General features: G+C 35.9%; 3 protein-coding genes across 3 annotated transcripts; 2 read left to right on the top strand and 1 right to left on the bottom strand.

Moving 5' to 3' along the window:
• The first annotated feature begins 23,123 nt into the window (after window positions 1-23,123).
• On the top strand, window positions 23,124-24,064 carry LOC149842077 (uncharacterized). The gene is made up of 2 exons (XM_090001276.1): window positions 23,124-23,436; window positions 23,606-24,064. Exons 1-2 carry the CDS (start codon window positions 23,143-23,145, stop codon window positions 23,678-23,680), a joined length of 369 nt encoding a protein of 122 aa, XP_089857402.1. The 5' UTR covers window positions 23,124-23,142; the 3' UTR covers window positions 23,681-24,064.
• An 8,533-nt stretch (window positions 24,065-32,597) lies between these two features.
• Window positions 32,598-45,732, top strand: LOC149842076 (AP-1 complex subunit sigma-2-like). The gene is made up of 7 exons (XM_090001275.1): window positions 32,598-32,675; window positions 33,661-33,696; window positions 44,178-44,269; window positions 44,340-44,448; window positions 44,532-44,567; window positions 45,186-45,272; window positions 45,346-45,732. The coding sequence occupies exons 1-7, from the start codon at window positions 32,673-32,675 to the stop codon at window positions 45,415-45,417; spliced, it is 435 nt and encodes a 144-aa protein (XP_089857401.1). The 5' UTR covers window positions 32,598-32,672; the 3' UTR covers window positions 45,418-45,732.
• A 3,637-nt stretch (window positions 45,733-49,369) lies between these two features.
• LOC149842075 (uncharacterized) lies at window positions 49,370-67,604 on the bottom strand. Its single transcript, XM_090001274.1, has 14 exons — window positions 67,217-67,604; window positions 67,026-67,129; window positions 66,780-66,880; window positions 66,474-66,602; window positions 64,985-65,054; window positions 64,717-64,803; window positions 64,576-64,641; window positions 64,283-64,375; window positions 64,131-64,187; window positions 52,351-52,479; window positions 52,172-52,262; window positions 51,992-52,080; window positions 50,100-50,293; window positions 49,370-49,760 (listed from the first exon to the last, which is right to left on the bottom strand). The coding sequence occupies exons 1-14, from the start codon at window positions 67,404-67,406 to the stop codon at window positions 49,697-49,699; spliced, it is 1,464 nt and encodes a 487-aa protein (XP_089857400.1). The 5' UTR covers window positions 67,407-67,604; the 3' UTR covers window positions 49,370-49,696.
• Between the last annotated feature and the right edge of the window lie 4,485 nt (window positions 67,605-72,089).

Genomic DNA, 72,089 nt, shown 5'->3' with positions numbered 1-72,089 from the left:
AATGATAAGATTTTTGGTATGAAAAGCATTAATCTGACAATCAAGCATGAGAAAACCTTTTACTTGTTTTTACTTTTCCAAAGCTAGGAAAAGTTCTATTCCAAAGGGGCTGCTGGTAAGAATACCATAAAAAGTAGTGTGAAGCTGACTTTTCTATTCTTCTTTGAGGCTTTTTCTTTTCTTTTTTTTAAGATAGTAGGAGAAAAAACGCCTCACTCACAGAATTCATTAGTGTAAAGCAAAGGACTTGTATCACTTGGTTTCGAACTCATGACATCTTGTCGACTTGATGATGTTCATCAGAGTGGCCGTTATGTTCCTTGGCTGCAATGCCATATACTGCTTTGCAGTCTTTCCATCAATCTAACGTGGTTTCACTTATTTTGAGCATAATTAAATTTCTTACGTGTAAACTCACATTTTACCCTGATGTAATACATTTAACCAAGGTGCAGGTTCCGTGTTGTTCGCTATGTCAACATTTATTTTTTAACCAGTTAAAATATGATATCCCACTAAGATATAAATGTTAACAGTTAAAACCAGTAACATGTGCAGCATTCTTCAAACTCAAAATCCATTGAGAGAAATGGATAAAAAGAGGCCATTTTGTGAAATAGAGCCATACAGCAAGCGGTAAAATAGATCGATTTTAGAGGAGGAAGAGATGAGGTCTAACATGTATTAACCCACAGGGGGATGTGATGTAGAGTTATTATTTTGGACTTTCTTTTTCCTTGTTCAGTTAAATCCGACTTGTTGGATATCGATCATTGTTACTATTTTTATTTATTTTCTACATAGTGTTTTTGTTTCTTATTTTTTATTATACATATATATTATCTAAACATGATATTTTCTTACTCATTTTGGTTATGGTTATGGTTATATATATATATATATATATATATATATATATATATATATATATATATATATATATATATATATATATATATATATATATAAACTCCAAGATTTTTTCAAGATTTATCACCAAACTTATAATATCATGAGAAATGGCTTGGCCGAGATATAACCCATACCGATACTTGTGAATGATCTCAACACAAGAATGGTTGAAAATAAGCTACTTTTGCACAAAAAGATATGCAAGTGCCCTCCTGCCAAGTATGGGGAACACATGGCCTCGTATCTCCACAAAAATCTAGAAACCTTTTGGAATTTCATATCCAAGGGTTAAATCTCTTTGCCTTCAAGACAGCAAGTAGTCCTTTAAGTCCATATCAAGATTCTTTAAGTTCGTGACTTTTAGATGGGATGCACACCAAACCATGTTACCAAGTTCAGGAAGCTCATAGTCTCTATTGTTTTTACAAAAAATGATTGTAATGTACGGTTAATTTTACGTGATTATCTAAAAATCGTATAATTTTTTATATTCTCTTGATGTCCAAAATTGTAAATATCACACTTTTATACTTCACAACTACAAAATATTTTCTTGAATCATATATAAACCCATTGTGGTCCCCAACTTAATTATTTTTGCATAATCTAGTTTTTTTTTTTGTCTTTTGTCCCCAACCTGCTTTCTATCTGGCAACTATTTTTGTCAAATATTTCTGGCAACTATTCATCAGAGGCATTTCATTGTTGTTGAACCATCGATGGTGTATTTTTCGGTAAGCACGGTGTGCCCTTTTGTTTAACGGTTGAATCAAACACTATTCCATTTTGTTTAACAACTGAATCAAATATTGTTTCATTTTGTTTAACGACTGAATCAAAAACATTGTTTCATTTTGTTTAACGACTGAATAAAACAATGTTCACTTTTTTTTTTTAAAACGCAAATATGTTGTTTATTTTATGAAATACTTGTTTAATATTCTATGTATTATTATTGTAGAAAAATTTGAATATGTTTATTAATACAATATGGTCAATAAGAAGAATGAGACCACACCCACATCATCTGAAATTTCTCAAGCACAACAACAAAGGCTAACAAAGAAATGTGAATTAGGTCATCCTGGTAATTTGGAACCACGACTTAGTGTGCATAAGTGGGTAGAGAGAGAGCTACATCCATTGACAAAAATGTAAGTATATGATGTTTTCCACAAAAAATGCTAGTCACATCTAGTTCTGTTCAAGCAGTGTACTGAAAATAAAAATTGAATTGTCGTACAATGAACAACTATAATTTCTAAAGTGGTATGTATCTAAGGTAGAATGTGCAGAAAAAGTCAAGCAATTTGTACGCACAATCTTGTCTCCCATCCTAGAAGCATTTAAGGAGAAGGAGGGTGACCCATTGGCTAGCTATGAGGTTATTGCTAACCTCAATGCCTGAATAAATAAAGTTGTATATGCGGCCAATGGTGAGAGGGTGGAGGAAGTACCTGACCAAGGAGTTGAGGTTAGTATGGACCCTCCTCAAGAAGTAGATGTAAGTAAGGGTCATGTGGCTTGGTCGGATGCGAACACCGCTCAGAAGTTCGTAGTTGCTCTGCATGTGTAGGAAAAAGTGCATGCTCTGATGAAAAGGTTGCACCGGGGAAGAAGGTTCGGTGCTCGCGAACAGGTAACGATTATTTTCAATTGACTAATTTCATTGATTAAATTGAGATATACATTGTTACTATACATGAATGCAATTAATTAGTTTGTCATGTATGTGTGTAAAATATAGAAATTCATTGTAATTGACTAATTTCATTGATAAATTGATATATATATATATATATATATTGCTACTATACATGAATTCAATTGATTAGTTTGTCATATATGTGTGTAAAATATAGAAAATTCATTATAATTGACAAATTTTATTGATTAAATTGATATATATATATATATTGTTACTAAATGCAATTGATTAGTTTGTCACGTATGTGTGCAAAATATAGAGATTCATTGCAATTGATTGATTTCATTGATTAAATTGATATATATATATACATATATATATCACTATAAGAAAAAATCTAATTAGTGATGGACATTTGCGATTGATAAAATATGTTGTAAAGTATCGACGGATTAGTGAGTGAATGATAGTCGTCGCTAACATATTGTTTACTTGCGATTGTAGCGACAGAAAATATTTTGTCGATAATCCATCGCCAAATAGCGGCAGATTAGTGATGGATTTTATTTTGTCGCCATATATGTTGCAGCTTAGCGACAGATCAATGACAAAACAATTTCGTCATTGAGTCATCACCAAATAGCAATGGCTTAGCGACGGAATTTGGCTGTCGCTAATTTCCCCGTAAATCCCTAATTTTTCCCCTTTCTTTCTCTTTTCTGTTTCGTCTCTGTTGCGTTTCCCTGGCCCTCCTCCCGTCGCCCCCCGGCCGGCCTCCTATTGCTCCACGGGCCGTCGCCTGTCGGCCCCCAGCCCGCCGCCTGTCGCCCCTCGTCCCGCCTCTTGTTGCCCCCCCGGCCCGCCTCCTCTCGCCCCCCAGCCCACCGGCCATCGCCTCCCTTCTCGCCGCTTGTTGACTCCCGGCCCGCCGCCTGTCGCCCCCCGGCCAACCTATTGTCCCCCCCCCCTCCCCCCCCCCCGGCCCGCTGCTTGTCTAACCCCCAGCCTACAGCCTCCCGGCCCGCCTACTGCCACCCCCCGGACATCCCTGACACTTTTATCTCGTCTCTGACGACCTTGCAGGTAACCCCCTGACCCGCCTCCTTGTATTGTATTGTATATTTGTGCTTTGCAGGTATGTTGCTGAGCCAAAGACACGTGATGCTTAGTGCTAAGCATCACATGTGGCTAAAAATGCAATGCAAAAAGAAATAAGAAAAAAAATGCAAAGGCATAAGCAATTCAAATCGGGTAAATACCCGTGGTGAGTAAGTGATGCAAGCGCATCACATGTTATTTAATTTATTGGATGCAACACTTTTCTGTTCACACACTCACTCAGTTGTGGATATCTAGGACTGTTTTGTTGGAGTTTGGAGATCATGCTGTGTAAAACCCGCGAAATTTCAATAATTATCAAACTAAATAAAGGATAAAATCCTTTGAAATAAATACGATAAAATGATATAGATTCGATCCAAATGGATCTTGAATCCAAACTGGATCAACTGGATCCAATATCTGGATTCGAATACGACGAATTGATTCAGATCCTGGATGGATCCGAAACCCAATTAGAATCCAATTGGATCTTAAGGGATCCAAATGGGGTCGAACCACAATCAAGATCCAGAAACGTAGTTAGAAAGTTCAGAAGATCTAAAATATAATTTTTATCCAACTCGTATTTTGAGATTCGTCGAAAACCAGTTTGTATATAAAAGAATTTAGTTGCAAGAAGGAGAAACTAAAGAAGAGTTGGCGCAGTGGTCAGGACAATGGACTCACAGGGTAGAGGTCTCAAGTTCAAATCCCTTGAGTGCCAAAACATTTTTACTAAAGAAAACATTTTATTAACTTAAGTGATTCCGCCATAACGAGGTTAAATACAATTTGGTTGCACGAATTTACAACGAAAGCACTTCTAGCACACCGGTGGGGCTCGTTACCCTTTAGGGAGGAGATCACAGTTCAAATCCTCTGGTGTGCCAAGGATACTGTTTTTTTTTCAGAAATACTTTATAACCAACGGATTTTTTTAGTAACTCCTCATTAAAGTGACTTTAATAGGAAAACGTGTTTTCAAGAGGTAAGAGGGGCTGAACGAATTCCCAAATGGGAAACTCAAAATGGCTATAATGAGAACTTAAATGTGGAGGGCGGTTTTCAAGAAAGACTAAAATCCCTACATTTTTGCTAAACTAAAAAGTAGGTGGTAACGTGAGGAGTTACCACTTACCAAAAAAAAAAAATTAAATATCTAAGAAACAAAGATCTCTCCCCTTTTCCCACGATTTTTCCTTTTTGAAAGACTTGCAACACAAGTATAGGAAGGGCACCACTAAAAAGAAAAAAAAAACGGTTGACAAACCATATGCACATGAAGAAAAAAGGGCAGTATGGTACATTTGATTTAGAATGTAGAAAAAAGAGGAGTTAAAGAAAGGGCTCAAGAGAAACCGTGTGACTATCTCTCTCTCTCTCTCTCTCTCTCTCTCTCTCTCTCTCTCTCTCTCTCTCTTGTGCACAACCACCATTGTTGGAAGGTGAAAGTTTTCTTCTTCGTGACCAAGTGTGCTGCAACGTGAGAAGAAGAAACACAAGAGACACCATTAACGCCGGTAAAAGCTTCAAAAAAAAAAAAACAAAAACAAAGGTAAGGGGCATTATTTTCATATGTATGTGAACAATGCCTAGTGGTACTAGTATGTGCGTCATATTTTTTTTTGCACAAACATGGAAAAATATAGGAAGATGAACCATTTCCAAAGACAACTACATGGCATGCATGGTTGACGTTGATGGTGGTTTACTTGTGAACAGTCAATGATGGTTTATTCTTTCTTACTATTCAGTTAATGTATTAGACGAATTCATGGAGGTTACCATATTACACATGTATTGAATGCTAAAAAAAAAAAAAATCTGGGAGAAGGACCATGTATAACTCATGTTGGTTAGTCTATTTATCATACATGAATTTGAGACCTTCGGCTGGGTATATCAGGCCTGCATAAATTGCTTAAAAATGAGAACTGGACAACATAGTTATGATTTACAAATACTGTTTTACATGGCTGTAGTATTATCTAGTTATATTGTATTACTTGGTCTATGTAAACAAAAAACTAAGTGGGGCATTGTCATTTTGATTGATAACCAGACTATCATAGGATTTAATTTATGTATTATAGTCGGTTTTGACTTCCCGAATAAAATCAAACTAAAATTTACATGTCCTCACCTAATCTTCAAATTTCAGATCGATAGCATGAATGTTACTTGGGTGTCAGCGTGAGTTTAATGGTTGAAGCTACAGTTTTGGTTCACATAACAATTATTTTGGTTTGGATGGACTAATGAGACTAGACGTTATCTAGGTTTTGTCCATATTGGGCTGAACGTTCAGATCCATTTGCAAATGAAAAAAAAAAGGAATATATGCAGTGTGCTTATACTAGGAAGCACATTATTTTCTGGTTATAAGAAAAAAAAATGTATTTGCACTTTTCTGCATGCATCTATCTACTTGAAGTTGATTCTACATAGGTATAGCTATGGAACATGATTTGTCACATTGATATAAAGTTGAATCTGGTTTTTTTTGTTTTGTTATGTTCATAAACACTTGTATGTGATTTCTCATACTCATATACGTTGAATGTGGTTTTGCATGTGGAAATAAATTTGGGTATGGTTCTGCGTGTTCAAACCCATGTGAATAAAATTCTGTTTTACAAATCCAAAGGAAGAAGAACAAACAAATAAACAAACCATGTGTACTCCTTAGCAGGCGAAACGAAAATGAGGATGGGCTAAGGTCAGCTTGATCCCAGCCTCCATCTTGTTACCCTCATGATCATGGACTTGCTGACCCTGATGGTCATTCTGTTCCCGACCTAATTTGGGTCAATTCGGTAACTTGAAAAAGGCTGGTCGAATTCTGATGCAGCCTCCATAACAAGTGTTGAGAGCGTTGTTAGCCCTGAGTGAATTGCAAGCCTTGATGGTGCTGCGGAAGTGCAGCCATAAAAAAATAAATAAATAATAAATAAATAAAATCAAATCAAATAAAATAAAATTTTATGACGCAGAACCACTGGAATCCTGGCAGCCCAGCGACTCCCTTTTTGGGTGGTAGTTGGGGTCGCACCCGTACAAGTATGGAAACTGGATCGATGGGTCCAGTTCCTCACCGACCGTGGATGACTGGTAGGACACTATTCTGGTCGCGTTACCTTGTGGTGGCAGTCACAAGGCCACGATATGTCAGAGGCTCATTGTAGTCCGAGCCCAGTTGAAAAATACACTAAGTGCAGGGTAAAACAATACCAATACTATTAATAATAATAAATAAAGGACTTGCTACGAGTTCACAAGTGTAAGGTAAGAGCATTTACGAAAAGAACATATATTTCGTGAGCCGTGCCACATGGAGGGTTGAGAAGGTCTTTAGCTGTTCATGGTAATCATGTCAGTTTCTTTGTTTGCATGAACTAAGTTGCACATTTTGGGTTAGCTCGATTTCTAAAACGTATTCTTACTAAATTGATTTGTTGGTTTTCCTATGTTACAACCCGATCCACGGATAATATGTAAATCTATATATAATTGTGCCCTTTACATACCCATACAAATGTGTATATATATATATATATATATATATATATATATATATATATATATATATATATATATATATACTGAATGAACTCGTTATTCACTGCTCATGTTAAGAGTATGCACATTAAATAGAAATGCTCATAATATTGATAGTATGTCGAAGATTTAAAATTTTCACCTTCCATTAGTAAATTTATTTGAAATGAGTCATTCTATTTAGTGGATCCATGAAATGCAAGAGTTTCATTGGTTTTGCCATCAGTCATGGGAATAAGAGTACACCAGCATATTTTTGTAAAAAGTTGCATACCTTATCATGTGTGCACTAAATGAATAAAGTAGCCTTACTGAACTATGTGAAATACCTGAAATGATAATTGTATTGGTCACTTCTCATATAAATGATGTATGCCTCGCAGAAAGAGGATATGATTGGGTCTCATTCATAGACCACAGTTTTTGCCAACTGTTTATTCTAAATAATTTATACTCTGATGGAAATTTAGAGTCTTGCTAGAGCTCAGAAATGAACTTGTGGTTCTAAAGAGCCTTTGTGGTGCCTTACGAGCACTTATGAATGGTTAAAATTGGGTTATGCCATGTTGCGGCACAATCAGTAGGGTACGGTATGTATACCCTAGCATAAAAACAAAGGTTAAGATAATGCATATACAAGTACTTGGTTCCGGTTCGTACCAAACTACGAAAAGTTGTATTAGTGCCTATTGCACACTAAGTTAAGAAATGTGCATACCTTGATATCACCCAGATTATGGGTTGGGATTTTGGAAATCCCCCGTGGTGCAATGACTCGCACCAAGAAATAAACAAAATACAAAATATGCATATAAAACAAGTGTGGGGTTCTGGGTACACCTGAAAGACGGTGTATGTTACTAGACCCAAACAAATAAGAATGAAAAGATATGCACACATAAAATAAAATTGGGGGGATTCTGGGTATACTGAAATGGTATATGTTACTGGTTTCCCGGGATACTGGGTATACCTGACAACGGTATATGTTACTGGTTTCCCAGGGCTCTTGGTATACCTGAAGACGGTGTATGTTACCGGACCCATGGTCTACCTTGGAGAGGGTAGATGGTACAACCTCCGTGGGACATTCTTGTTTTTGTGAGAGCTAGGCGTCTCACCGGTCCCCAGTCCACGAAGTTAGGGGGCCAGGACTACCAATGTGTCCTAGGTGGTAGATCCAAGTCTTCTGCAGAAGTACAGGGTGCATCCTAATTCTAGTTCTAGCCATTGGGGAGTACTCTCTCGGTCTTGAACCGTCCCCTTTGGATATCCGTACGGCTAGTCACACGGGTTATAAAATAATAGACCCTCGTGTGGTCTCGGTCCGCTACGATGTCGAATGTCTGTGCGTACCCACAGGGTAATTAACAAGATGAAACATAAAGTTAGTGCATTAAGAAAGATCTTTAAGTAGTTGCATACTGTTCGATGTTGAAATTGTTGGAGTAAGTTGTAACTCCTGTAGAGCATGATTCCAATTAGTTTTCCGTTACATGGAAATTGTGATAACTTATGAATGATGTGTTGAATGTTGATGTTTGTACTTTATACACACTTTACATTAATTGCTTTAGTTAAGTCAGGGGTACATCCTCATTAGTTCCAAAGTTGTTATTGCTTATATAAATATGGTTCATGCATATGATGTATCGTGATTTGACGTTAATGGAATATATCATGAAATACTTGACTTTAGTGACCTGTACATTTATCACTTGTTAAATGGTTATTAGTTTTATCTAAACATGTTGCACATATACTTGTACACGTGACACTGTGCACATTCATATGGATATTATGCTTCTTACTCAGACGTGGTAGTCTGACCCTTTCTGAATTAATGTTTTTTCAGGAAACTGAATGACGAGCAATTGCGGTCGTCGCTACAACAGTGCCATGTGACCATATCTTCTTCAGATGTCCTGAGGATTTCTGACTTGTAATAAATCATTAATTGTAAATAATAACTTGTAGTATTTCAATGCCAAAATTTATTTTACTTAAATGCCTTGAGTCTGTGCTATTACTTGTAACCCGCCCAAATAATTTGGCGAATGATTTAATAAAGCTCTTCCGCTGTTGTTTAAAAAAAAAATTATTCCAAAATTTTCAAGTTAAATATTTGGGGCGTTACATGCTGAGCATGATTTTAATGTATGAGAATAGAAGTGTTCTTATTTTTAGAGTACGGATTCCATGCTCAACATGGTAGTAGTTAGCGAGATATTGGAGTGTATTTATTGCAGATACATATTTGATATATGTTTTGATATGAATGATTTGAATGTATTGCAATGTTTGATGTTTCTGTATCCATGTTTGCACAAAGTTATTTTTCATTTGATTATGCCTTCCATGTGTTTTTGTATCATGAATTTTTTATTCAAATGAATGTATCATTTTATGTAATATGATTTCAAATTTCTAAATATCCTCTTTACATGTATAAAAGAGAATCTATGTATCATCATAGCATTCATTTATGTGGAGATGCTACCAGAATTTTTTGTTCAAATGAATGTATCATTTTATGTAATATGATTTCAAATTTCTAAATATTCTCTTGATTATGCCTTCCATGTGTTTTTGTATCATGAATTTTTTTTTCAAATGAATGTATCGCTTTATGTAATGTGATTTCAAATTTTTAAATATCCTTTTTATGTAATGCTGGTGATGATACTATCTGTAATATTATATGACAAAATGGCTGCAAATTGTGAATGGATGTACCGTAGGATAGTTGATAATAAGGTGTTGCATGAATATATGGATGGTGTTGACAATTTATTGAATTCGCAACGGCAATTATCAGTACAGTGGATCCCATCAGTCGGATCAGATGCCCGTGCACAATGTGTAAGAATAATCGATTTGTACAACCTCATGGAGTTAGACATCACCTATACAGGAAGGGTTTTGTTAGTGGTTATCAGAATTAGACGCTTCATGGTGAAGAATTTTAGAAGAATTTTGATGCACGGGTGGATGTGGTGCACGACAATCCATATGTGGATTTGTTATTTGATGTCATAGGACCAGAAATGGGTTCTATTATGGGACATAGTGATGCACCAATTGGGGTAGATGAAGAAACAACAAACGATGCAGTTAGTACATTTTATGATTTACTTAGAGATGTTGATAAACCATTGTGGAATGGTTGTGAGAGTCATACTATCTTGTCTGTAATTCTTCAACTACTGAATTTGAAATCAGAGTATAATTTGAGTCAATCATGTTTTGACCGTCTATGCTCTATTGTGAAGAGTATGTTGCCCAAAGATGAGAAATTGCCACAAAATCTCTATCATGCGAATGTTATGGTCAATGCTCTAGGTATGGGTATCAAAAGATAGATGTTTGTCTCAATCATTGCATGTTGTATTTCAAAGATAAAAAAATAGCATATCATGTCCATCATGTGGACATCCTCAGTTCAAGCCAAAGACAAAGGAAAATGGTAGCACAAGGTCAAAAGAAGTGTCATATAAGTCACTCCGCTACTTTCCTCTCACCCCTAGATTTCAACGACTTTATATGTCTTCGAGGACATCTAAACAAATGATATGGCATGCAAATAAAGTTTGACATGATGAAGACAAGATCACACATCCTGTAGACGCAGAAGCTTGGAGGCACTTTGATCATACTCATCAGAACTTCGCTTTGGAAGTGAGAAATGTTAGGCTAGGTTTATGTACAGATGAATTTAATCCATTTGGGGGTAGATCAACCTCATACTCTTATTGGCCGATATTTGTCACCCCATACAACCTTCCTCCAAGCTTGTGTATGAAGCGTCAAACTCTTTTCTTGTCTCTATTGATCCTTGGTTTGACATCTCCGGGCCAAAATCTTGATGTACATTTATGGCTATTGATTGATGAACTGAAAATATTGTGGGATGACGGTGTTCTTGTATACGATGCCCATAAAAAACAAAACTTCAATATGAAGGTTGTTGTTCTATGGACAATCAGTGACTTTCCTGCATATGGTATGTTATCTGGTTAGAGCACACATGGGAGGTTGGCATGTCTGTACTGCATGGAGGATACAAAATCGTTTAGATTATCGCATGGAAGGAAGTCGTGCTGGTTTGATTATCACCATCGATTTCTATCCAGCGATCATCCGTTCCGACAATAAAAGAATGTGTTTCAAGCAGGTATAACTGAAATGGAAGGTCCACCCACAAGGTTGTCTGGCATAGAGATTTCAAGAAGATTATGATATTTTCTATGTGGACTGACAGATGCCTGTAGGCCAATGCCCTTTATTGGATTTAGGAAGGATCACAATTGGACAAAAAATCTATATTTTGGGAACTACCATATTGGCCGACCTTATTGATATGACATAATTTGGATGTCATGCATGTGGAGAAAAATGTATTCGACAATGTGTTTAATACAGTAATGAATGCGAAAGAAAAAATGAAGGATAATTCGAAGGCACGTATGGATTTAAAAGTAGTATGTAAAATACCAGAATTGGAACTCAAAGAGTACAATGACAAAGTACTGAAACCAAAGGCAAGGTATGTGCTTGAACCAGATCAAGTAAAGTTGGTATGTCAATGGTTGAGACAATTGAGATTTTCAGACGGCTACATTTCTAACATTGCTCAGGCTGTGAAGATAGACGATGGACAGTTATATGAGTTGAAGAGCCATGATTGTCATGTCATTATGCAACGGTTGATACCCCTAGCATTCCATGATATGTTAGACAAACTTATATGGGAGGTATTGTTCGAGTTGAGTAGATTTTTTAGAACATTGTGCGCAGCAGAATTTGTAGTATATGAGGTAAAGAATCTCGAGGAATCTGTCGTAACTACTATTTGTCAGTTAGAGAAGATTTTTCCACAAGCATTTTTTGATGTTATGGAACATGTGATCATACATTTGTCATATGAACTTAGGGTTGGTGGACCTGTGGAATATCAGTGGATGTACCAATTTGAAAGATATTTGTTTATTTAAATATTTATTTTCAATGCTATTAAGAAATTTATTATAATCTGAGATGTATATTGTTGACAGATGCATATTTGACCTCAAAAAAAAGGTTCGGAATAAAGCAAGAGTAGAGGGCTCTATTTGTGAGGTGTACACTTTAGAAGAGATTTCAAATTTCTTATCTATGTACTTTGAACCTCACATTTCAACATGTTACACATGCCCACCTCATAATGATGATGGAGAACAATTAACTGTAAGTGACAAATTCTCTATATTTCAACCATTTAGGCATGCATTTGGCAGTTGCCGGTCAAGACTCTTTGAAGATCGAGAGCAAGACGCAACACAAATCTATATCCTTTTTAACTGCTCAGCAATCGACCCATATATCGAGTAAGTATACTTAATACATAACACTAAGTTTTGTCTGTGTATACATGGTTCGGTAAAATAGGTTTATGTTAAGTGCAGACGATTTGATCTGGAGTTGCGAAGAAAACTTTCATATCTCACTGATGTAGAAGTACAGAAAGAACGTGAAAATAAGTTTGTGGCATGGTTGAAAGAGTTGGTAAGGATGATTATATACATTCTTTCTTTTTAAACAACAATAAGATACTTAATTGGTCGTGATCATCGTCATTGTTTGTGCTTGTAGGTCCACCATGGTGATGTTAAAGATCAAGGAATATGTGATTTGCAAAATGGTCCGTCCAAAGTTGTGTAATATTACAACGGGTACATCGTAAATGGTTATTGATTTCATACAAAAGACTACAGTATCAACAAGTCAATGATGAATAGTGGTGTGTGCATCAAGGGTAGCAGCTATGGTGAAAATGAACATGACTACTATGATGTTATAAAAGAAATAATGGAGTTGACTTACTTAGGCATAAATAATAACTTAACTGTATTCAAGTGTCATTGGTTTGATCCCACAGCAACAAGAGTCGACAAAGTCTCAAGCATTGTAGAGGTGAATCATAAATCAAGGTTTGGAACATATGAACCATTCATATTAGTATCGCAAGCTCAACAAGTTTACTATACTTCATATCCGAGTACAAGAAAGTCAGATAGAAATGAATGGTAGGCAGTTTGTAAGGTGAAGTATAAAATATACCCCGAGTATGATCAGTTACATGAAGATAAGATTGCTGAAGAGGGTGATTACTATCAATCAGATGATATGTATGGCTTCACTTATGGTCACAATGTCGCATATGATATGCATATCATATCTCCATTGTCCGATGGCACATGCATGGAAGAATGTGATTCAAATGATATACGAAGTGGATGAGCGCTAAATGAAGAAGAAGAAGATGATGACGAAGAGGAGGAGGAGAAAGAAGAAGAGTATGAAAGTCAGACAAGTGATGATGAATCATTCATGAGCTAGTGAAATACATCTTGTAATACATACCTGAATGATTAGAATGATTTGAATGTATTGAAATGTATTGTAATGATTTGAATATATTGAAATGTATTGCATAAAGTTTTTTTCGATTTGATTAGAATGATTTGAATATATTGAAATGTATTGTAATGATTTAAATGTATTGAAATGTATTGTAATGATTTGAATACATTGAAATGTATTGCAATGTTTGAATGTATTGCATGAACTTATTTTTTGAATTTATTATGTATATTTGATAGGTATAGAGTTATGAATTGAATATACATGTAACGTGTTAGAATTATTTAAATGTATTGCAATATTTGAATGTCTTGCATGAAGTTTTTTTTAATTTGATCTGAATGATTAGAATGTATTGTAATGATTTGAATATATTGAAATATATTGCAATGTTTGAATGTATTGCTAGTACATTTTTATTTGTTAGAATATGGTTCGTGAAGGACACAGTCGTCGAGCACCTAGTGGTAGCCAGTCTCAGCCTTCATCTTCACGGGCTGCTTCGATAGGTATATCATTTAAATAATTGTATACTTGATTAGTTGAAATGTACATTGTGTGAATTTTTAACTCATTGTTCTGTAGGTGCTGTTTCGCTTACACATGACCCATCTACGCCGGATGTAGGGTCTTCTCAGTGTAACACACGATAAGTAATTCAAATAGTGTATATAGATGGTCGACCGTAAGTATTTCATTGTCACTTGTCCAATATTTAACTTATAAAAAGTGTATATTGACAGTCGATTGTTAATGTGTATCTTTTTATGTGCAGTGCGAGGTTTGAGCAACAAGAAATAATATGAGGAATTACGAAGTCATTGTTGCATCATGTTTCAGGACCGATAGTGCAAAGGAAAGAGTACCCGAGAGAGGTGTTGGACAGATTAATTTCCTCATTCATGGTATGCAATCATTTAAAATAACAAGGAATGTTTTATATTTATGTGTGCTAACTTTCTGAAAGTGTGTGTAGGCTTCCCATCGCTTCGCGAGTGCAAATGAGAAGAACGATGCGAGGGTAGTGTGGCAGAAGGTGGTTGCCAATCGATTTGCCGACATGTTGCACAATATGAAGACTGCAGCAAAAAAAATAGCTGGTGGAATAGATAATCCACTGCAGTGGAAGGGCCATGGGCCTTCTACTGTCAAGAGAGATTATTGGAAGGGCATGTGCGACAAGTGGGCAAGCAAAGATTTTTGAAACCGCTCAGCAAAGGCTGCATAAAACCGAGCAACGATGCTCGATGCTGAGCTACACACAAGTGGATATAGGACTTTTGGGAGCCACCAGAAGAAAATGGTAACTCATCTATATATATATATATAGTCAAATTTGTAAGTATTTCTGCATACTTATTAATCATTTTTTTTATCATATAACATTGCAGGAAGCAGAAAAAGGAGGCATTGTGCCTTACATCGGTATATATTTATTGTAATAATAAACATTGTAATATACAAGTTATTTTGAATTATGTTATCATAAACATTATAATTCTTAATTGTTAATTCATATTCCAATTATTACTTTATAGGAGTCATACAAGCAATAAATGGTACAACGATATGGCGATGACTCTACTCAGCATTCGCCTTTTGATCCTGCAGCATGGGTGACTGCTATAGGTGAACCCAAAAAGGGTTGTGTGTTTGGGTTTGGGAGTAACATGAACACCACACCAGTCGTTGCCTCCTGCAGCCATAGCTCACAGAGTTCTCCCACCAACATCAACTCCCAACGTCTGATTGACCCTGTTATGTCTTGGGATGGTGCCTGTCAGCATCTTGAGAACAAAATGCAATACTTTTAAAATGAAGCAATTCCCAACATTGTCCGTAATGAGTTGTGCAACTTTTTTGAGGATAGGGGAACTTCATCTGCATTCAACATGAGCTTAGGTGCCTGTCAGGTATGCATGATTGAATTACTATAAATTTTTTCTTATAATTCTGTTAATGTCCTTCAATTTATTACTAGTCTATGTGTCATTCAGCCATTTACTTTGTTGCATTAGATTAGGTGGATTGCATATAATTTATTTCATTAAATTTTGTTTATAAATACTAACATTTTGGTTCTCTTTTGTAGGATGTTGGAGATGATCAGTGTAGAGGAGCTGATGGGGGCATGGAGGGAGGGGTAGATCGAGAAATTGAAGAGGATGATGCCCAAAATCTTGGCGAGGATTAGATTTGTTTGTTTAATTTATTTGACAAACTTGTAACTAATTATAACTTCGCAAGGACTGTATTTGGTTGTTAAAGTTTGCTTAACTTAGAATTTGTGTTTAATTTGTATGTAATTTTTATGTGTACTATTTTTTTTTATAAGCAGAATATATGAATTGTACGAGAATTTTTTCTCGAGTTTCAAAATATTGCAAAAAAAATTTTAATTTTTTATTAAAACTTAGCGACGGATATTATCCGTCGCCAATTTGAAGCAGTCGTCAGTTTGTGATGGCATAGTGACGAATTAAATTCCGTCGCATATCTGAATCAGTCTCTATTTAGCGATGCATTCGCGACGTACAAGATATGTCGCTAAGCCATCGCCACTTAGTGACGGTTTGGCGACAGATAAATACTGTCACACTTTAGCGACTAGGATTATGCGTCGAATGCAATCTGTCACTATTCCATCACAAAATACGTCGCTAACTTATTTAGCGACGGATAGCATCCGTCGCCAATATGCATTTTCCTTGCAGTGTGTGTGTATATATATATATATATGAATATTTGTGTAAAATTAATTTAGATTACAGGATTCTCATTAAATTGATTCAGAAGAGCCAACTACATGCACTGATTCTACTGAAACTAAGCACACCAGTGGTTTTTGACACTAACGGAAGAAACAAAGGAGTTGTTGGATCAAATGCATCTTCACAAATTCTTTGAGATCACACCATGAAACATCAGTCACCCCCTCTTAGATCGTTGTACAATTTTGCAATCTGGCAATCAACATATTTCAATTTGAAGATTTTGAGATGACCATCATGTTAGAGGATGTGGCATAAATAATCAGACTGAAGTGCCATGGGGAGCCAGTTAGTGAACAACGGTGGAAAAATTTTAAGCAGTTGTGTAACACTCTGATCTGGGACCTCGAGAGTTTAAGTCTAGTTGTTATTACTTCTCAGAGGGAAAACATACAAAGTTCATAAAGAGAAAACATGGCTATATTTTTTTTCTAAAAACTCAATTTCTTTCATAAAGTTTATTATTCATAATATGCAGAAATAATGATTGCATAAATATTCAATAGCAAGAAAGTAAACTAACAAGTACTCTGCTGCAAAGACGGAGTAGCCGATCACGTCCTGCCTAAACTAGTGTGCTTAGAATCTATAGTTGTAATTATACAATGGGTGAGCAACTGAATTATAGTGTATCCTGTGCAAACCTATAAACTAGGGTGTCACAATCCTTTTTTTTTGTTCGGCATAGCATAAACGTAGAATCTCGGTTCTGCGTATGTGTTATGCACCGACCGTTATAATTGCATGATTTGTGTTGGAAAAGTTGTATGTAGTTGATAAGTAAAATGATCCTATATTCGAGATATTGACTAGGATTCATGCTTGTATACATCGCCTAATAGTGATCATTTTTTTGTTGTTGTTCTTATTATTTCTGCATTAGGTGAAAAAAAACAATCATGCCTAAATGTTGTAAATGACTTGTGTTTTATTTCATCAGATTAATCAATGATAGAGGCATGCTTAAATCCTATACAGATTTTGGTAGATTTCATGAGCTGACCTCGTGTATATTCCTTTGAAATACACGGTTTAGACCTATGTATATTCCTTTGGATTTCACGATTTAGTCTGTATCTATCTTCTTTTGAATTTCATGATATAGTTCTGGGCAAAATCTTTGGAATTTCACGAATTGGTCCTTTGCATAATCTTGGAGATCTCATGATTTGATCCTGTGTAACTTTCTTTGAGTTTTATGATAACTATTGAGGTAAAGCATGATTAGGTCCCATGCATTTTCTTTTGAGTTTTTATATGCCATCGAAAATCTTTGACGAGTATATTCCTCCTATTTCTGAGAATTGTTGTATGCAGACCCACACAACAGTGTCCTAGTTATTCTTGTATGTGTAATGTCGTTGGTGATGCTTTTACTTAGGTTACATTCTTGTTAAGGTTAAAAATGTACTTTCCTACATTCAAGTTACTCTGCTTCGTTGATTTTAGTATTTTGGTAAATAAGATGAGGCTTCGATCGAGATATTGATTTATTGTGTTTTGGGATAATTTCAGATTAAATTTTAATTTATTATTATTCATGTTACTTGAAAACTCTGATGTCATTATTTATTTAGAATAAAATAAATGTTGTTGCTTGAACACTCCTGTAATGCGCTTGAATGCTTAACCCAATGAAATGGTTGTTTCTGTTGTTACAAAAAAAATCCTCTAAAATTTTAGGTTAAAATTTTGAAGCGTTACATCAATACTATGGGTCGACAACAATATACCCATGTATTTTTCTTTTAAGAATGTATCATCTAGCAGAAGAATTGGAGGGCATCCTTTAATAAACTCATTGATGCATAGACGAAAAGATAGGAACAAGTATATAAATCGATTTTGCATATCAGTTTCAATGACTGCCTTCGATCCTCGGTTAATCATCTTTAAATGATGGCAATAGCCGAGAAGCAACCTGAAGGTGTCTTTGAATGAACCATATATCTTCGCCCTACATACTTCACGTCCACACCATTCTTGTTTGTAAGTAAACTCTACACCTTTCTCGCAACTTATGTCATTCATGATTTCTCTTGGAGTAATCTTCAAGTTATCATGCAACCGTCCGTGAATAGCACGTGAAACCCACTTGAAAGATACATTTTCCGCTACTAGGTTGCCCAATGATCTACCGCATGTATGTTTACTTTGATACTTCTTCATTTGAACATTTCTAAAGTCCAACAAATGCTCACAACATACCAACATTTGGGCTTCTGAGAGGTCATTTGTTCATTATTGTTGGGATGCAGATCACTAAAACTGGGGTGTCCAAGTGGTTCCACATCCTCTCTAATGATCCTCTGTTAATGTACACTCTCAATTGTTTGTGGAAGTTCTTTATTGCCTGCAGGTCCAACATCTATATTCCTAATCAGTTCGAGCAACTTTATGTTCTTCACTTATACAACATTACTACCGCTTATTATTTGGGACAGTTGCATGTTTAGTTCATCAACATCATTCACTGCTTGGGACAATTTGATGTTCGACAACACATTGACCTCGATAGATTATTTTATATTCCTTTCAACTGCTTTTTGTTGCACTATGTGAAGCACTAAGTAAACATCGCTAATAAATAACATCCCTTCTACGTCATCATCGTCAAAAACATCTACCCATCCTGGTTCTTCACCTATGGACAATGAATATGTATACCAGAGGCTGATTAACTATTTACTCAGTCTTGTTTTTCGAGACAACGTAACCACTAATTCATTAAAGCTAATATTTTTGGGAACCACTAAAGATCTTCAACTATGATCATCAATAACACAGTAGTGCACTTTAGCTGATACTGAAGTCATCTTAACTACTTACACGAACCACATGGAATATACAACATCTATTGATAGAATACATACAATAACCACTCTACAAAACAAACTACTCACATTAACACCTTGTATACGGTCAACCCAAGCCCCATTATACATGCACATAAAAATAAAAAATCATATAATAATGAACAAGCATATTCAAAGAATAAACAAATATTAATTTTTATGTGATAAAACATTTTCAAAGCAAACACAAATCTTTAAAACAAACATATTATATTCTTTCAGAAAAAAACCCTAAACTATATGTGCGGAGGGGATTTTGGGGTTCAGAGGTTGGAGACTACAAAGAACTCACATTTCGATTTAACAAGAAAAGTCGATGAAAAGAATGTCTCAGCCTCGTCTGAATCACCATAAAAGTCATCGGAGATAAGAAAAACTCAAAAATTATGCGGAGGGGATTTTGGGGGCCACGATGAACCATAGATCTTGTTCTTAAAAAAATGTAAAAATTTTGATATGTTGGTATCGAATCGATAATAACCCTAAGCAAAAATAACCCTGATCCAGACCCGGTACTAGCATCTCAAACGCAGAAAAAATGCATGCATTTTAAATTTTAAAAGATATTCATAGATTTTTTATGTGACGTTATTTTATTTTTTATGCAAAGTAACTCAGGTATTTACATAGTTTCTTAGTTCGAGTTTAAAAGAAATTTTGTAGATTTTTTATGCAAATTTTAGAAATTTTTTATACGAAGTAACTCAGGTATTTGTGATGTTTGGAGGTTCGAGTTTAGAAGAAAGTTCACTTGTACATATTTTATACGATGTTATTACATTTTTTATGCATGGTAACTCAAGTATTTGTGATGTTTCACGATTCGAGTTAAAAAAAATGTAAATTTTTATGCAAGGTTAGTATATTTTTTATGCGTGGTAACTCAATTATTTGCAATGTTTGTCGATTAGAGTTAAAAAAAATTAAGATTTTTTATATGATGTTATTACATTTTTTATGCAAAGTAACTCAAGTATTTACGATGTTTGTTTGTTATAGTTAAAAAAAATCATAAATTTTTTATGTTCACTCGCACTTATTTTATGCAAATTTAGTAAGTTTTTAATGCGCGGTAACCCAGGTATTTGCGAGGTTGGAGTTTTTGATGGAGATAGAAAAAATTAGCATAAGGAAAAAATTTCCACTAAAAACGATAGGTGCAAAGGCTAAAAAGGGTCATAAAAATAACAATATTTACGGTTTTGGACAGCATACAAATTTAAAATTTTTTAAGGCTTTTAAAAAAAACATGTCATTTTTATTTTTGTCCTATATTACGGTCATTTTTAGTAAACTTATCATGGTGTACCCAGATCCATCCAAATGATGAGTTCCTCAGTCAGAGTTCAGGTTTGGTTGGGTAAGTAAAATGAAATCTCAAACTGAGTTCCATGTAATTCTAGGAGCTTATTTTTCACTAAAAATATATTTACTTGGGCAAAGCCGGGTCAGGTTGGATGTTCCACAAAAATGGTAACCCAAACTCATTTGGGTTTGGGTTGAGCTGAATATTCACGTCGTTTTTTTTTTTTATGGCCATGGTTGGGTATTATATCAAACCTTGATTGGCTTATTCTGATTCATAGCTGAATCGAACTGAATTTGCCAACTTTTAACCAGAAAATGACACCTGTGACATAAATATTAACTTTTAACTTTTTTAAAATTTTAAAAACTAAGCCAAATCAACCTATACCACATCGGCAGATTAGCACCCATACTGATAGCATTGGAGTCGGGTACCCGATGCAAACCCGACCTACTGACAGTCCCGGCCCATACCATTTCCTAAACAAAAGTAGAACAAAGCACACACACCAAGGCGTCCAGAAGCAAAGTTAGAAGGTCAAAACACTAATAAAATTCTTCAAAAAAGAACTTCACCTTCTCTTTGTTACCAACGGTCATATCTTCACTTTAAAACAAAATAAAGTACAGATCAGAAAAACTATCCGTTGCAACCGTATAAAAGAAAGATCTCGGGCATGCGATCATCCCTCGTTTCCTCCTCTCAGTTCTTCCTCTTCGTCCCAACGGTCAAAAAAGTTCATTGAAATCCTTCCTGGCTGCACGCTTTGAAGAAGAAGAATCCATGGCGGCCTTCTCTCCCAGGCCTTCCTCCCACACTCCCGAGAGATCAATGGCTATTTTTCGTAGTCCAGAATGCAGAAACATCACCAAAAGGGTTCCTCCGAACAACAGCCCTTCCGGTAACGGATTTTCTGTTCTTCTCTTGTTTTTTGGTGAATTTGGTTGTTTATTCTTTCAGCTGATTTTCATCTTCGTTGTTGTCGTAGATTTTCATCAGAGAAACCCTCCATTTAGAGGGAGAAGCTCCTCCCCTTCCCCAAGAGCTTCCTTCGAGCACAAAGAGAATGAGAAGGATGAGAATCGGCTTTGCCCAAAGGTAGTCCGATCGAGATCTTCGCCTTCTTTCAACAAGGGGGCGAAGAACTTCATGGCGCCCACGATCTCTGCGGCTTCGAAAGTGGCGGCCTCGCCAAGAAATAAGGTGCTAGCAGAGAGGAATGGAGTTGATTGCAATACATCTCCATTCCCTTCTGTGAGTTCTCCCCAAATCCAAGAACCACAAAAATCTCAGAAAACCATCACTGAATTTCCTCATAGCCAGGTAAACTTGGAAAAAGATTCAGAACCAGAAAGCCTGAAGAACCCAAAGATATCGAGTAATGCCTCTCCTGCCGATGCTTCCTTACCTCCCTATGACCCCCACGTAAATTTTCTCTCTCCCAGGCCAGATTTCCTCCGTTACAGACCCAACCCACGCCTCGAAATGCATCTCAAAGACGAAAACGGGGCCGAATCCGTGATTCGAAAGCAGTTGGAGTCCAGCTTCACCTCTGAAAGTAACTCGAGCAGCGAAGATACTGAAGAAAACCATGTTTCTGAAGTTGGGTTTTCTTCGGAACTCGAAGGCGATGACGACATTGAAGGAAACCATGCTTCTGAAGTTGGGTTTTCTTCTGAATCGGAGGCCGAACACGCGCAGCAAGAAATCGAACTATCTCCTGAATCAGAAACCCAAATCGAGCCTCAAGAATATGTGATAGAAACACAGTTTGGTGTTCCCAAAAGTTCTCATTCAAAATCGTATCTGAAACTCAAACTCATTCAGGTCGTTCTTGTTCTTGCTATTGCTTCCTTGTCTTTGCCCATGACCGATTCTCCCGTGTTTTTCTCACCTGTAACATTCCATGGTAACATGTCAAGCCTGAGTTTTGTTAGCCTGATAGTGCAAGAGCCATACCTAGAACATCTCTCCATTGCAGAGGTAACCGAGGAAAAGAGCCATTCAGAAATCAATCAAATAGGGAAGATGAAAGGCAAGGCCGTTGCAATCGAAAAGGCTTCAGAAGAATCACCACCTCCCGATCACCGGAATTCAACGTCGGACATTACTGATCCACCTGCTGGCATTGAATTTCCCAAACGAGAGTTGATCATGGTGGCCCCAATTGAGCTACCACATTCTGAAATTGAAGTTGGTGGTGAGATCAAGCAGGCTGCAGCAGAACCATTACTGCTAGACGGCGTCAGCCCAATCATAGATGATAATGAATTTGCCACCAACATCGGAATTACTATATCAGAGCCTACCACATTGCAGCCACTTGAACCATCATTACCTTCTGAAGAATCTGAAATGCAAGCCTTGCTTGTCGAGGACATCGACTCGACGACCCATACAGGTGCTCCTGAAGAAGTGGCAATCTTGGAGCCATCTGATGCACCCATGGAACTGAACAGTTTATCATCATCACAGAATACATTGGTGGTGCAAGCAGCAATAGGAACTTTTTTTGTTGCTTTAATCATTGTTGCAGCCACTTACAGAAAAACACATCACAGTGGCATGGAGTCATGTTGCGTTAAGATGAAGACTGTTGTTACTGCAGATACTAATGGTGTCAGTCACTCTGTTTCTGAGCTGGAAATGACTGGAGAAATATATCCTGTGGAAATGACTGGAGAAACATATCCTGGGGAAATGAGCAGCACTTCTGAGAGGAGTGTGCGCTACCGGCGTCGCCAGGGAACAGAAACAGAAGAGATTAGCCATAGGTATGAAAGGAGACAGCAAGCTAGAAGCGGTTCCTCTACCTGGGATTCTGAAGACTCCCCTTCTTATGGAAGCTTTACAACTTATGAGAAATTGTCAACCAAACAGGCAAGTTTTTTCTTTTCATCCATCTTTGTTCATTGTAGTTTTCTTTTAATTTGATGGCAGTAGTTTGGACTTTGGAGTTTTTCTTTTCATCCATCTTTGTGCATTGTATTTTTTTTAATTTGATGGCAGTAGTTTGGACTTTGGAGTTCAACTCTTGGGTATGTTGCAGGGTGGCGGTGATGAAAGCGTAGTGACCCCTGTTCGGCGTTCCAGCAGGATCAGGAAGCAAATGATCTCATCCTGAACGATCTTTACTGAGACAATTTCTTCAATTTATGTCTTTTGTTTTAGTTTCAGTTGTATCAAGTGCCTATTGACCAACTCATTACTGTAAGGAACAGTTTCATGCTGTTCTTCTAACTTCAATCCATCCTATTGTAGTTTTTCTTTTTCACTCCCCAAATAGTGGTTCTAGTTTGCAAGGGCTTAGTTTCAGTTGTATTCAGTGTCTATTGACCAACTCATTACTGTAAGGAGGAACAACTCATTACTGTTCTTCTAACTTCAATCCTACTGTTATAGTTTCTCTTTTTCACTCCCCTCGTGTTTTAGTTTGCAAGGGCTCTTCGTTTCCCTTTTTTTCACTAATTTTGTGGGCACGTTATGTGTGTTCATATTCACTATTCATTTGCAAAGAATTTAGGCTTGCCAAGGCCTTTGTCAGTTGGTCTAACAAAAAAACTAAATTCCATGAAAGGGGAAATTGGTAGGATGATCTAATCTAGACTTGGATGTAAAAATGCAAGTACTTTAGCCCTTGCACATCATCTCAAATTATGTTTTCTTTGTGTATTAAAAAAAAATTGTGTGAATTTTTTGGGTTAAGATTTTTGGAGTTTTACTGATGTTAATGAGGATCCTGTGAGTGTTGAGTTACATACTTGATGAATACTGAATCTGATGGAATTGTTCCCAAATCGTCTGATCGAACAAATTGAAGTGAACCATCTCTTTTCTCCAACAAAATCTCTCTTCAAATTTTGCAATACTGATGATCAAGAAGAACAACAGAAACTCTGATTGATGTAGTGAACTTGCTCCTGAACCCTACAAAAATCGATATCCTAGCACAACTAAGAAACTAAGCAAACATGAAAAACAACACAAAATTGTTTTTTCACAAAAGAGTTTGCAAGGGCTCTTCGTTTCCCTTTTTTTCACTAATTTTGTGGGCACGTTATGTGTGTTCATATTCACTATTCATTTGCAAAGAATTTAGGCTTGCCAAGGCCTTTGTCAGTTGGTCTAACAAAAAAACTAAATTCCATGAAAGGGGAAATTGGTAGGATGATCTAATCTAGACTTGGATGTAAAAATGCAAGTACTTTAGCCCTTGCACATCATCTCAAATTATGTTTTCTTTGTGTATTAACAAAAAATGTCTAACAAAAAAACTAAATTCCATGAAAGGGGAAATTGGTAGGATGATCTAATCTAGACTTGGATGTAAAAATGCAAGTACTTTAGCCCTTGCACATCATCTCAAATTATGTTTTCTTTGTGTATTAACAAAAAATTGTGTGAATTTTTTGGGTTAAGATTTTTGGAGTTTTACTGATGTTAATGAGGATCCTGTGAGTGTTGAGTTACATACTTGATGAATACTGAATCTGATGGAATTGTTCCCAAATCGTCTGATCGAACAAATTGAAGTGAACCATCTCTTTTCTCCAACAAAATCTCTCTTCAAATTTTGCAATACTGATGATCAAGAAGAACAACAGAAACTCTGATTGATGTAGTGAACTTGCTCCTGAACCCTACAAAAATCGATATCCTAGCACAACTAAGAAACTAAGCAAACATGAAAAACAACACAAAATTGAAATAAAATCAAATAAAATCACTGATAATTCATTTTGTATCTTTTTGTCTCTACAATGAATATATATAATAAAAGAAGGTTAACTCTAGAAACCCTAATTCTACTACTGATCTAAGATATATTCAATCTAAAACTATGATCCAAACATGACTCGAGAATCAATATAGATATAAGATAGATCCTAACTAAATAAATACAAAAAATCAAAAAATGAAAAATGGATCCAAATGGAATCTCTAGACAGGGTAGTGACTCGCTTCTTCTCCGGCATCTCTTTGTATCTTTTTGTCTCTACAATGAATATATATAATAAAAGAAGGTTAACTCTAGAAACCCTAATTCTACTAAGGATCTAAGATATATCCAATCTAAAACTATGATCCAAACATGACTCGAGAATCAATATAGATATAAGATAGATCCTAACTAAATAAATACAAAAAATCAAAAAATGAAAAATGGATCCAAATGGACTCTCTAGACCTGGTTAGTGATTGGCTTCTTCTCCGGCATCTCTTTCTGGATGGAGGATTTCATAAAAAATAAGGCAGTTTATAACAATTTAGAAAATAACATAGTTATGTTCAAGATAATCCAACTCGCTACCATAATTTCAAGAGAGAAAAGAGAAGCGCACATTTTTTTTCTCTTTCATAAGTTTTATTGTTATTTATTAAATTAATAAAAAATAAATTTTTTAACTGAAACAAATTTTTTTTTCTTGCTTCATGACTATTACATTTCTTTTTTGTCTTGGTAAGAATACGAGATGCAGTTTAAATTAAAAGTGCAATCTTTCATATTCTTATATTAACAGATTTTTTGTGTACGACATGGTTTGAAACCCATGAATTCCCATCCTTTGCCATGAAGCCAAAGCTGCGTTTACTCAGATCAAATAAAAAACACCTTTTTTATTTTTTATCATTTTTACATTGCAAAAATTGTGGGTCTTAATCGGAACTCAGATTGGGCCCGGGTCTGGTATAAAATTTCACAAACTATACCCGGATCCATCTATTAATTGGACCTTTGGGTCTAGACCCAGATCTTAATCAGGTCTTCTTATTTATCACCATACACGGACCATGAAGGGTTTGGTCCGGGTATTGATACCCCTAAATATATCCACCAAAATTGCTCATGTTTGAAACTAATGCACTTTTTAACTTAAGCAAATCACCTCACGAGACAAAACAAAATTATTATACTCGTAGTAATTTACTCTTACAAATATATTAATAACTTGACAATGTTGAATATTTGGTACTTCTTAAAGGCAGAGAATATAAATAATCTATAACGAACATAATAGACATTTTTACATGAAGATTTACGGAGATATATAACACAGTCATTTCATTTAAACCAATACTAATCTCAAGGTGGTAGAGAAATGGAGTATTTGCTGGGGGAGAAAGTACAAATGCCATGCAGAAAGTGTGGAAATGGTGCATATCTGAAACTTACACTTCCTAAAAATGTAAACAACCATCTTACAAAATAAACATTGGGCAATAATATAGCCAAGAAGAGTTTGATGTCATTTTTTTAATTTTATAAAGGAAAACAAATTTTCACATAAGTCTACCTTGTATCAACTTTCAGGTTGTTCACTCTTTGACAATCCATCTATCACAGTGAACTCAGATACAAGAGTGAAAAATCCCAATTTCTACAGTAAAGTATCCATTCACCACGTTAAGTAGTGGTGCCTACTGAATGCAACAATGATGCGATGTCACTCAAACATACTGGGAAAGTAAGGTCTTTTTTTTATCAATCTAAACCGATATTTTTTTTTATAGGCAAGCTAGGGTTAGGCAGACCCCTACCAGTTATACAACGATACCATTGGGATTTGAACTTGCAACGTCCCAATCAGAGAATTATAGGAAAGATGTTTTTTTTACATTTATTATGCAGGGCCCACAAAATAGAAGATGCTTGTTTTAACTTTAACCCCTATTAGGAAAGAGGCCCTCAGATTTCCCATGAAAGAAGGCTTCTTTCATAGTAAAGTGCATGAAGGGCAAACACCCCTTATAATTCTAAAGTAAAACAAGTCTAAAAAGACAAAGATTACAATTGATTGGTTTTTTATTCATAGAAGAAACAAAGAACTAAAGAAAAACGAATGAATGATCATTCATAAGTGAAGCCGAGGCAATAAGAAGTACAGGTGCAATTTCCGCTTGGTTGATCGAGTTGTCCTCCTCGTTGTCTTCTTTGAATCCTCTCTTGAGAAGGACGAAAGCAGCGACCTCCAGAGTAAGGGCAATGACACCGAACGTGCCGATGACTGCAATGTTGGCGGTCCATTTCCTTTCTAGATCCAAGATGTCCATTCACTTTAAGACGTTCTGGACGCTCAACAGAATACTCAACGGCGTGATAGCACATGCCCCCAAAACACCCGATCGTCCGGATTGGGTTTATTGCCCCCTAAATGAATTTGCACGCACACGCGTGCGCGCGCACACACACACACTAAAATATGTAAACAAGTCAAATATGTAAACTTATGCACGTAGGTTTTTATTTTTTTCTAAAATTTCACCCTAAGGATGTTATTTAGATGCATGGTTTTTATAGAAACAAACTCTTGGATCATCCGATTACGATGTATAAGAAAGATTGTTTAAGGCTTAAAAATCAATGACTCAAAATTTTCGTAAATATACAAGCATAAAAAATCACATTTCTTGATCCGATTACGATGATCCAATAATCAATTCCAAACAAATGGACCACGCCGAATGCATCTGAAGGGTTAGATTTGCAAAAAAAACTTATGAAAATCTCGATTCATACCAGTTTATATATTTTGCTAGTTTACATATTTCAGTATAGTTACCCTATATATATAAGGTAAGTATACTGAAAATTCTAAACTAGCAAAATATGTAAACCCCATGCACCAAGATTTTTATATGTTTTTTTTATTTTTTTTTAAAATTTTATTGTACAAATGCAATATACATGCATGGTTTTATAGAAATTCTCTTGGATCATCGGATTGCAATATATAAGAAGGATCGTTTAAGGTTCGAAAATCAATGGCTCAACATTTTTGTAAATATGCAAGAATAAAAAATCATATTTCTTAATCCGATATGATCCAATAATTGATTCCAAACAAATGAACCACGTCGAATGCATATGCAAGGTTAGATTTGCAAAAAAAACTAAAAAAATCTTGATTCACATCAGTTTACATATTTTGCTAGTTTACATATTTCAGTTTTCCTATATATATATATATATATATATAAATCAGTTAAATACGTAAACTCGATGCATATATTTATATGAATCACCAGAATATGAGAACTTGAAATACGAATAACTAAAATATGAGAACTAATGTGTGAACCACTATTTTCATGGATTTTTTGTTCTTTTCTCTTGAATCTAACCGTACAGATGTGATCTACATGCTTGGATTTATAAGAACCTACTCTTGAATCATCCAATTTTGATGCATAAATGTGATTTTTTTTAGGTTTTAAAATCAATAGCTCATAATTTTCATAAATATTCAAGCATTCCTCACCATGCCAAGCACACCACATGGTTGGATTTGCATAAAAAATGTTGGACATGCCAATATTTCTAGTTCTCATATATATATATATATGGAAATGAAAACCTCCCCAATGAAAATGGTCCCAAACCTACCCAATGAAAATTTTTTGTGTTTTGTTTTTCCAAATTCTTAGTGTACAGATGTGTTCAGCATGATTGATTTACTAGAAATCGATAATTACTTTATGAATTTTGGATAGAAAAAATGGTATTTGAAACCTCAAAATTTTATGAAAATTGCACACTGTTGATTTTTGAAACATATAAAAACCTATCCATGCATCGTAATCAAATAGTCCAATAATTGGTTCCTATAAAAACAAGTATATAAATAACATATGTACAGTCAAAATTTTCAAAAACACGAAAAATCCAATAAAAACATCCATTTGAGAGGTTTGAAAGGGTTTTCATTGGTGAGGATTTCAAAATTTTATATATAAGGGAATGAAAATGTATTCAATAGAAAAACCCCCAAAACCTACTCAATAAGAAAAGTTTATCGAATTTTCATTGTTTTTTTTTAAATTCTGACCTCACATATGTGATCTATGAGCTTCTTTTATAAGAATCAATTTTTAGAGTATTCGATTCTGTTGCATGGATATGTTTTTATAAGGTTTCATAAATTTTTTAGGCTCCAAATACCATTTTTTTATCCAAAATGCATGATTCAAGTGTCAATTTCTACCAAATCAATCAAACACATATGTAAAAAAAACACCAAAAATCTAATAAGTGTTTTTATTGGATAGATTTGTCAGGTTTTCTAGTGGGTGAGTTTCTATTTTCCTATGTTTCCTAGGAAAATAGAAACCCACCCAATAGAAAACCTCACAAACCTACCCAATGAAATTTTTTTGATGTTTTTATAAAAATTATAACTGTACATATATATGGATTTGGAAATTGACACTTGAATCATGAATTTTGGATAGAAAAAATGGTATTTGGAGACTCAAAAAATTATGAAAATTGTACGTCGTTGATTTTTGAAACTTATAAAAACCTATCCATGCAACATAATCAAATGCTCCGAGAACCGATTCTTATAAAAAAAAGCATATAAATCACATCTTTATGGTTGAAATTTTGAAAAAAATACCAAAAATCCAATAAAACTTCTGTTGAGTAGGTTTGGGAGAGTTTTCCATTGGGTAGGTTTTCATTTCCTCTGTATATATGTACATGCAAAGAAAAGATGAATAAGACAGTTTTAGTAAAATCTCAACTATTTCAAGAAGCTTGAGGTGAAGGTGCCGACCCCTTCATCCCAAGTTCGACTCCAACTGAGGTGGTATCCCATCTGGTAAGCGGGGTCCTGTGTCAAGCTGAAGGCCCAGGATCGAATCCCTCTGCCACATGGGTCGGCTGTTCCTCTGGTAGGGGTCCGCCTAACCCCAGCTTGCCTTTCAAACAAAAAAAAAAACGGTGCCTTTTAATTGGTAAGTTACGAAAGGGCTTGGGTATCGGTAACACACCGGGTTTTACCTCACTAGGAGCAGGCCCATTAAGCAGTCCCGTTCTCAGTGAGGTTTCCTCGTCATAAAAAAAAAAATGGTAAAATCCCAAGCATGTTACTCGGTTGGGATTGGGAAAGCCAATCTGTGGACTAGAGAAATTGTGTCCAGGTCTGGTTTAAGCTGGAGTTGGGATTTGTGAGACAGAACACGAAGTTTAAAATCCATATTATGCAAGAAGACATAGCTTTACTAATTCTTACATGAGGGTGATCTTACGTATAAAACAGATTATTTTTAAAGGGCAGTCTCGTAACTCATAAGTTATGGTTATAAATGAGGAAAGGTAGCTCATAATGATACTTAAAAGTAGTTTAAGGGAGCAGATCCGGTGTTCAGGAATCAGGACCCCACCAGGGGGGGAGCCATCAGTATGCTCCTCCTACTAGAACGGCACTTTATAAGTGTTCGGCCCCGAACACATAACCACGCCTCATGGTATACCAAGTTATAATGTTTTTCTAACTCGGTTAAGGCCGAATGTAAGGCAAATTGGGTTAAGGACCTCCGGGAAAAACTTCTACAGTATGAGATGTCATTAAAAGGCCCATCTGTTTATTGGTGAACTATCTACCCAAGAATTGTGAAAAGATATATTTTAACTGGAAACATTCTTGTTATTTGCTTTAACTTGTATTCTTCAAAAAGTGGGTTCAACTTTAATAACCTAGAATAAATCATATATATATATAACTAAAATATGTTTAATGGTATGAACCAAGATTTTTATAAGTTTTATTTACTTTTTTTTTTTGAAAATTTCATTGTACGGATGTGATTTAGACGCTTTGTTTTATAGAAACAAGCTATTGGATAATCCAATTATGATGTATAAGAAGGATCTTTTAAGGGTTGAAAATCAATGGCTTAGAATTTTCATAAATATTCAAGCATAAAAAATTACATTTCTTGATCTTATTATGATGATCTAACACTAGTTTCTTAGCGAGCAAATGGGCCATGTCCAATGCATCTACAGGGTTAGATTTGCACAAAAACCTATGAAAACCATGATTCATACCGGCAAACATATTACATATTTGGTTGGTAAACATATTCCAGTTGTCTTATATATATATATATATAAAGTTTTCAATTCAACAAGACTTAATGAGGACCTGTAATTCAATTCAACAAGACTTAATGAGGACCAAGAGGATTTCTCATATAACTTAACTCTCTGTTATTGTGACGTTGAAGGGAATTTATATTGTTTGGATGGCTTCAAAAGAAAAAATAAGAACGGCTAACAAAAAATAATGAAGTACTGGATCCTTAGCAAACAAACCATGCTGAACACAATTATGTGATTAGATTGAATCTTACAACTTTTTTTTGATATTTACACGGAGCAACCGCCCTTAGGAGCAGAGACCTAACCGCGCTGGCTTTGCCTGCCATACTTACGGTTACATCTCCGTGGGCTTACCCCTTGACCTACCCTTCGTCTTGAACAAGGGGTGACGCCCATCAGATTTGAACCTTTGAATGATTTCTAACTCATTAGATCCTTAGCCTGCACTCTTATCAATTGTTTGCATTAGGATTGTCAAAAACTCTACTTGCATGGGGCAAACTTGTTTTAAACTGTTTTCCAAAATGTAAAAACCTAACATTTGCAAAACTTGAGAAAAAATTATGTTTTAACACTTTTCTCATCACATTGAAAACTTTTTACATATATAATGCGACATTTTTTGCTTGAATATTTATAAAAATTCTAAGTCATTGATTTTTTACTCTTAAAAGATTCTTCTTATACATGGTAATTGGTGGAGACAGTCAATTGGTCACACTTGTTCACAGTAGAGATGCAAACGGTTACATCAAGATTCGGATCAGACTCGAAACCAGAATAGCCAAAAATTGCAAAGCCCCCCTCAGACTAGGGGGCGTTTGATTTGCGTACACAACCTTCTCGTAGGAGTGGGGCACCGGGTTGGCCTGTTGGGAAAACCCTAGCCACACACAAGGCATAATCGGGCTAGGCCAGGCCTACTATATTATATAATATATAATACCTAATATTATGTTATATATATATATATCCCGTGTCGCCCCAGTTAGGTATAGGCCCAAGCCCGACACGTGGCTGGCTGGGCTGGGCTGGGCCGGTCCGGTCCGATGCCCACCCTTCACGGAACCCAACTGGATCCGAACTCTTTGACATCCAGGTCCAGATCCAGCACCCTTTTTTCCTCCTTCCCTCTCCCATCTTTTGAGATCCACAGCACGACCGTTTTGGGATCTGTGGCATTCGCGATCGCAGAAGAGAGAGGAGTCCCTCCGACTTCCGATCGAAAATGGTGCGTCCGTCTCTTCCCCTTCTCAGTAGCAAAAGCCCTACAGGCGAAATTAGGGTTTTTTTTTCTTGCATAATCTCAGTTTTTTTTCTTCTTTCTTCTAGTCGTTGATGCGTTTTTGGTCGTCTTTGTCAAATTTCCCCCTTCGTTTTGCTATTCGAGATGACCCTGATTTGGTGAATTTTATCGGTTCCTTTTGTAGAGAGATTTCCAGAGTTGTAGTTTTGCTATGCGATGAAAAATCTGGATTTGTCACGAACTTTTAGGGTTTGAGAAATTCCTTTCCATTGCTTTCCCTTCTCTGATATTACGCATTTGGTGCTTCGATTATGGTTTTTGTTTTCGATCTCGCCGCCGGCCGTTCGTGAGACAGTTGCATCTGTGGATTGTTTGTTTAATGAGATGATGTTGTTTTCCTAAGAGATTACACTTATTTTTCCTCGCATGCCTGTTTCAACTCAAATGGTTTAAGAAAAATACATGGACGTTAGGATTTGTTTTTGTTTTTTTTAAGTTTTAAAGCAGAAAAGATCACATGAGAAAAAAAAAATCGAAAGAAGTACAATATATACTCTTTGATAAGTGTTTTGCCTTAAATTTAATATCTTTGTGATATTAAAGATCAAAAGCTAAAACATAATGTGACACATGAATGAAATTTGGGCCTAGTTTATGGAGATCTCTTAGTTGAGTTCATAATCTTGAGGCAGTTTGAATTTTGATACCTTATATGACTCCATAACTTTAGGAACTTAGGGAACCATATTTAATTTCCATTTTAACATGTTCTCTGAGAGATTTATATATTGATTTTAGCTTGCTTTCTCGGCTGTCCTATCTTCGTGTCATGTTCATGTCTTGTCAATTTTTTTTTCTTTCCATGGATAAGTCTAAGATAAAGGTGATGTTCTTTTGTGGAAGTGCATGCTTTGCTCTCCATTTGATCATAACTTGCAGCTAATGAACAGATCTGCAATTTGTTGCCCAGATTCACTTTGTGCTTCTGATAAGCCGACAAGGCAAGGTGAGGTTGACAAAATGGTATTCACCTTATGCACAGAAGGAGAGGTCTAAGGTGAACCGATTAGATTATGTAATTTTTTATTTAGTATTCTTTATTTTGTTTTAATTCCTGTGGTAGTTAAATTCTCATTATTCATTCAACTTGGCTAAAACCTGGAGCTTTTGTTCTTAGTCCAACATTTTAAGATGCCATCCAGATCTTATTTCATGCCAAATTTTTATTGTTCTACACTTGTAAGGACTATGTTCTAACTTTTTGGAGCTATATGGTAATTTTCTTGTTGCTAAATCATTTCATGGGTACAACTAGAATGGATTGTAGTCAAAACCAGATGGCATTTGATTGTATTCACTTAAAAGATTGTTAGAGAATAGCATTGCGGATACGAATGTAGAAGCTAATAGGTCATGATGAACAAGGTCTGTCAAATTCAAACCTTTGAAAACAGATATCTAAGAATCACAAAACAAACCTATGAACAGAAAAGTCTGAACATTTGGGACATACGCATCTTCATTGCCATGTAATTATTGGATGCAAGATGATGACAGTTGAGAAAATATTGTCAGTTCAAACCTATGAAAACAGATATCCAAGAATAACAAAGTAAACTATCAGTTGCTCTATTCTGTGCTTGAGCCTCATTTTGCGGCAAAGTTTTTTTTCTTTTTAGACAGGGGAAACTAATTATTCAATGATCTTCAAACACGATGATGCAAGGCTTATACATACCCTCACAACTCACTTTCTTGTTTGCTGCGTTCAAATCCTTTTTACATGGATTTTGGATTCCATGTATGCTTTTGGACATATATTAACCAAGCTAAGTTTTTTTTGTTGAGGGCATTCTGATGATTTCTGAAAACTTCTGATATCAGTTGTTTATGTTCTATGTTGTGGTGATTCTAGCGTTTTAAGTCAAATTTTCATGTGTTTAAGGTGTTTCTAGAAGTTCATGCAGTGTTTCTCTTTAAGTTTCAAGAGGATGTTGCTTTCCTAAATTATCTTTATTTGGCACCATTACAAGATTGTCTCCCTTATTGATAAATTTTCTTTTCCTTCTGTTTATTGATTGATTGTATTTGTGTAATTCAGGTATGGACGTTTGTCTTGGATTGGCCAAGTTAAAATCCATTAATTGACTTGGTTTGGTCATTTTCATTGATGTCCTGTCTTTTAATCTATTTGGTGCTTCTCCCACCAGTACATCGTAATGTATGTGCACATACCCATGAGTTGAGCAGCAAGATTATATTCTTCTCCTGTTATATTACTCGCTGTCTATGTAACAGCCATGGCACTTTTGCTGCCGTACCCATGTCGACACATGATGACACAGGTGCTGGTACCGGACGCTGTGCGGGTACGCTGGTCCAACACTGCTCCGTGCCGGGTCCAACCCAGACCTGACCCAACCCAACCCAAACTAAATTTTTTTATACCCAATTTTTTATTTCGCCTCGGGTGAAAGGCAGGGAGGAAGAAGAAAAAGGAGGAGGAAGAAGAAAAGAAGAAACTGACACTCTTTTTTTTGTTTTTTCCTGTCAAAACCCTCACCTTCCCACCCTTGGCAGCAGCAGGCGGAGGAGGAACCATGGAGAAGAAAAAGACAACGGGGAGGAGAAGAAGAATGAGAGAGAGTGTGGGCCATACCTCCTCCTCGTCTTCTTCTTTTTGCTGCAACAAGAGAGCGAAGGAAAAGGGCGAAACCTTGAGAGAGAGAGAGAGAGGAGGGGGGGGGGGAGGGCGTAGCCCTTCCCCTTTTTATCAAACCTGGTCAACGAAGCTTAAAAAAATACTTTTTTTAAAAGTTATAGACTTTTCTTTTTCTTTTTAATATGGATCCATACAAGATCCAAACCCAAACTCTTTATATATATATATATATATATATATATATATATATATATATATATATATATATATATATATATATATATTTCCGTGTCCCCATAATTTTAGAAATTGCTGTGTCGTACCCTCGTACCCGTACCCGTACCCATGTGACATAGCTTGCTGTCTTTTCTGGTGCTCATGTACTTAGCTGGCACATTGGCTTCTCGATCTAGATTTTTCTTTTAGTACTTGTGGCTCCATGATGCAAGTATTCTTTCTGGTTCTTTCCTGTCCTTTTATTTGATCTATTATTGATTTACATACTGAAGCATTCTCAAAATTGAGTCTATTGCACTTGAATATAGTGTTTTTGTTTCCCCAAAAATTTTCTTTGGTTCACCATGTTCTAGATAGAGTGCAAGTTTGGTGGTAGTTCTTTTAGTCGTGAGGTGCATGATTACAGGTGAAGGAAGTAGATTGGAGCCAACAATATGTAATTTGTACTACTTAATTAGCCTTCATGTCACAATTGATTTAGTAGCTGGCTGCCCTTCCCAGGTTGTTTCTGTTACCTCTTCTTGTTTGAACCCTATGAGTGTTTAAAGTATTTTGGATTGCCATGGCATGTTGATCTATTTGGTGAGGTTTTTCGGAAACTTGCTTGTAGTGATCGTTAGGAAATGCTTGCTTTTTCTTGTAGTTAGTCTGTAATTTTTCCCATTTTTCTTCCATTCATGTGTATACAGTGCCTCCCCTTGTCTAATCAAGGATTTGGGGATTTTTGTTCTTGCTAGTAAGTATCATTCCTGCATTTTATTCATTATTGTCTCATGATATCATCTAATAAGGATTTGAAATTTAAAACTTTAGGCAAACAGACTTGTGTGGCGGAGACATTGCTTTCCACATAAATGATTGAGAATTTTAGGCGAAGGATGTTCTTGTCATAGTGTAGCTAATTAATACAATTCCTTCTACATATATCAGGAATAATTTGTTAATAGAAAGAATTTTGTCATGCTTGATGGACCTCTTAGGCTTTGCAATATGGTCAGGAGATAAAAGTTCCAGCTGGAGCGACTGTATGTGTATCTTGGATGTGTTGCAAATTTGAAATTAAATATTGTTTTTCCTTTATAATTGTTTGGGGACAGTGTTATTATTTACACTCTTTTTTCCACCTGAGTACTCTTCTCTTAAACTATAGACTTCATCTATTATTTTAGGGTTTTTATTCATAAAATTTCAGTATCATGTTCTTCACATTTTACTCCAGCTTCTATGTCTTGGGACTGTTCATATGATATTCAGCCAGCTCTTAACAAATAGCTATTCACTTTCCCTTGTTTGTACCCTCATGTTGCTATCCAAGAGGGACATGAGGACTAAGTTCTTCATTTTCTCATCTCAGGATCACGTTGCCTTTTCTATTTTTGAGTTAGTGTTACAAGTGGGCGTAGGAAAGTTAGAATGGGACCATGCCACTATTGATGGATTGCTTTCAACACAAGATGTTTTTAAACATCCTGTTGAGACATTGCAGTGCAGTGGTGACAGAATCTAGATATATGTGTGTATCTTAGAGGGATACATTTATAGGCCCATCACTAAAGGTTGTAGACATGAGCATCATACTGATTTTGGCAAGTCATTTGCTCCAGTCTCAATACATTACAGTTTATGATCTTGTTTCAATTGTTTTGATTTAGGAACTGTATTTGTGTAAATGGATGTGGAAAATGTTTATCCTTGTGGGTCTTCACCTTTTTTCCAGGGCCTTCTGACCCAGTTTTTTTACTGCAAAAGGCCTTGTATTGCTCAAAGTAGGAACCTAAAAAATAGTTGAAGAGGTTTGATTTGATTCCTTTCCTGTTACTCCTATGAGCCCTTGCTTCCAAATTAGATAGCTAAGCATCATGACCTTTTTCTTTTATATGTAATTGATGAATTATTTCCAGCCAGTGTTGTGAAAAGCGTTGAGGCGTAGCGAGGCGCTCCACCAAAATCTGAGGCGAGGCGTAAAGCGTAAGCCTCGATTTTTTTTAAATTAAAAAAAACTTATAAAAAATATTTAAAATTATACAACAACAACAACTACTACGCCTTCATCCCAAAACAATTGGGGTCAGCGATATGAACCAAAAAAGAAATTCATTTTGGGTCTTCCACATGAATCCTTTTCCTCCAATCATTTCTATCCAACGCCATGTCCTCGGTGAGGTTCAAAGCATTCATATCCTTTCCTATCATCTCCATCCAAGTCTTCCTAGGCCTACCCCGACCTCTTTTAACAAATATATTTTCCCATTTCTCCAACCTTCTAACTGGAGCATCATTAGGCCTTCGCCGAATATGTCCAAACCACCGTAAACGATTCTCTCGCATCTTATTTTCAATGGGTGCAACACCTACCTTCTTACGTATCTCTTGGTTCCGAATCTTATCTTTTATTGTATTTCCACACATCCATCTAAGCATCCGCATCTCAGCTACACTCATTTTTTGAATATGATGTCTCTTGGCAGCCCAACATTCCGTACCATATAGTAAAGCGGGTCTAATAGTCGTCCTATAAAACTTTCCCTTCAACCGCAATGGCATTCTACGATCGCACAACACTCCAGTAGCACTTTTCCATTTCATCCACCCAACCTTTATCCTATGATTTACATCTCCATCAATTTCTCCATACTTTTGAATGATGGATCCCAAATATTTGAAATAATCATTCACCGGTATATCTTGCTCACCAAGCTTCACTACACTCCCATCACTACTTCGTTGCTTACTAAACCGACATTCCATATATTCAGTCTTATTCTTACTCAACTTAAAACCTCTAGCTTCCAATGTCTGTCTCCATAATTCTAACTTAGCATTAACCCGAGCTCTAGACTCATCAATCAAAACAATATCATCAGCAAACAACATACACCACGGTACATTTTCTTGAATTGATCTCGTAAGCTCATCCATCACTATCGCAAATAGGAAAGGGCTTAAAGCAGATCCTTGATGTAACCCAACCGTTATCGGAAAATTAGTTGTCACCCCTCCACAAGTGCGGACATTGGTTACTACTCCTTCATACATATCTTTAATTATACTAATGTACTTGAGAGAAACACCTTTCTTCATCATTGTCCACCAGAGAACGTCCCTAGGTACTCTATCGTATGCCTTCTCTAAATCAATAAAAACCATATGCAAATCTTTGTTCCTCTCTCTATATCTTTCAATAAGTTGTCTAAGAAGATGTATAGCTTCCATAGTTGATCTTCCAGGCATAAAACCAAATTGATTCTCCGATACCATGACAACCTTCCTCAACCTAGACTCAATCACCCTCTCCCAAAGTTTCATAGTATGACTCATGAGTTTTATACCACGATAGTTTGTGCAATCTTGTATATCACCCTTATTCTTATATAAAGGCACCAAAGTACTCTTCCTCCACTCATTAGGCATCTTATTTGTTCGCCAAATCAAGTTAAAAAGATTTGTCAACCATTCTAAACCTTTCTCTCCCAAGCATTTCCAAGCCTCGATAGGTATACCATCTGGGCCAACTGCCCTTCTTGATTTCATTTTCTTCAAAGCCTCTGCAATTTCTTTCTTTTGAATCTTGCGCATGAAGTCACGATTTATCTCATGAAAAGGAATGGAGAAGTCTCCAAGATCTTGAGCATGACTATCATTAAATAGCTTATCAAAATAATCTTTCCATCTCTCCTTAATCTCCTCATCTTTGACTAAAACCCTTTGCGTTTCATCTTTGATACATCTAACCATACCCAAATCCTTCGATTTCCTATCTCTCATCTTTGCAAGCCTATAAATATCGTTCTCGCCTTCTTTGGTATCCAACTTGTCATAAACCTCCTTATATACCTTAGCCCTCGCGTTTCGAACAACTTTTTTAGCTTCCTTCTTTGCTATCATATACTTCTCCAAATTCTCATTATCACGACTCTTACTTAGATTTCTATAACACTCTCTTTTAACCTTAATAGCTAATTTGACATCCTCGTTCCACCATGATGTATCCTTACCTAGTGGTGCACCGCCTTTAGACTCACCCAATACCTCCTTAGCTACTTTTCTCATACCACCCGCTATCTTATTCCACATTGATTCTGAATCCTCCTCGAGACACCAATCAACTTCCTTAACTACCTGCTCTACAAACATTCCTTGTTTAGCTCCTTTCAGTGCCCACCAATTAATTCTAGGATCTATCCTATGTCTATCCCTTTTGCGGCATTGTCTAATTCTAAGATCTAAAATTAAGACTCTATGTTGTGTAGCTACACTTTCTCCTGGTATAACCTTACAATCGATGCAACAACCCCTATCTCTCTTTCTAAGTAAGAAAAAATCTATCTTACTCGTATTAACCCCACTTTTAAATGTTACTAGGTGAGACTCCCTCTTCCTAAACCAAGTGTTTGCTAAGATCATATCATAGGACAAACAAAAATCTAAAATCCTTTCTCCACTTTCATTTCTTTCTCCTATACCATAGCCTCCATGGATATTCTCAAATCCATCCCTACTAATGCCTACATGTCCATTAAGGTCACCGCCGATGAAAAGCTTTTCTCCATAAGATGTCTCTTGTACTACTCCATCTAAATCTTCCCAAAATTGATGCTTAATGGAATCATCTAAACCTACTTGAGGTGCATAAACACTAATAATATTAATAATATCCGTACCTAATACTAATTTAATAAGTAAAATTCTATCACCCTTCCTACGGACCTCAACTACATTATCTATAAACTGACGACTCATAACAATCCCTACTCCATTCCTATTCCTATTTATTCCTGTATACCAAATCTTATATCCCCAAGGTTCTATCACTTTAGCTTTCTCACCTACCCATTTGGTCTCTTGAAGACATAAAATATCAATCTTTCTCCTACACATAACATCTACTAACTCTACCAACTTACCAGTTAAAGACCCTATGTTCCAAGTGGCTAACCTAATTTTATGGTCTTGGACTAACTTCTTTACCCCCACCCGTCCAACAAAGTGAGGGAACCCTTGCCTATTTGACACCACACCCGAGCGCCGGTGTGACACGTCGCTTCTGGGCGACGACCTAGCAACCCTTGCACATTTATCACTGCCTCCGGGCCTAGAGAGTACAGCGCGTCGCTCAGTAGGGAACGCCCCAACGAAATTCTCATATTGGTTCATTTTCATAGGATATGACAAAGTTTTTATGCTGGCTGTCACAGGCCTACCGCAACCCTCCTCCTTTATCCGGGCTTGGGACCGGCAGTGTATAACTACACAGGCGGAGTTAAAAAATATTTAAAATTATAAATAAATAAAATTTGGTTTATTGATAAAGCAACAACCATCGTAAAATCAATAATTTCACTGGTGACAAAATAATATGCATGAAAAACATGATGCATCTTTCCTGCACCAACACTTCATTTCTTTAAAGAACCCCAAAAATAGAAGTCAGTATCCATTTTGGCTCCCCAATGCATAGTGACAAAAGTTAAAAACGGCAAAATCTCGGGAGTCATTTTGTATCAGCCAAAAGATAATAAAAAATATTATGCGTCAAACAGAACATGACATGTGTTAAAACTATTAAAATAATATTTAAAATATGAAAATTTTGATTTTTCATATTTTTTATATTTATCAAAAAATAGCTGATTCAGGGTGATGCATAGCGATTTTCTGCAGATACGATACATATCGACCGACAACATTGGGCTCCCCAAGGCCCCAGATAGTCCAGACTCAGTATCACGTATGCTCCAATCGGTAGTTGGATCTGGTTAACAGTCATTCCAAGTCAAGTGCTGCTCAAGTCCGGTCCACAAGTGCCTGACCAATGACTCTAGGGGTTCAAATGGATATGGTGTAAAGTTGGATCCATAATCCAATCTGACAAATTATTACCAGACATGGAGATATGAATATATGTGAATCAGTTTTGAACTTACATTATCAGATTCTCTTTAGAATTGGATCAAAACTTTCTACCAAATATACACTTAATTGGATACGGAGCAAATCCGATCTGTTTCCATATCTACATGTAAAACCCTTGGCTTCAACTTATGTAACATGACATGATCCAATGAGACATTTTCACACCTTAGGGAGCAAACTGGCAGAGGCTAAGGTGAAGAAATTTTGGACATAGGTCTCATGAGCAAATCCCTTGGCCTTGGGGAGCTATGTAACGAACGATGAGTATGTTAAGGATGTAAATTAAACAATTTTGGTCATACATCTTGTCAGCAATACCAGAAATCTCTCTCTCTCTCTCTCTCTCTCTCTCTCTCAAGTTTGGGGTTCTTTAACCCAACCCGGATCCAGCACCCACCGGACCCCCCAATTTTTTTTCTAGAAAAAACCCCTTACCAGGGTTCTTCCTCACCACCTCTCCTTCGTGCATCGCCACCCGTCGGACTCCGGTGAGTCTCCATCCTTTCCTTTTCATCTTCTGTTTTCTTCTCTGTCCCCTCCTCCCACCCACCCCCCGGTGGCGCCAGCAGAAGCAAACCTGCTGATGCCACCGGCCAGGCAGAAGGGGGTTGGCCGGAGGCCCCCGAGCTTGGGTGCCTTCTCTGCCCTTCCGCCATACCTCCCTCTCCGAAGGGTCTTCTGGACGAGCCCAGCTGCAGCTGCCGGTCTGAACTGGCCCGAGTAGAGCTCAGGTTCCCAGTCCCATTGTCGCCGCCGGCTAACTCTCTCCCTCCAAAGCCCCCCCAAGTCCTTAACCAGCTCCACCAGCTTGAAAACAGCAACAGGTGCAACAATTTCCACCTCCCTCCTCTCGTCACTCGCCTTCGGCGACGCCGCCTCCACGGCCGACAGAATCGCCAACATCGCCGCGGCAGCCAGAGATGACAGCCGTGTACTGGCTCTCCTCCTCCCCATTGTTCCTGCACTGGATCCTCTAAACAGTTGCCATTTATATACAAATGGATTGTCTTCCCTTCAGCAGTCTGATACTCATACATAACAATGTATCTCGTCGCAGACTTGTCGAAGATCATCGGCTTTGGGTAGGCGATCAAACTTGCCAGAATTCTTGATTTATCTGGCCCTGTTATTAAAAATCCAAGGCGTATACGCCTCACCTTGAGGTGCGCCTCGCCCCGAGGCATGCGCCTCAAGGCGTATGAGGCGCACGCCTTGGGGCATTTGCGCTTTATGCTTGCGCCTCAAGGCACAAAGGCCCTCGCCTTAAGGCGAGGCGCGCTTTTAATAACACTGTTTCCAGCAGTTCAGAGATTGCATTCCCAATAAGCAGCTGCTGCAGGGCTTGGTTGAGATGCCAAATATGGTATTTCTTTACTTTTATGGACTGAGATTGCTCACTCATTGATGTACTTTGTCCCAGATTCAGTTCACATTTAAACTTGCTGCATGGTTTTACATTTTTTATAGGAAGGTTGTTGATCCCCTTAGGTAGTAGAGTAGGAAATTGCATGCTTCAGATGGTGAACAAGCTCAAAACCCTGCTCCATATGAATGACTTGTTGGTCCCTACATGCATCTCATGCTCCAGGTATTACTTATGTAGATTACATCATTAGTCATTTTCAACAGCCCTACTATATATTCAACATACCATCTGGAAAGCAAAATTTTCTTTCATTTCTTAAATCTACTGCTTACTAAATGTGGATCATAGTTATCAAAAATGCGCCTCAAGGCACAAATAGCACGCCTCGCCTTGAGGCGCAGGTAAATAGCGCAACAAAGAAAAAAAGAAAGAAAAAAAAAGAAAATAAAGGAAAATAAAGAAGGAAAGAAAACTATTTATATTTGCAATTTTCTGTAGAAGAAGAAAAAATGTTAACTTCGCTATTTATTTGCAATTTTCTGTTTCTTATTGATTGTTACTTTATCAATAAAGCATTTCTATTATTTATTTGTATTTGTAGATATTTTTAAAGGGTTTTTTAAAGTTAAAGAAAAAAATTTCTGAGGCTTACACCTTACGCCTCGCTTCAGTTTTTGGTGGAGCGCTACACTACGCCACAACGCTTTTCACAACATTGATGTGGATTCATGTGGTAGAAGGCTTGGTTCTTTTTTCCAGACAAGAAAAGAATATATAGAGGCAAAGGAAACAGCAATAGGAATAGGACAGAGCTGCCATCAATTACATGAGACTAGTGTGGTGCAAAGTTGCAACTTCATTCTGATGTGATTGATGATTTGACACTGTTGCTGGCGGTGTTGCAACTTACAGTGGATTCTCTTCTGGATAGCTTTTACATTGAAGATGGATTTATTGCTCTTAATTAGGCATCAAATTGTTCCTCTTGGCATATTACCACTGTACTATTTCCATACCTATAATTTCCAGTTTTCTCTTTCATATCAGTCCAATCCATTTCACTGTGAGTGAAATAGAATTGTTTTTTGTTTGAAACATTTCTCATGAATATGGATACAAGTGGCGCTTTGGCCTTTGTTCTTTTTGAGGCATTATTTTTTTCATGAACTCCTAAATTCATCGTCAATTCATTTATTTTCCTTGTTTTCTTTGGAGTTCACCAGTTACAACGGTTTGCAATTGATGAGAGAGCTAAATGTTTGTGTTGCTATATTGATGTTATATTTTCTCCTTCAATCCTTTTTTAAAGGTGATCCGAGAGCTCAGTGGATTGATTCTTACCCGAGGCCCAAAGCTCTGTAACTTTGTTGAATGGAGAGGATACAAAGTTGTCTATAAAAGGTACATGACATACATTTTTTCCACTCTTAGTGTTCCTGGCCTCACAAATGCAATATTGGGTGGTTTGCAGATATGCTAGCCTTTACTTCTGCATGTGCGTAGATCAGGATGCCAATGAACTGGAAATACTCGAAATAATACATCATTTTGTTGAGATACTTGATCGCTATTTCGGCAGTGTAAGCCTATGGCTCATCAGTATCGCTGGCTTTCTTCTTGATATGGAAATTATCTTATGCTTTGCTTTTTTCTGTTTTTTCAGGTTTGTGAATTAGACCTAATCTTCAATTTCCACAAGGTAACATGATAATCAATTATTTTCTTTCATACATATATATATACCGTCACATCCAACATTATAGATGTGATGTATTTTTCCAGTAGGAACTGGCCTTTGAATTTCCGGAAACCGACCTGTGTACAGGTTTTCTTACCAATTCAAAAATCGAGTGATTATGGATGTACAAGTTTTTCCCAACTCTAGAAAACATGTTTTTTCATAGAAAAAAATGATTGACTCCCACTAAATCAACCATGCTGAACACATCGTCGAAATTAAATATCGTCGAAATGACTTTCATCATGAGATCCCAATCAGATTCTAGGTATAATTGACTGTAGCTTGAACACACACAATTTCTTGAGACATTTTAGGATTTTAGGTTTTATTATAAATCTTGGGAAACTCAGTGTGTACATATTCTGCAATCAAACGAGTCAGTTGTTGGGTTCTTAAATCAGAGTGTGTGTGACTTTATCCACCAAACTTTGTTGGCCTACTATTTTGTACTATATATAGAGATTGTGAGTTGAAAATGCTAAACGCTCAGACGTCCTTCAGAAGTGCTTCAGTGAATTGTTCCCTTTTCTTTTTCTGGTTCGTCCTACAAATTTTGGTCGGTGATGGGCATTTTAGGCATACTTCATCCTGGATGAGCTTTTGATTGCTGGTGAACTTCAAGAGCCGAGCAAGAAGACTGTTGCAAGACTTATAGCTGCACAGGTTTGTCACAACACATCAATTTTAGCTGCAAGCACCAAGGATTATATGTTAAAAATTTGGTCATGGAATGCAGGATTCTTTGGTGGAAAGTGCTAAAGAGCAGGCTAATTCTTTAAGCAATATAATTGCACAAGCAACAAAATAGAGGTGCCGCATGACCTGCATTAATACAGCTTTGTGTAATTTCTAGTGTTCTTGTGTCTTGGTATTTCTAGATCATTAAAGATGCAGTTGTTGTGTACTTAAGAGACTACTGCAGGCTGGAGAGGTCATCTCCAGTATCTGAAGATGCAAGCATAGATATTCTTATGGTGCTTTGATTCCTTTTTTTCTCTTTCAACTTTGTATTTTCAAGAATGTATATTTGCATTGATTTCCTTGACATTTTATCATCTGTCTGACTTTTCACTTTAGCTGTGCAAAAACTGAGACGAATTCATTTTATCTTATATCATTGGATTAATTTGAGGAATAAAAAGATACCTGTTCTTAGAGAATGCTTTTGCTAGGAACTCTCATGATCTACTGATTGCAGTTTATATATTTTTTCTTTTTTTTGGATAATAACTGCAATTTATAGTTGATCAAAGCATTCTTATTGGTTCAATTTACCCTCTTTCTGTCATTTGGTCAGGTGAATCACATTTCCGCGAGGTTAATTGTCATTGAATAAGAAGCAAGATTCTTGTTTCGGCTCCTGAATATACACCTCCCACCATTCGCCTTGGTTTAATTTGATAGTCCAAGTCTGACCCTTTTGCTGTTAATGCTTCAAGCTGAACAGCCACGATAAAATTGAGTTTCACACCTTGTTGGGACGCAAATGGTTCTGATGAGTCGGGTCGGATGTGGCCAATAGGATATTCGACTAATAGGATGTTGGCTAACCTCATACCCATGGTAACAACTATATATAGCTATATATCGCCATTTGTTTCAGCGCCTATAAATTTCTCAAAAAAACAGCTAAAAATATAGGTATTGCGATGTCACAATAAGTTTTCAACAAAAACCACTATATTTTCCTTTCTTTTGTTCTTTTTCCAGATTTTATCATCCAAAATGATGTGGGTTTAGGAAGAAACTGATTTTTAAGGTATTCATTTGAGAGAGTTGTTCAATTTATTGATATTTTTGTTACTCGTTTTTATAAAAGGTATTTTTTTTTTGCTCTCTTATCCTTCTTTTTTTGTTCTTTATTTTTCCTTTCACTTTGTGTATTTGCCAAGGTCGGGGTTCTAATCTACTTAATTATGTGCAAATCTTTGCATGTTGCACTCTATTTATCTTCCTATTTTTTCTTTAATTTTTCTCATGTCATTCCTTTCTGTTAGTCTAAATTCATTAATTCATGGTATAATCTAAGTTTTCTTTTGTCTTCCAATGATTTGGTAAATTTTATTTTTCATTTCTGTTTCACTTGAACATTTGCTGCAGTGGAAATTGCCTTCTAAAAAGCATACTTTTGCAGTCTTTCGTCTTCATCTAAGTTCATATGGGTTTGTATATAAGCATTCTTGGTTTACATTTTTTTAGATTAACTTAATGGTTGCAGCTAATTAAATTAATTTAGTGCCTCAAATGTTACTGATTTTTATGTATATTAAATAGTAATTAAATTGCCGATAAATTAATGATATATAAGCTATATATATAGCTGATATGCGATATGGGTGGCAAACGATAAGTTGCCAATATATTAACTTGTGTTGATGTTCATACCAAACCCCGCTCTTTTATATATAATCGAATCCTTATATCCATTAAATCCTGATAGTTGCCTAAGTCGTTGCAAAAAGTCAAAACCATCAGGCTGAGCCGGGGCGACCAGGTCTCTGTTCTGGGTGTGGTTTCTTCAGGTTATAAATTCAAAAAATCAAAACCATATTTGCATCTAATTACAATCGGATATAGTTTTGGCTTACTGAACTGACTAAACATAGTCATATTGGGTCAGATATCAGATAAAATCTGATCCATTGACATCCCTAACACTCTCCTTGGTGTTCCTTTCAAAGGAAACTGACTTCCCTTAGGTGAGAGTGTAACAAACGCCGCCCGCCATAGTGTCTGATTGTTTCACTCAGATTCGTCGGAAAATGTTCGTTTACTTAAAGAACTGGGTCGTCTTGTCATGGTCATTGAAACAAACATTCCCCTACTCAGCCCTGTGATTTTCATTACATTACCCGAACGTGCGAAGGGATGCCCACTTGAAGGTGTTTGTTGAGAACGTATTTTCCTCAGTTTGTGAGGAATACCAGAACTGTTGTCGCAAGGATTCTCGGAAGCTGCTTTCAAGACTGGTTAACTCGATCAGCCTCAATTTTTTTTATCCGGATCTGAAACTTGTTCCCTGGATAAGGATCCGTTAGTAAGATCCGAAGTTGGATTGGATTCCGTTTACTTGATTGGACCTTTTTCAACTCTGTTATAATGCTAATCAATATTTTTGTATCAAATTAGTGTTCAAACCTAGATGAGATTCATTGTCTTGTATTTTTCACTTGTAAAACTCACGTTTTTTTTCTTATTTACTAGCTCTTATGACCTTCATCTGTCATGACTATCCAGTGTGGTTAATAGTAAACACAAACATAGGATAGGGTGTGAACTCAAAACCCAAATCCAATCAACTTTAGTCTAGACCAGGCCTCAACCTAGGTCTTGTAGGCCAAGTCAAGGCCTCAACTCCATCCTGAGCATGAGCTTGGTCTTGGGCCTAAACATCACTGAATGCAAACGCATTTACTAGCCCCACAAACGGCCTTGCCTTCTAAGTTGGCCCTATCTTACATAAACCCAAAGCATTTTTTTATCATTCTTCAATATAAAAGCTTTGCTTTGTTATGTCAGTTATGAAGGGGAACTTTGAGACTTCACAAGGCTATAGGGGAATCATATGGTTTCTAGCTAACTCATTTACTAAAAGTTAAATTTCATGAAATTCTCCATAACCTCAACACAAATTTCAGATCAAGCCGCTATCATTTCAAAACTAAATTCACAACCTTTGAATGCCAACACAAATTTCAGATCAACCCACTATCATTTCAAAACTAAATTCATAATAACCTTTGAATGCTACTCTGTGGATGAAGAAGCTGAAATTTCATCAAAGATGCTTATTTGATATCTTTGCCATTGACTAAAACAGAAAACTGATCGAAGACTGTGCGGGGAGAAGTGATGTCCACGCACTCATCCACAATCAAACTCTCCTCAAGGACCATTCTCTGCCACCATTGATGAGAATCTACTGATTTGCTTTCAGAGTGAGGTCCATGCCTGCCTGCTGGCTAAAGAGCAACTTATGACAATGCTTTGATCGATACTGTGCTGATCAAACAATGCAAAAAATCTTCACCTTCAATCAAGTTCGTTGCAGTTGGAGCCAGGGACTAACAACTATGTAGCTCATAAACTGGCCATGTTAGGAGGTGTGAGCTGACTATGATTGCAAAGATAAACCTCCGGATTGGTTCCTGGGTCCACATGCACTCTACTAGTTTCATCTCACAACTCATTTTGTTTATCCTGATGGGGTCTGCTTAATCCCAGCTTGATTATCCAAACAAAAAAGAGAACATTTGATGCTTTGTCACAACTTTAAACCCTGTTTGCAAAACCAGCACAGATTGGTTGATAATTTGAATTTAGTTTGTCCAAAATATGAAAAGAATGTGAAAAGTAACACTAGGTCTATCAAGACAAATACATAAGTTCAGGCAAGCAGTTGGTTGGTTAGATGCGCAGTTAAGTGACTAGAAACCCAACATTGAACAGCTTGTTTGCTGCATCATCATCGGACAATATATGTTCTGTGAAAACCTTGACTGAAAATACTTTGCAAGGAACAAACAGGGACGATGTCAAAATGTGTGAAGCCAAGATATGTAAGAGCCATTAGATTAGTTTTAATCAAGATCCATCTGTCAATTATGCATTAAAACTCTATGATTAGTGCATGCATGCTTCAATATGGTCTCATGAAGAGAGAGAGAGAGAGAGAGAGAGAGAGAGAGCATTTATCCGATTAAAGAGATTGAAAACAGCAAGGAAGCGTAATTCCTCTCAAATGAATGAAGACGATTGCCTTGAGCTTGAAGGATTCTTCCATTTTATTAAAAGAGATTCAAAATTGATGCACTAAACAAGTACATGCTTGTTGGCTCCTTGTTTACAAGTCCAAATTAAGAATTTGTTACATTCTTTTCACAATCTCCAAAGCAGCCAAAATAATTACTATACTCAGACAATGTGCAGAGCTAGTGATGCCTCCATGCTTATTAGCAGCATAAAATCTTCTAAATATCCCAGCTTGAAGCTGTCACCATGAATAATTTACAAGGTAGAGTAAATTCTGTTGCAAATATTATGAGCTTGGGACTGTTGTTTCAATCCGCACTGGAGATTCACCCTGATCAGATCACTGACAGAGCAGCTGCATGCTGATCCAGATACTCTTTGCTATTCATCTCTGTTAGTCTGAAACATCAATAAACCCAAGTTAGCAGGAATTTAAGTTTAATCAAATGTAATAAGATATCAGCTTTTCATAATAGACAATATTTTAAACTGTAAACAGGGATCAGTTAACAAGCATTGACCAATAGGCACTAAGTAATGGCATCTTAATTGTAATGCATGCACCTCCCAAAGACAACCGGAATTGAATCTAAAGTCCCTTGATAGGGAAATGGTTTACTCAAGCTCTCTCTCCCTTCAAACACACAATCCTGCACAGATGCACTTGCAAGTAGACCTTCTAAATCAATGAGCAGAGCTTACATTCTAGACAGTTTCAAGTGGCATCTAACATCATACCTACTGATAGTGCGGTCCTTGGCAAATCCCAATTCATTGTCAACACAAAGGTCAAAATCATCCTGCTTCCTTGACCTTGATGAGGTTCTAGGGGCCATCTTTTGGGCATCAGAAACCGTAACAATATGCTCAAACAGAGCAGCTGGTGATGCCTCAGCTGTACACAACAACCTTGCCTTGTTCTCGTACATAACCTGAAAATGAGAAGTTACATTGTCATTTTTTTTTGATGAAGTAAAAAGAAGATACATTGTCAAAATTGATATGCTTGTTAAATTTTGATTTGAAAAACTTGGTTTCATTTCCTTGTCCTTAGATGCACACACACACACACACACATATATATAGATAGATAGAGAGAGAGAGAGAAGAATATGTTAACTCGAAATATGTGAACTGGAGTGTGAACCGAGATTTTCATGAGTTTTTTGTGTGTTTTTCCCTTAAGTTTCACCGTATGGATGTGATTTACATGCTTGGTTTTATAGGAAGTGGCTCTTCAATCATCCAATTATGATGCATAAGCAGGCTTTTTGAAGGCTTGAAAATCAACGGTTCAGAATTTTCTTAAATATCCAAGCATCCAAAAATCATGTCTTTTCTTAAAAAAAAACATAATCCAACAGTCTATTCTTAGCTAATGGACAATGCTGAACATGTCTGCAAGGTTGGATTTGCCAACAAATGTCAAAAATGTCTAGTTCATATATTTCCAGTTAACATATTCTATTCACCTATATATATATCCAATTTAGAAAAAAACACATGGTAAGTAAGTGAAACGTGTGAGGAAGCACATAGAAAACATGAAAAGAAAAGCATGAGGGCATGCATACAAGAAGCATGGAGGAAGGATGGACAAACCTTGTGGGAAGCATAGGAGACTCAAGGGTCAATCAAGTTTTGAAATCTAGGAGTATTGCACTTCCAAGAGTTTTTAAAAGCCCACCTATCTAACAAGCTTCCAATAACTATGACCACGCCTACAATTCATAGTTAAAAGGATCCAGAAAAATACATTACATCTAGTACAAGCAGGACGAACATCACTGTCAAAACTCGAACGACATGATTCCTTCCAAGTAACCTCCCTCAGGAGCATACACCATTCATCACCCACCTCAGGATCACCTCTGTCAGTGTCAAACTACTCCATCTTAATAACATGGACACTAGAACATCTAGGTGTTCTGAACTCATCTAAGAACCAAGGGCCAAGCTCACCTTTCAACATCAACGGTTAATGCAAAAGTCATAATCAAATTGTTTCCTAGTTTCTTGATTTGCAAAAGTATAAGCAATTTCTCCTACAATCCCCAAGGCTTGTTACATCTTATATTTCATGGATTTTCATGACAAATGCAAGCCTTGGCTGCTCTATCTGCCGTGTGTCATCTATAAGGCTAATAAAACCAAATGCACCAACCTGCATTTTCACTACAAACACGTAATTTCCACAATAATAACATTGCCTTACCCTAGTGCCACAACCTTCCACATTGATGTTGTCCTTCTTTAAGCTCTTCTTGATCCTATTTCTCATTGACAAACTATTGACATTCTCACCATGTTTTTAAGGACTTTCAGAGTTTATCGCATGCACATATAATTACCAGACATATTAATCCATTTTCTATTCCTTATCATATTCCAATTATTCTAAAAGCAAAAAAGTTTTACAAGGGGAACTTAGGTGAACTGCTACCATCATAATTTTTCATATATTTTGGGCTTTCACCAATAATATTGTAAATGAAGTGTGGATAATATGCTACCATATGATAATCATGGTGTCTATATTGAGAGTGATTACATACATCTTTGGGAGAAAAGAGTTTGTTCAATCTAGATAATAATAAAAATACACTAAGAAACAAGGAAAGGAATCATACATCAATCAGAGTAACAAAGCGGTAAGCAGATGTCCTATTATGGAGCGCAAATTTTGGCACGCCATCTAATGCAAGGGTGTGGAAATGCTCTGCAAAAGGAAAGAAAATTTTATCAATAAAAATAACTCCCATCATATGTGTGAAAGCGTTAACATGATCCAACAATACAGTGTCACTCACTAAATAGTCCAAAATAATCTGCAGCTCCTAAAGGTTTGTCACAAAGATTCTCAAAGTGGAAGTAAGCACATCCATTTGCTCCTAGTGGGACCTGAAAGAGGCAGCAAGATATACTTTCTTCTGTAGGTCTCACAAAACAAACATAGAATAGGAACACTGAAATTATAGTTGATAAAAACCTGCAATTTCCTCCCCATTACAACTTCTACCACTTCTGCACTAGGTGCATGGGGACCAATCAATTGTTGAAATTTTTGCTTGAGCAGCCCAGAGGATCCACTTCCAACGTAGTAAAAACCATATTCTGCCTGCAGTACATATTAAAAGCAAAATTTACATGGAAAATACCGATGGATGTGACAATTTCTTTCAGCAAGACACTATAGCTCAAATAAGTTCTCAATGTCCATGATGCAATCCAACTTCATAAACCTCATGAAGTATATCCTACAGTAGATAATCATTCTATTAAGGTAGCATTTTAGCAGCAACATAAACGATGGAGACTATTTAAGGAAGAACAGAAAAAAGACAAAGATGGGTTTTTGGAGCTCAAGGTGTAAATATGAATCCATTGAGCTTTGATGGTGGCATTTCCCAACTTCGGAATGAAAAAGAACTTTCAGCATATGATTTTTCTTAAAAAAGAAAACAGAATTACTGGGAAAGCTAAAAGGAGTCCTAGAAGAGGGATGCAAGAATGGATCTAAAAGTAAGATCCACATAAAATCCACAATGAATGGATCTAAAAGTAAGATCCATTTTCATATCCAGGTTGGAATCACTTTCAATTAGTTTTATGCTTTACTCCACACCCAAAACATTATATATATATATATATATATATATATATATATATATATATATATATATATATATATATATATATATATATATATATATATATATATATATATAAGAATGGGGATTGTGCTGCTCTTTTTTTTTATGTTAGGTCACACTAGGACCATCCAAAAATCATAGTTTTAGGTGTTTTATGTTAGATCTGAACCATTAGATGTTTTACCAAAGTTGTTTGTATTGTAGAGAATCGATATGATATACGAGTGTGTATCGTATATGTATCATATGTACCATATGATACAGGTTTGTATCATATGATACAGGGTGTATCGTACAATACAAGATCAACATACTTAAAAAATTTCAGTTTTGGATTTTAAAGACCTCTTGAGGGCCGACTTCATTTGTGTAAAAGTCATTGGAAATGTATTCACGCACCTTAGGACTTGTGAGAGTGATTTGGGGGCCGATCTGTTAAAATGTAAACTGTAATACATATATATATATATATATTATTTAATATTATTATTATATTTTTCCTTTTATTATTTTCTTAAATAGCTGTTGGAATCTAGTCCAACAGCTATAATAAGAGTCGTTGGAATAGAGTCCAACGGCTCTTTTGGAGAGCTCAAAATGAGCTCTCCTTTCTCTTCCACTTTTTTGTATATATAGGGGTGAACCCCTTCAATGTAAATCACAATGCTTCTTAAGCATTTTGTGTATGAATAAAGTATTATTTATTTTTCAAGTGTTCTTTCTTTTATATCCTTTCAAGGGTCATGCTTATAGTATCTCTAATAGACACTTGTTTGTGAGTTATTTGTGCATTTTTTGAAGACCACCATTTCATTAAATGGTATCAGAGCTACGGAATCCTTAGATCTTGAAGTGCTTTCGCCTCGACTTCCATGCCATATTTACAAAAGGTGTTTCATCACCTTGTTCTTGGCTCAAGAAGATTTGTTTGAAGAAAGGCGGACTTGTGCTACAAAAAATCTGGTTTTGTATCCTCTCTTATTCCCTTGTCTACTCTTTTTCTTTTCTTTTCTTTTTTTCTCTCTCTCCTCCTATCTATTCCTCCCTTACCCTTGATGACAATGATAAGATCACCATCATTCCTATGAAGTTAAATGATACTAACTATGTAATGTGGGCTTCGATTATGAAGCACCACATCCAGGGGAAAAAGTTTATGGGGTATAGTGGATGGTTCTGATTCGGAACCTAAACTATCTCTTACCAAGAAAGAGGATAATAAAGAGGTTCCTCTAACAAAGAAAGGGAAGAGTAAGGCGTTAACCACTTATAAAAAGAAATGAAAAGAGTGGAGGATAGGGCATGCAAAAATTATGTCATGACTCATCAATAGCGTAGACATTAAAAAATGCTCTAGTCTAGATAAGTTTGAGCATGCCGATAAGGCTTGAGAATACCTCAAAAACATGTATTCCCTTAAAGATATTGCACATGTGTGCAATTTAAAAGACAAAATTCGAACAACGACTCAAAAAGATAAAACTATTCGAGAATATTACAAAAAGTTGTTCGAACTTTGGGAAGAGTTGGCTCTTCTTGAGCCCAAATGGCATTGTGCCGAAAATATCGAGCTTCGCCAAAAGAAACTCGATATGGAACATTTCTATCAATTTGTGAATGGTCTAGGGCCGGAGTTTGAATCCACCAAATCGGCCCTTTTACATCGTGAAAAAAATTCTTCTATTGTTGATAGTATAGAAGAGATCACTATGGAGGAAAATAGATTTAGAAAAAGTACTCCAAAAGTTTATGATGACTCAGTTTTAGCTGTGTCTAGACCCGGGAATCATACTCGTACTTACAAGCCGCCTCATTTTGAAAGGAAAAACGATGACTTTGATAAAAAAAAAGTCATTTGTCATCATTGTCATGAACCAGGGCACTATAAGCCTCAATATCCAAAGTTAAAAAGAAGAGAAGAAAAAAGAATTGCATCTATTGAATCCGAGTCAAAAGATCAAGATACACCTGTATCTATGGCTCAACTGATGGAAATCCTTCAACCTCTTCTCAAAAGGGTATCCTCCTCAACTGAAGCCTCAATTGGAGCGGCAGTTGCATCTTTCTCCGGTCCAGGTAACTTTCCTTGGCTTTTAGATTCTGGTGCTTCTTTTCACATGATCACAAATGTTAATAGTCTATCTGAATGTCTTAAAAATAACTCAAGTGTGCCAAAGGTTTTTATAGTCGATGGCACATCTCTTGAAATAAAAGGAATAGGATGTTTTAAAAATCTTCAAAAATCCAAAAAAAAAAAAAAATTTATCCCAAAAGTTAGATATATCCCTAAACTTAATTTGAATCTTTTATCTGTCCCACAAATATCTTACTATGGATGTAATATCTCATTCTCTTCTCATGGTTGTTGGATACAGGATCGTCAGTCAGGGAAGCCGATTGGGGAAGGCCATAGAGAAGGACTCTATTACATGGACTTTTTGGAATTACCCAAGAATGCATTTTGTTATAATGTTCAAAAATTAGAATTGGATTTATGGGACAAAAGACTTTGTCATCCTCATATGTCTAAAATTCAATATTTTCCAAGTTTGAAAATATTTTGTAATTTTGAAATTTTTTCTTGTAAAGACTGTATTCTTGGCAAAATGAAAAGGTTATCATTTCTTAGTAGAACTTTTGTTTCTTCACGACTACTTGAGTTAATACATTCGGATGTTTGGAGCCTCACACTGGTTATTTCCAAAGGTGGTTATAAATATTATGTCATTTTTGTTGATGACTTTTCTAGACATACTTGGATTTATTTTCTTAAACATAAATCTAAAGTTTTTGCTAACTTCCAAATATTTCATAAAATGGTTAAAAATAAGTTTCAAAATGATATTTTCGTTTTTTGCACTGATTCAGGGTGAGAGTTTATGTCCAAAGAATTCAAAGAGTATCTCAATTTACATGGTATTACGCATCAAAGATCATGCTCACACACTCCACAACAGAATGGCCTAGCCGAACACAAACATCGACACATTATGGAAACTACTAAGACATTGCTAATTGCAAATCAGGTTCCAAAAAGTTTTTTGGCTGAAACAGTCCTAACTGTCACCTACCTCATCAATAAGATGCCATCTTCCTCGTTAAAGAATACAACTCCAATAGAAAAACTTGTTAATTTAACTTTAGATTATTCTACATTAAGAGTCTTTGGATGCAAATGTTTTGTTTTCACCAAAAAAAAATGACAAACTCTCTCCTCTCATGTGCCTTTTAGGATATGCTGATAATCAAAAAGGCTACATGTGTTTCGATTTTCAAAATGACAAATTATATGTGTCAAGAAATATATCCTTTTTGGAAAAAGAAAGCTTCTTTGAATTTGAAAAATCGAAGGATGTCACTGAATACTCGTTTTTAATTGATCCAACTTCAAAATCGAATGAATGTGATTTTGGATGTGACCTTGACAATGATCAAAGTCCTATTGTCGTTGAAAATGTTGATAATGAAGAGCAAATCCATAGGGATGTTTGTCTACAATATTCAATATTCAAGACGTAGAGAGCAAAATCTTTCATGTGCATTACAAAAATACTCTGAAGTTCCACCAGAAGAACGTCTAGAATCTCTAGACCTCCTGAAAATTTTGTGTCTTACGAATCTTTTTCACCCATATATAAGGCAACCATTACATTAATATAATCATATGTTGAACCATCCTCCTATTCTCAAGCCAAAAATCATATAGAATGGATAGAAGCCATGAAAATAGAATTAGATGCACTAGAAAAGGCCAACACTTGAACGATCCAAGATATCCCTCCAGGTAAGAAACCTATAGGTTGTAGGTGGGTATACAAAGTTAAAAACAAAAGTGATGGGACCCTAGAAAGGTATAAGGCCTGTTTAGTGGCAAAAGGATATGCCCAAGAGTATGACATCGATTATGAAGAAACATTTGCTCTTGTGGCCCGTTTGAAAACTGTTAGAACTTTAATAGCCTTGGCCTATCTTTCAATTGAATGTCAAAAATGCTTTCCTGAATGGGAATCTTGTTGAAGAAGTATACATGAAAGCCCCACCAGGTATTAGTATCCCTAAAGGTAAAGCTCTTCGTCTAGAAAAAACTCTTTATGGTCTTAAACATGCTCCAAAAGCCTAGTATGACCGATTTAGTCATGTTATGCTTGATATTGGTTTTCAACCTTGTTTAACTGACACTGCTTTGTTTGTTAAGAAATCTGATACAGACATCATTCTTCTTCTTCTCTATGTGGATGATATGATCATCACCGGAGGCGACAAATAGGGAGTTGCAAATATTAAATCTCTTCTTAAAACTCACTTTGAAATGACTGACTTAGGTTTATTAAGATATTTTTAGGCATTGAAGTCGCTTATTCCCCTCGGGGTATTTGATATCTCAATCTAAATTTGCTCTTGATATTGTTTTCAAGTCTAAAATTACAGATGATAAGAAAGTGGATACTCCAGAAGTTGTCAATGTTAAAATGAAAATTGATGATGGAGAACTTATTGATGATCATACTCCTTACAGACAACTTATTAGAGTTCTTTCTTATCTTTCCATTACTAGGTCAGATATAGCTCATGCAGTTCATACAGCCAGTCAGTTTTAGCATGCTCCCACCTCTGTGTATATGGGAACAATTTTGTGTATTATTAGATACTTAAAATCCTCGCTTTCACGAGGACTCTTCTTGCCTCCTTCATCTTCATTAAATTTAATTACATATACTGATGCTGACTGGGGAGGTGATTCTAATAATAGGCACTCAACTACTGTTTTTGTGTGTTCCTAGGTGAAGCCTTAATTTCATGGAGGTGCAAGAAGCAGCAGAAGGTCTCTCTTTCCTCCATCGAAGTTGAATACAGAGCCATGACAACCACCACTAGGGAGGCTGTTTGGCTCAGACGATTGCTAGCAGATATGGGAGGTGAAGCGATGCAAGCTTAAAAAATGTGTTATGACAACAAAAGTGCGATCTACATTGCAAGCAATCAGACATTCCATGAGCGTACTAAACACATTCAGATGGACTGTCACTATGTCAGAGAGGAATACTTACATGGAACCATTGATCTGCCATATGTTACATCAGAATATCAATTAGCAGACTTCTTCACAAAGCCTCTCGCTGCTCCCATATTTCACTTCCTCTTAGACAAACTTTTGCTCATTGTACCGTAAGTTTGAGGGGGAGCGTTAAAATGTAAATTGTAATACATATATATTATTTAATATTATTATTATATTTTTCCTTTTATTATTATTTTTTTATTTTTCTTTATTTTCTTTTTTAGCATCTAGTTCAATAGGAACTAGATATTTAATCCAGGAACTTGACTGTGCAAATAGTCGTTTGACTCTAGTCCAACAACTATAATAAGAGTTGTTGGACTCTAGTCCAACAACTATAATAAGAGTCGTTGGACTAGAGTCCAACGACTCTTTTGGAGAGCTCAATGCTTCTTAAGCATTTTGTATATATAGCTCAATGCTTCTTAAGCATTTTGTAAGCATTTTGACTCTAGTCCAACAGCTATAATAAGAGTTGTTTGACTCTCTCTTCCACTTTTTTGTATATATAGGGGTGAACCCATTTAATGTAAATCACAATGCTTCTTAAGCATTTTGTGCATGAATAAAGTATTGTTTAAGTGTTCTTCCTTTTATACCCTTTCAAGGGTCATGCTTGTGGTGTCTCCAATAGACACTTGTTTGTGAGTTATTCGTGCATTTGTTGAAGACCACCATTTCATTACACAATCCGTGTGCAAGAAAGAGGGTTTTTGTGGTTTGTTCAAGTAAGAGTGCATTTCCATCATTTTTTCACTCAAGGAAGTGGGTTAAGGTATAAAAACCCTATTTTTCGCTTCTTATTGAGTTTTTTTTCAAGGAAGATGGCATCAAATTATTCGGCATGACAATAGGGCACTCGAATAATAAGTGAAAACCGATTCAAAATCAAGTGCAACTATTGTCACACTATTTTTTGGGGTGGTATCTCTCGATTGAAGCATCATTTAGCCGAACACATCTAAATATAGCAGCCTGCAGATCAAGGACTTTGTCAGATACTGTGAAATGACAATGCCAACAATTACTTACTGGTTTCAGAAAAAAAACAAAAAAAAAAAGATGTATGTGGTAGAAATGGGGTATGCGTGGCCCTAGGAGGACGAAATGAGCTTCCTACTTCTGATCTTACAACTCCTAGCATAACATCAGAGGTAAGAAATTCTGCAATGAAGGAAAAAGGTATAGCTGGTGCTAGTAGCAGTAGTAGTACTGCAGACACAAAAAGAAGAGGAGTTCTTCCAGAGGAAGTAGAGCTAGAAGTTCTATTAAGAGTTTTTTTCCTCCAAAGATTGTCCCTAGGGAACCCGACATTTGTACTACTATGACTCCTCAACATTTAGTCGAGCAGGAGAATGTCATGGTTGAGATATGATTTTATGTTGATTGCATTTCCTTCAATGCGGCAAATTCATTTTATTTTCAGATCATGGTAGATATAATACCCAGTATTGGGCCTGGATACAAGATGCCTTCATATCATGCTTTGAGAAGAAAGATTTTAGATGCTAATGTGAATGAAGTAAAAGTTTATTAAAATGAGATGAGGCAGTCATGGAGAGAGACTGGGTGTAGCATCATGGCAGATAGGTAGACAGACAGAAAGTTGAGGACTTTGATAAATTTTTTTGTCTATTGCCCCAAAGGAATCATGTTTTTAAAATCAATTGATTTGTCTAATACTTCCAAGACAACAAATATATTGTTGAGGGTTTTTGACCAAGTTGTGTAAAAAGGTTCAGCCTCAAAACATTGTACAGTTCATTACTAATAATGCAACAAATTATAGGGCAGTAGGTACAGAAATGACAAAAATTTATGGGTCATTATTTTGAACCCAATGTGATGCCCATTGCATAGACCTCATGCTTGAGGACATTGGCAGCTGGATGAAATACGACATATAGTTAAATACTGCCAAGAAATTACAAAATTTATTTATAATCATACACAGGTTTTCAGCTTAATGAGGAAGTAAATTAATTGTGCTAAGTTGATTCATAGGGCAATTACTAGATTTGCTATGAATTTTTTGACAATATAGAGTCTTGTAAAGAATAGAAATGCACTTAAAAAGATGTTTTCTTCAGATCATTGAAATGCATATCCTCGTTCCCAAAAACAAAAGCCAAGAGAAATTATAGATATTGTATTTAGAAGTAAATTTGGGGATTTATGTTTTAAGTTGTTGAGAATGAGTATACCTTTGGTGAAGGTGTTTTGATTGGTTCACAACGAAGACAGACCTGGATTATCTTTAGGAGGCCATGGATAAGGCAAAAGAGGTCATTAGAGATAATTTAAATGAAAAAAAAATTATATTTGCTTATATGAAACATTCATTTACCATAGGTGGATTGGGCGCATTCATTGACCATAGGTGGATTGGGCAGCTTCATCAACCTCTTCATGCTGCAACATATTATTTAAATCATGCATTTAGATACTTTCTTACATTTAAGATAGACAGGAAAGTCAACAAGGGTCTCTTAGACTGCATTGAAAGGTTGAACTCTATGTCACATAGGTGCGGGTGCGGGTGCGGGTGCGGGTGCAACGATGTTGCACTTGAAAAAAACTTGGATATGGGGTGGGTGAAGGTATATATATATATAATTTTTAACAGTTTAGGACTTGGAATCATATTTGAGCCTAGATCTAGATTTGAATTAGTTGAAATCAGATCTGGACCCAGATTCAAATCAGATTTAATCGAATTAGACTTGAACACAACCCAACACCTGGCCCTGCAAAGCCAGGTGTTTGTGTTAAGTCAAACCAAAGAGAAACCTGGCCCTATAGGGCCATGCTTTAGTAATAAAACGAGAGTGAGAGAGAGACCCACCCAACCTGGGTGAGTTCGACTGAGCCCCAGCCCAAGCCACTTGGGTTCCTTCAAACCCAGATGCGAAAGGGAGGAGAAAAGAGAAAGGGAGAAGAAGAAGAAGAAGAAGAGAGAGAGAGGGGTACCTTTGTGGGTTGTGGCCGTCGTCATCATCGGAAGAGAAGAGTAGAGGTTAAGGAGGGTCGCCGCCGTCGAAAGAGGAGGAGGAGCCATCAGAAGAGAGGAGGGGAGGGAGTCGAGGGATGAGGGAGATGGTTTCGTGCCCTCAACTCCCACCCATAGTGACAAGTTTTTATCGACAATTTCTCATTTTTAAAAACTCGCAAAAATTGAAAAAAAATCCACAAATCTCGTGTTTTTTTCGACAAAATCTCCGTAATAAAAAATAAATTAAAAAATATAAAAATGATTTTTTATAAGAAAATATTAATAAAATTTATTAATATCTCATTTAAATCACAATAAATAGCCGTTTAAAACGTAAATATCGCGTTTAAATTGCGGTATTTATGTTTTTTCATAAATCTTGCGATATTTTGAAAATCTCGCAAGAAAATTCCATTTTAAATTTTCAGGCAATTTCTCGCAATATTATCGCGAGATTTTTATAAATCTCGTGATATTTGTCACTATGCTCCCACCCCCCTTCTTAATTTCTTTTTTAGGTCCAAAATGGACAGATAGAACAAGTGTAACCCTAGGTGCGGTTGACCGCACCAAAGGTTATGTTGACCCCACCGGGTGCCGCACCTGCATCGCGTTGACGCGGGTAACACACCCGGTTAGCCGAGTCCCTGTGACATTGGTTGAACCCTAATTATGGTATTCAAGATCAGATTCATAAGGAAATGAAAATTTACGACAATGCATTGTATGATACGGGGATATTGGGAGATCTGTAGCAGTGCGAAACCATACCACAATGTACCCAAGTAATTTATTTGTCTATTTCATTTTTAATTTCATTATGCTATTTAGTATGATTGTATGATTTGTATTAGTTATTGTCTTATTGATTTCTCATTTTCTTGTTTTTTTCAGACAATTGGTGGACTAGGTTTGGAAGTAATGTTCCAAACCTAATAGTTTTTGTTATTTGCATCCTAATTCAAATATGCAGTGCAAGTGGATGTGAAAGAAATTTGAGTGTTTTTTAGCAGATTCATATAAAACGAAGAAACAAATAAGAGCAAAAAAGGCTCAATGACCTCGTGTACGTTCACTACAACCTACAACTGAAGTAAATTTAATTTTAAATTTACAAAGTTTATTTGTCATATTCATGTGTTATTTAATATTTTTTTATGCATACAAAACTCAACTAATTTTAAATTTTCATATTATCTTTTTAGGCAAATACAAAAGTTGTCATCAAAGAGGCACAAAGAATACTTTGATCCAATCAGTTTAGAGAACTATGATGTATTGGATGAATGGGTTCAAGAAGAAGCGACCTCTTGAATGAAGAGTATATTCAATGAATAAACGTGGTGGGAGCTCAGGACGTAGATTATGAAGACCCCACATATATTAAAGATGATTTGAATGTCGAAAAAAGAGAAGAAGATGAAGGTGAAGGTGAAGGTGAAGATGAAGAATAAGAAAAAGATAATGATGATGATGATGATTGATGGTATACTTCTTAAAAACTTGGTTATGTATTGTAATTTGTAACTGTTAAGTATTCATAAACTTGTTTTTTTGCTTTTTGATGAATCTTGTGGCATGTTCTTAATTGAAGATATCTATTTTGCATTATTCTGTGAGATTTGATGAATGATAATGTGTTATGTAGCTCATAGAGTCATGAATGCTTCACATGTGATTTTATGATTGCATTTTGTGCATTTCATCATTGTTTGTATGTTATGATTTTTTCTAATTTTTTCTAATTATTTCTTATTTTTATGATTTTTTAGAATTTTTTTTTTTAATTTACAATTTTTTGCTATACGACACATATCTTATTTTAGGCCCAACCGATACGAGTTATGATACGATAAGTACAACCTTGGTGTTTACCATTGTTTATTCAATAAAAAACATGTTTTTTATTAAGCATCTCTATGCTCATATGTGTATTTTAAAGAGGTAAAAAAATCAATGGTTGATATTGTACTAAAATTTGATGATAAAATATTTACATTTTTATATCAAATCAATTCAAAACAATGCGTGCTTCTTAATAAATAAGCAATGATAAACACATCTAATGGTTCAGATCTAGCATAAAACACCTAAAACTATGGTTTTTGGAGGGTCCTAATGTGACCTAACAAAAAAAAGGGGCAGCACACCCCCCCTCTCTCTCTCTCTGTCCAGTTTGTTTTTCAATGGGAAAAAACTGAACCAATAGAGCCAGTTTTTCCCATAGAGGTCCTCCACATTGCACATGTATATAAGTGGTCAGCAAAAGTCAGACCCACAGCAGGTTCACGGAGCATTTGTTGTAGAAGAATATCTCCAATAGATGAACAATAAATTTCTCAAGTAATGAAGGTCTTCATTGCCTATAATATTTCTGTTATTTGCACCAATAAATGCAGCACAAACTCAAGATAAATGATAACTTATCCACATGGATACTTATCCACTCCAGATCCACTTGTCATGAAAACAACCATGTAGTTCTTTCTTTCTTTCTTTCTTTCTTTCTTTCTTTCTTTCTTTCTTTCTTTCTTTTTTTTTCTGTCGAGGTGTGATGTTCTGGCTAGAAATTCTCAGATCTCAGATCCGAGGCAATTAGACACACTCTTAGTGAATAACACACATTATATTAGAGGTATTTTATGTTTGAACAGGTTTGTAAAATAATCCAAAAGGCAATGGCTCATATTTCTTCATGATAGTATACATGAAATCTTAAGAAAAAGTGGTGGATATTCTTTAATCAGAGTATTGAGATGTCCAGTCTCTTGGCAAGTTAGAAATGATTGAAAAATCATTCACAACTTTGGCAAAACAGTTTGCAATGATTGATAAATCATTCCCACTCGGAAAAGACATTGAATAATATAGTCACTGTTTTCAATAGTTTATTTCTTGTCCATTTATCATCTGTTCTTGCCAATCAATGACCAAGTAATTGAATAGGGTTGCTTTTCGCATACAATAGAAAATAAATGCATGCACGTAAATCCAGGCACACATTATCACTGATTTTTAGTAGATGTATTTGGTAAAAGAAAAAGAAAGAAAAAAATAGAACTTACTGAAGTCATTTTTCGATAATCCAGCATTGAACCAATTTCATGAACTATGCATCTTTCCTGCATAAATTGATTAGAAAAAGATAAAATGCTCAGTTCAATGCTTACAGGAAAAAAGAAGAGACCTTCAAATGTTGTGCACTGGGTAGAATTACCTTCAAAGTGGAAATGAAGGGCAGGAAAAGATCCCTCTGCAAGCCACCTTCATAAAGCTGGTCAGGGGCACGATTGGATGTAGCGACAAGAATCTATAAGGAAAACAACACAACTAGTAAGGAATACTTCTTTGCATACAGATCTACCACAATGTGACTAGCATAGAATGAAAAAATTTCAACTCACTACTACTACTACTAATAATAATAATAATGGTAGCAGCAGCGACAGGAGGAGGAAGAGCAGTGGTGATAATAATAATAAGATGAAGACTACAAGTTGCAGTGCTCACAATGCCTTTGTTAAAAAGATGTCTGAAAAGACGATTCAGTATCAAAGCATCAGCCACATCAGTGACCTGGGAAAATAAAGTGGAACAGATTAGCTCAAATAAATCAAACAATGAAAGTCAAAAAATTTCAACATGACATACCATGAATTCATCAAGGCATAATAGTATTGATTCATCAGATATCTCTTCTGCAACAACATCAAGTGGATCTGCAACTCCTTTGTGCCTCTACATGTTTTGCCAGAAATAAATAGTCTCACATTAATAGTGCTCTTGTTGATTAGAGATTGCATCTAAGCTACAAGGGAAAAAATGCCAAAATACATGTGTCTAAATTCAAGAACTGTTTGATCATATATGTCTCAACATAAAATGCCATAAAAAAATATAATAAGAAAAACACTCTTACTTGCAAGCGACTATGTACATTCAACATGAAATCATGAAAATGAATTCGTTTTTTCCTCCAATCAGAAGACCTGTTCCAATAAGACAGGGTATTATACAACTCATACACTATGATAGATTATAAACAGTACGAACACATATACAACTATTTTAAGTAAAAAATATGGTTGATATGCACCTATTGCTAAAACACAGGCATCCTAGATATTTGGTTCAGTTCTATACCTTCTGGTGAAAGCGCCTGCACTATACACAGACAAAGTACATGGAAAATTAAACAATATATGGAAATCAATGGGTCAACCCTATTGTCTCCACTCACAGAAGATCATCCAAGGATGCCTCTTGCATCCAAGGATGCCTCTTGCATCCAAGGTTCAAGGATAGAATGCATTAGGTGGCCGCTCCTGTCTGGACAACAATAATTGGAGAAGGGAAATCACTCATTCTTAAAACCAGCACTCATAATAGTGAAGATCATGCATAAAAAAAAAGGACAGGTCCCTATTCCTAGTTCTCTTATAGTTGGATATTCCAAATTATATATAGTGAAAACATTGGTTGCACTCAGCTAGATGTACTCTGCAGCAGAAACTTATAGGTGTGAGCTTTAACTGATCAATTTGCTCCGAAATGCATTCAACATGATTCATTTATAAAGCACACTACAGATCGAGCTCTTTCCATATGAAAACATGATTGATCCAATCAGGAAATTTCAGTTGTGAGCCGTTGATTTTAAAACTTAAAAAATGTGTCAACATAATGCAATTAGACATTCCAAAACATATTTGACAAAAAATTAAAACATGCAGATCACATCTATCAGGCTTCATCCACGGAAAAAGAAAATCAAGAACAAATGAAAAAAAGAGTTGTCTCTACTAGAGAGTACAGTATAGAGTCTAGACAATATTTTCCCTATATATAAAAAATATTTTTCCAATATATATCAAATATGGGTCTTGGCTATTTCTCGTGATAATATAGGTTTAGTTGACAAATCTCGGGAAATCTCAAGAAAAACTCGGTGCTTGAAAAAAATATATACAAATAGGAGAAATAAGTAAGAAAATTAACAGATTTAGATAATAGAAACAAGTAAAAAATATAAAAGAAAGAAGAAAAAATAGTTAAGATATAGAAAACAAGTAAAAAAGTAAAAGGTAACTCATAATATTGTGATATTTTTCTGTTAATATCGTTTTATTAATTTACAACTATATCATCGTTATATTTTCAAAATATCGGCCATATTTGTGACTATATATATATATATATATATATATATATATATATATATATATATATATATATATATATATATATATATATATAAGAGAGAGAGAGAGAGATTGATTCATTAGAGATTACACAACTTCATTATGAATGAAGTTGAAATATTCTTCTGAAGAAACCTTGAAGATGACAAAGGTGCAACATTCCAAATACAGAGAACGAGAAGCGCTCAAATAGCGTAGACGACTTACAGCTGCTCAAAAAACAAGTCCATAAGCATCGTCTTTCCAGTTCCTACTCCTCCATAAAGATAAAGCCCTTTTACAGGGGACTCTGAGGATTGCGACAAGAGACGAGACCATAACCAACTCTTCCTGTTCCTGATAGATCAAACAAGCAATTCTAGCTTCTTAAATTGAGCAAAAAAAGGACAGGATGATGATATCCAAGCATTGTGCTACCCCGCTTCTTCAACTTACTAGATACACCCGATTCAATTGCTACATAAGTTGCTAAAGAAACCTGTAGAGGTATGATGTATGAAATTCAGTAATTACCGGCCGGAGCGCTCGGAACTCGCAGATCGTACCAGTCCGCACACATCCGCTGATTGAACAAGCTCATCAAAGAGTCTCTGAAGCACTCTAAGGATGTCAACCTGACAACGAACATCAAAAGACGTAAACAAATAAACCCAACAAAAAGAATCAACTAAGAACTCGATAGAATTTCATTCAAAATCCACACTATCACTCGGTGCCCGATCATTTTTTCCTGAATTGGCAAAAAAAAAAAAAGATTACCTGAAAATCATCGCCGTCGATGAGGTCGCCCGAAGCAATTCTACGCTTGTATTCGACAAGAGGGCCAGCGGCCGCTAACTCAGAGATGGAAGAAATCGGCCATGCTATTCATCCCAAACCCACCATGATATCACTCATTCAGACTGACAGCACACAAAAAAAACAAGAAAAGAGGAAAGAGAGAAAGAAACCTTCGGTTGAATCTTTGGCAGCAGCGGGCAACAGAAACGCCCGCGAGATCGGTGCGGGGGAAACACGGTGACGACGACGGGGGGGATAGCGACAATGCAGAAGCGCCGAATCCGCCGGGGCTCGACGGAGAACCCCAGATTTCTGCGCGATCCGCAGTAAATCGCTGAGGTGGCGAATCGACGCTCTCATCCTCTATCATGCGATTCTCATCAAAGATTAGAAAACCAAAAGAAGGAAGACGATCCCCCAACAGGATCTGGGGAAGCACAGGAGATTGATGGAGGAGGAGGAGGAGGTCAGGGTTCGGCTCGGTGAGGTGGTTGCTGTAAAATGGGAGAAGGGAGTTTTTGGGAATTGGTGAGGTCCTACTCAGACTCCAATTTAGTCGTTGTCCTTGCTAATCCCCTTGGCGTCTCTCCAGTCTCGAGGTGTGGGCCCGGCGTCCGGAGTGGGTACGTGCTTCGGTGCTTGCGCTGGGGAGCGGGGACCGCCTGCTCCTCATGGTTATCGTTATTGGAGGAGGAGGGAGGGTCGGCTCCCCCAACTCCTTTTTCCCAAAAGTGGGACTATGGTATCCCAGTTGTTGAGGGGGGTGAATCACAAAATAATTCCACGGTGTTTCCAAGAAGCGAACTATTCTTTTGAATACTCGAGTCAAACAGTCACGGTATAACCCAGCCCAAATTCACGGACTCGCCGACATCCATATCAAATCCCAAATTTGGTCAGTCAAGTTGCTCTAAATAATATACAACTTTGTTTTTTTTTTAATGGCGTTGTACACCCTTGACCCTTTCTTGATCTAAGCCACATGGGCGCTTAGATGGACACATGCCCATGCTGAGAGGTTTTTTGACCAAATCTGACCTTATAGATGTGTTCATGATCAAAATAGTATGAATCAACTCTTGAATCTTAGTTTTTGGACATAAAACACGTTTTTGTGGCTTAAAATTTTAGGGGTATCCTAGGGCGTTGATTTTTCATCCATAGTAATAAACATTACCCTTATATTTATATATATATAAAAAGAGAGAGAGAGAGATGCTATGGCTCCTAGAGTACCTACTCCTACATATTACAAATCATGGTTGTAGGTCTTATATTCTCAATTATACCTCATGGATGTACTCAATATAGTATATTTGATACGAATCATGCTTTGGATCATGTTATTTGGACATAAAAAATATGATTTTTTAAGTCATAGAATTTTGATACATTATTAGCCGTTGATTTTTAAAAATCATAAAAAATATGCATGTATGCTATAATCACATGATCCAAGATATGTTTTCTACTAAATAATGCTTATAAATCATATCTATAGGGTCTAATCAACAAAAAAAAAGTTTAATAAATTTGAAAATCTAAAGCTTCTGTGAGGTAGGAGTAGGTATTACAGGAGTACCATATCATTACCCATATATATATATATATATATATATATATATATATATATATATATATATATATATACTAGTAATGCCTGGCTACTCCTTTATCTAAACCGTTGGATTAAAATTAATCAAACTATTTAGATAAGGTTTAAATTTTGAGGGTTTTCCTTTATAAACTATTTTCAAATAAATGAGGTAGGAGGAGTGGTGGTTTTCAGAGGTGAAATCCATGAGAGGAATGGCAGTTTTCAAAGATAAAATCAATGAGTTCCTCTCTCCCTCTCGTCCATATGTAGATATTAATCATGTGGATGAATAACATGAATGCATAAAATAGATGGATGATGGACATGCATGCATGCATCCATGTTGGTCAACTAACTATTTCTTAAATATCTAGAAAACATGCTTTTTTCTGTCTCTTCCTATTTCATGCTTTATAAATGGATGCATGGGCATGAATTCCTAAACCAATTGTGACAAGGATGTAAGCATGGCATGAATGCATGAGGGATGATGGAATGCATGTTCTCTCTCTCTCTCATTAATGGACAATTGATGCATGATGACAAGTTGATAACTATGAGAGAGCGATAAGTCAACCACTTATTTAATTTATAACTTTGAAATCAGACCACATCACCAATCACGCCTCCTTTGTTTAGTTTTCAGAAGGTATTAATAAAGGAAAATAATTGAAATTAATGCCTCTACCCCTCTTTCATTTACTTAATTTGAAAGCCATTAAAGATGAAAAGCTATACAAATTTCAATCTCATTTAAACCGTTGGATTGAAAATAATCCAATAGTATAGATGGAGTAGGTGCTCCAGGAGCACTATATATATATATATAAACCCGTAATGTGAAACGGGTTGATCGTCAAGAGACGATTGGATGTGCCTTGTGCATCAATTTTGCCCAAAAATCAACCATTAGTGACAATCATGGCTGCGCTAATGTGCTTTTTACAAAAAAATTATTGTGGTGGCGATTAGATAACAAAAGGTTTTTGTCATCCAAACCAAAAGAGGCCAACTAAAAGGGAACAACAAAAACTTTTGTCAAGTGATCAACAAAGTTTTTTTGTGGGGAGTTTGAGTGTTTTGGACATTTTTTAAGGGTTTTTCCTAGAATTATATGGTTTGTGCCCATCTATAAGGGATTTCCGTAGTTAGGATCTAAATTTGTAAGTGCTTAATCCTCAATTCTCCCTCCTCTTTGAAACCATAAGAAATTTTTCATGATACATTTCAACTGAGCAATCACTGAACTTCAGCTACTCCAACTCTCCAAACGTTTCCAGAGTCACACATATTCATTTTTAACTCGCCTTTAAAAAGAGGATGGCCCAAGTGATAGGGAGTGAAGCTGTCCTCCACCCACATAAATTGTCAATATAATGCACACGGCTCCTGGACAAATTAAAAGGGATATACATCGACTTCCCTGGACTAATAAAGTCCAGAACAAGATTCAAACTCCCTCATTATGGACAAGAAATTCTGAATTGAGCGCCCATCATCAGCAATGGCTCGAATTAAATCCCTTAATAGAAACATTAAACATGTTGAACAGCGAGGTCAAATTTGCAAAAAAAAAACGCTTTGCACCTGAATAGGCACCTACTCCTATCGCCACTATCTATATATATATATATATATATATATATATATATATTGAGATGATATAACGCTATGTCCAAGTTACAACTTTGACCAAGTGCAAGTTTTAAAAGATGATGCCTACGCGGGTAGGCATAGACCCAGTCCTGTAGTATATGTCACAGGGATACACCATTTTGGTTGTGTGTCCCTGGTGACATGAGCAGTCACACCAACTCGACGTATGACATTAATATTTTATTATATTTTAATTTTTATTTCAATAAACAAGTTATTTAAATGTTAAAATATTCAAAAATAGTTTATATCAATTAAAAAAAAACTATCTTCCACTTCTGGTTTGGCAATTTGATATGTGTGAGGCAGGTAATCCTATTGAGAGGCAATGATTAATAATCACACTCGTTAGTAGCCTTAGAGATAAGATTGATTGCACAAACTTTAGTCATAGACAATCAATGTATCCTACATTGGTACCGCATGTCTATGTACTGGGTACGCAAAGCTTTTTTTATACTCGTAATAGTAACTAGCGTGAATGTGTTATGTTAAGGCCAAACTTCTAGTACATATTTCAATGTGATCCCATATAGTACATCAATAAATATAGATATATTTAGTCAAAGTCATGATTTGCCAAACAAGTTGTTTGTAAATCTTGTTTTTAGGGCAAGTTTGTAATTATTAGGTTTGCTAAATTTTGCTTTGGTTTTTTTAAAATCTCTACAAATTTTAAAGTCCTATTTTAATTAAAAATATTACCTAACGAGGTATGACCTTGTCAATTAAGAGAGTATGGTTAGAGGTTGGCATCAACTATGACTCATTTTTTTAATGGGAGATTGAAGTCTCTATACTCTATAAATAGAGGGTCTCACCCTAGGAAAGAGTAACAAAAAAACCGAGACTGAGTGGTTAAAGTTAAAGTAAGTTTATTTAGCTTTGTGTTTTATTTATTTATTTATTTTATAATCAATATGGATTTGAAAGCTTTTGCTGGTGAAAGGTATATTTTTTCTTTCTCTCTTTCTTGATGTTATTATTAATTTATGTATATTATTTATTCGAATTCGTGCTTGAATCCTCTACATATATTTGGGTCAGATAATACCCGAAAACATATAGCACTTGACATAGTTAGCTTGCGAAAGCCATAATCCTATATCTAATTTCAGTGATTTTTTATGTGTTGAAAAGCTTATTCAATTGTCTAGATTTTGTCTTTTTAACCCAAAAATAAATCCATCTTCCATCATGTCTGAAATTGCATGACAATCTAACAATTTTTGTTTTAGCAGAATTAATTGCTTATTTAAATAAGCTTGATCGTATTTATCATTGTTGATTATGATTATATGTTTGTTTCTACTTTCAAGTGTCTATTATTTAAAATTTGATTCATCTAAAAAAGTTTAATATTTTATATTATTTATGACCACATGTACTAATTTAGAACATTGATTTGGTTATCAAGATTTCTTTTACATATTTAAATTGATGTCATATGGATAGTTATAAAAGTGTATATTTAATCTTATTACTAAGAATATTTTAAATATAAAAAAAATGGGTTTGTTTCTCATAAAACAAAGTAATAAAATTATATACTTAATTATCATATTCTATTGATAATATTTTTTGTAGTATTTAAATATTATAAAGTTTATAAGTTATTTTTTAGATACAGTTTTACAACAATAAGCACTAAATCATGGACCCTAATGGGAGCAAGCATGAATCTCCAATATTGGTTCTCTTATATTGTGCCCATTGTTTATCTAGTTAAGTTTTAAAACTGCCTAATCAGTTATGATTGTATTGCAAGTCAGCAAGATACCATCAGGATC

The sequence above is a fragment of the Nuphar pumila genome, chromosome 3 (genome assembly GCF_984573655.1).
Source record: "Nuphar pumila chromosome 3, dmNupPumi1.hap1.1, whole genome shotgun sequence".
In the NCBI taxonomy this organism is placed as follows: Eukaryota; Viridiplantae; Streptophyta; class Magnoliopsida; order Nymphaeales; family Nymphaeaceae; genus Nuphar; species Nuphar pumila.
The sequence above is the reverse complement of the archived record's forward strand: the minus strand, read 5'-3'. Positions and strand labels throughout refer to the sequence as shown.

Excerpts from the sequence above, each read along its gene's own strand:
- LOC149842076 (XM_090001275.1), top strand. Across the intron at positions 33,697-44,177 it reads TGATAAGCCGACAAGGCAAG|GTGATCCGAGAGCTCAGTGG; the intron begins GTGAGGTTGACA and ends CCTTTTTTAAAG. Across the intron at positions 44,270-44,339 it reads TACAAAGTTGTCTATAAAAG|ATATGCTAGCCTTTACTTCT; the intron begins GTACATGACATA and ends GGTGGTTTGCAG.
- LOC149842075 (XM_090001274.1), bottom strand. The coding sequence starts at position 67,406 with ATGAGAGCGTCGATTCGCCACCTCAGCGATTTACTGCGGATCGCGCAG. Across the intron at positions 52,480-64,130 it reads ATTATCGAAAAATGACTTCA|GCAGAATATGGTTTTTACTA; the intron begins GTAAGTTCTATT and ends TATGTACTGCAG. Across the intron at positions 52,081-52,171 it reads AGATTATTTTGGACTATTTA|AGCATTTCCACACCCTTGCA; the intron begins GTGAGTGACACT and ends TTCCTTTTGCAG.
- LOC149842077 (XM_090001276.1), top strand. The coding sequence starts at position 23,143 with ATGAAGACTGTTGTTACTGCAGATACTAATGGTGTCAGTCACTCTGTT. Across the intron at positions 23,437-23,605 it reads AGAAATTGTCAACCAAACAG|GGTGGCGGTGATGAAAGCGT; the intron begins GCAAGTTTTTTC and ends GGTATGTTGCAG.